The sequence below is a fragment of the Bubalus bubalis genome, chromosome 1 (genome assembly GCF_019923935.1).
Source record: "Bubalus bubalis isolate 160015118507 breed Murrah chromosome 1, NDDB_SH_1, whole genome shotgun sequence".
Classification (NCBI taxonomy): Eukaryota; Metazoa; Chordata; class Mammalia; order Artiodactyla; family Bovidae; genus Bubalus; species Bubalus bubalis.
Genome location: NC_059157.1, coordinates 122,239,984 through 122,312,072, shown reverse-complemented (window position 1 = coordinate 122,312,072; position 72,089 = coordinate 122,239,984). Strand labels below are relative to the sequence as shown.

Below are 72,089 nucleotides of genomic sequence, written 5' to 3'. Positions count from 1 at the left end.
GTACTATCAGGGTATTCTATTCCAGTGTTATGCCATCCAAGTTAATCACCAGTGAAAGTTTTAACCATTTCACTAAAATAGTATACCAAAGACTATAGTTACTCCATTAGTAGGCAACCTGGCTTCTAAAGTTCCATTGTCAAAATCTGTCTTAGTTCCATTCTGAATACTAACAGTCTTAAGTTCCCCACAAATAATGGTTCCAAGATGGAGACTAGAAATCAGTTTACTAAGAAATAATCACTGGAACATATCTGTAAGCGGTGAGAAGAGAAGACTGGACAGAGGGAGAAGTTGAACTGCGATGTAGTTGCAGCAAGGATTTGGCTAATCCCATAGAGAACTCTTGATTTTGGATGCCTAGATTATCCCAAACTAGGGAAAAGGCCCATTAATTTGTTTTCCTACATCCCAAGATGTGAGCTGCTTCCCTGGAAGGAGTATGTGTTTGGTTAGGAGCTCCCTATAACTGAAAGAAATACTGAAAGAGGGGATTAGTTAGCTATGATTCACCAGTGTCCAGCACTCCCAGAATCTTAAGGGAGTGAATGCTTTATTTTTCAAGAAGGTTTGGGCAACATACCACAGCTTCCATTATATTTGATATGACATGAGCTGGGGCCTCTAAAAATAAGAATGTTTGAGGATTGCAAAAACCTTAAAATTGCTCTAGGGCAGGATGTGGGAGTGTTCAAGGAACAAGATAAATGAAAACATACAAAATGTTCAACACAAGATTTGAAATCCTGAGTTATTTTTTAATCTTATTTAAGTGAAGACTATCTTTCATATCCTGCTTCCTTTTGAGTAGGAAGATGAATTTTTCATTCTGAAAGAAAAGTTCTTTTTCTTCTTTGTTTTATGATGGGGTAATACATTCTGTCCTGATAACTACGAATGTTTGTATTTGACAATGGATATAAAAAGTGCACAGTGAAACTTAGAGTGTGATAGAAAGCAAGATAATATATATCATTATTACTTCCATGCAACAATCTTTCCATCCTGTGACCTTTTGGAAAATTGATGATGCCTAGGATTTTAAATTATAGGCATAAATTATCTTCCTTCAAGAATTTACTCACACATCAGCTGAAACCTATCAAATAGTGAAACTTGGCATGTGAACTAGAGACTCAAAACTACTATTCTGTTGTGAATTTCTCCACTGAGAACATTCAAGTCACACTTGTTGACTAATCAAGGAGTATATAATATAATAGGATTAAAGGGGAAATCAAAGTGAAAATGTTCTCCAAATGTCCAATTAAATTTTGCCAAAGAGAATTTCATAGAAAACAGGGCCTACAGAATGTTTTGTTTAAAAAGAATTTTATCCCCAAAGAAACATGCTAATTTTGTTGCTTGAACCCTTCTGTTCACAGACTCCACTTTATTTTGGCACTTACAATCCATTAGAATTAGAGTTTCATGGGAACACAGCGAGATTTAATTATATTAGATTCCTGCATGGTGTTATAGAAGCTGATGCTGCTCCTGGCTGCAGAGTGCTAATTATGATTGTGGTAGCCAGACTCCAATAAGCCCCGAGTGTTCTCCCTGCTCCTGGTATTTATATCCTGTGTAGTTCCCTCTTACTTTTTACAGGTCTGTGTGACTGGTAAAATTTGGCAGAATTGATGGTATTTTTGAGATTAGGTTATAAAAATGATTTCAGCTTCTTTCTTGAAAGCACACTCTTTTTCTCTCCCTGACCACTCATCTGTAGGCAGTCAGCTGCTGTGTCTTGAAGACACTAGGAAGCCAATGGATAGGCTCATATCATGAAGACCTGAAGTGATCAGAACTAGGGCCTGCCAAAAATAGTCGAGTGGAAGCAGATCTCTAAACTTTGTAACTGTTTCACGATGTATGAAAGTCAGATCATTATGCTATACACTTAAAATTTATAGAGAGCTGTATGTCATTTGTATATCAATAAAACTGGAAATATATATATGTGTGTGTGTGTGTGTGTGTGAGCCAGTGAAAAGATGTACTGGACCTAGAACTTTAGTGGCAATCACTACAGAGAAAAGAAAAGGGATTGTCAGGGTGAATGGACCTGTACAATAGACCTGACTTCAGACTTGGCCCCTCAAAGGAAGTTATGATCTAGACATGCTGTCTGAATTAGAGAGTGGAATATGGAAGCAAGATTTTCTACTCAGGACACAACTTAAATGGGGGTGAACAACAGTGTTTCATTGAAAGGAATTCTTTTGTCAAGAAGCAAGCCCCAAGACAGTCTAATCCAGAGGAAGGGAGAGGTGAGCGAATCAGGTTGTCAAACCCTCTGATCAGGTGTTTGAGATCCAGAGACTCAGAATGTTTTACAAGACTATCTTTGTGCTGTAATAATAAGTTATAAGCTAAGATGCTTATTAAGGTTTAGAGACATGGTCTTGTCTTTGCCTGTGTATACACTGAGATTTTTTCTTTTTTTGGTATCAAGTTGACAGAAATCCCAAACCAAATCAGTTTAAATAACAAAAGGATTTGGTTGGCTTGCAGAAATGAAAAGATATAGAGCTAAATGAAAGCTTCTTTTTCCTTTTAATTATGGTTCTGTGTACCTCTCCATGATTCTTTCTGTTCTACCTTCTTAAGAATGACAGCTTTGTCCTCCAGGTGGATTTCTCATCCTGACAGAATTGCTCCAACATTTACACCTGCATATTTTACCATCTAGGATGTAGGAGGCTCTCCATGTATTGGAATCCCCACTAGGAGTTCTGAAAATCACCCTGAATGCACCAACTTAGGTCAGTGCCCACTTCTAATTCTATCACTATGGCAGAAGAATGAACTTCACAGATTAGATTAGTTTAAAATATTGCATTAGGTATCTAATGTTTTGTAGCAAATTATCCTCAAATTAAGCAGATTAAAACTGAACATTAAAAACTAAGATCATGGCATCAGGTCCCATCACTTCATGGCAAATAGATGGAGAAACAATGGAAACAGTGAGAGACTTTATTTTCTTGGGCTCGAAAATCACTGCAGATGGTGACTGCAGCCATGAAATTAAAAGACACTTGCTCCTTGGAAGAAAAGCTATGACCAATAAAGACAGCATATTAAAAAGCAGCAACATTACTCTGCCGACAAAGGTCCATCTAGTCAAAGCTATAGTTTTTCCAGTAGTCGTGTGTGGATGTGAGAGTTGGACCACAAAGAAAGCTGAGTGTCAAAGAACTTGATGCTTTCAAACTGTGGTGTTGGAGAAGACTCTTGAGAGCCCCATGGACTGCAAGGAGATCAAACAAATCGATCCTAAAAGAAATCAGTCCTGAATATTCATTGGCAGGACTGATGCTGAAGCTGAAGCTCCAAAACTGGCCACCTGATGCAAAGAGCTGACTCATTAGAAAAGACCCTGATGCTGGGAAAGATTGAAGGCAGGAAGAAAAGGGGGCAACAGAGGATGAGATGATTGGATGGCATCACTGACTCGATGGACCTGAGTTTGAGCAAGCTCCAGGAGTTGGTGATGGACAGGGAGGCCTGGCATGCTTCAGTCCATGGGGGTCACAAAGAGTCAGATATGAGTGAGCAACTGAACTTAAGCAGCTTGCAACAGTAAACTTTTGTGTCCATGGATCAGGAACACTGAGTCAGCTTAGTTGGATGGTTCTGATTCAGGATTGGTCAAGGGTGCAGTCTCATCTGGAGGCACAATTGTATTTATATGTATATGTGTGTGTGTGTGTGTGTGTGTGTATGTGTGTGTTTTGAATATTTGCTGTTCAGTCGCCAGGTCATGTCCAACTCATTGTGAGCCCAAGGACTGCAGCATACCAGGCTCCTCTGTCCTTCACTATCTCCCAGTATCAGTTCAGTACAGTCACTCAGTTATGTTCAACTCTTTTGACCCCATGGACTGCAGCACACCAGACTTCCCTGTCCATCACCAACTCCTGGAGCTTACTCAAACTCATGTCTATCGAGCTGGGGATTCCATCCAACCATCTCATCCTCTGTCATCCCCTTCTTTTCTTGCCTTCAGTCTTTCCCAGAATCTGGGTCTTTTCCAATGAGTCAACTCTTCACATCAGGTGGCCAAAGTATAGGAGTTTCAACTTTAGCATCAGTCCTTCCAATGAAAATTCAGGACTGATTTCCTTTAGGACGGACTGGTTGAATCTCCTTGCAGTCCAAGGGACTCTCAAGAGTCTTCTACAACACCACATTTCAAAAGCATCAATTCGCTGGCGCTCAACTTTCTCTGTAGTCTAACTCCCATATCCATACATGACTACTGGAAAAACCATAGCTTTGACTAGATGGCAAAGTTTAGATTTGAAAAACTATAGCTTTGACTTTGTTGGCAAAGTAATGTCTCCACTTTTAATATGCTGTCTAGGTTGGTCATAGCTTTTCTTCCTAGGAGCAAGCATCTTTTAATTTCATGGCTGTGGTCACCATCTGCAATGATTTTGAAGCCCAAGAAAATAAAGTCTCTCATTGTTTCCATTGTTTCTTCATCTATTTTCCATGAAGTTGTGGACCGGATGCCATGATCTTAGTTTTTTTAATTTTGAGTTTTAACCCAACTTTTTCACTCTCCTCTTTCATCAAGAGGCTCTTTAGTTCTTGGCTTTCTGCCGTAAGAGTGGTGTCATCAGCATATCTGAAGTTATTGATATTTCTCCCGGCGATCTTGATTCCAGCTTGTGCTTCATCCAGCTCAGCATTTTGCATGATGTACTCTGCATATAAGTTAAATAAGCAGGGTGACAATACACAGCCTTGATGTACTCCTTTCCCGATTTGCAACCCGTCTGTTGTTCCATGTCCAGTTCTAACTGTTGCTCCTTGACCTGCATACAGATTTCTCAGGAGGTAGGTAAAGTGGTCTGATATTCCCATCTCTTTAAGTATTTTCCACAGTTTGTTGTGGTCCACAGAGTCAAAGTCTTTGACATAGTCAATGAAGCAGAAGTAGATGTTTTTCTGGAACTCCTTTGCTTTCTCTATGATCCAGAAAATGTTGGGAGTTTGATCTCAGGTTTCTCTGTCTTTTCAAAACCCAGCTCAGCCATAAAAAGAATGAAATTTTACCATTGGTATCAAGAGTGATGGACCTAGATAGTTTTATACTAAAAGGGTACTCTTAGCTGTTTCATTTTTGGAATAAATTATCCTAGCCTTTTTTTTTTTAACAAGATTGTATATTTACTTTATAAAAATGAGCCTTTACTATTTATGAATTGGCTTTTTGTCATTTAAAATATACCTTGAATATCTTTCCATGTCAAAAGAATATAAATATGTTAATTTGTTTACTGAGTTCAATGTAATAAAAATCATTCTGTTATTTATTTCTTCTATCTTTAGGAAAAACAGTGACTCACCCTCCTTATGATAAACAAAATCTTATGAAAGAATGGATGGAAAAATGACTAAACCAGCTTCGGCTTTGTCAAGACTTGCCAGAGGGAAGTACTAATACTATTTTTTCTTGCTCAAATAAAAGTAGGTGTGGGTAAGTGAAACCTGTGAAGCTTCTGTGAACTGAGTCAGAATTAGCACAAAGTTTCAAGACAACTTTTATACTCTGGGAAAACCTGAAGCATAGAGATGACGTGCTGAATCTTTCACCCTAAATGGTGACATTCTCTGTATGAAGGTCATGGTAACATAGTGGACAGAGGACCAAACAGGCCTTCAGAAATCTGGTTTCTGAATCTGGGGCTGTCACTTGCACTTCTATAACGTTGGAAGAGTCTCTTTTCATTTCCCATGTCTGTTAGAGGTGTTCAAGCTCTGCTAGTTTATGAATCTTTGAGGTTAGTTTAAAGATGTGGATTTTTTTTCTTTTAAAAACATGTGGAAAGTCAAATTTTGCTTCTTTGAGTATTTTTATTTAATTTGAAAGTTCCTCCTTTCACTTGCAAAAAGACAGAAGAAATATGAAATTTCCTCAATTTATGCTTTATTTTTAGCAGACTACTTTTCAATTTTTAGTTTTTATTATATCTTATTATAAGATTATTATAAGATATATTTTATTATATCTTATTTTAAGATATTAAGTATAATTCCCTATGCTATAAAGTAGGACCTTCTTTTTATCTGTTTTACATGTCATAGTTTGTATCTGCTAATCCAAAATTCCCAATTTACCCCTCCTCATCTTTTCCCTTTGGTAACCTTGTTTTCTACATCTGTGAGTCTTATTCTGTTTTATAAATATGTTCAGACTGAGAAAGACAAATAACAAATGATACCATTTATATGTGGAATCTAAAAAAGTATACAAATGAACTTAATTATCCCTTAGAAAAGTTTAAGACTGCTGTATATGGCCATTCAAGCTGTGAGCTGCATATCTGTAAGGATATAATTCACATAGACTATGATCTGAATGATGAACTAGACTTGTGTAATGTGCAACCTGCCTAAATTTCTAGTGTGTCTATGGATGTTCTCATGATCATTAAACTTCTAATATAGGCACCCAGGTAGATATGAATAAGTCATATGTATATGAGGGTTACATTTATTCACAATGTTGTTTATTGTTGTTGATCAGTCACTAAATTGTGTCCGGCTCTTTGCAACCCCATGGACTGTAGCACTCCAGGCTCCCCTGTCCTTTACTGTCTCCTGCGGTTTGCTCAAACTCATGTGCATTGAGTTGGTGATGCTATCTAACCATCTCACCTTCTGCCACCCCCTTCTCCTTTTGCCTTCAATCTTTCCAACATCTAGGTTTTTTCCAGTGAGTCAGCTCTTTGCATCAGTTGGCTAAAGTATTGGAGCTTCAGCTTCAGCATCAGTCCTTCCAATGAATATCCAGGTATGATTTTTAGGATTGGTTGGCTTGACCTCCTTTCAGTTCAAGGAATTCTCAAGAGTCTTCTCAAGTACCACTATTCAAAAGCATCAATTTTTTGGTGCTTAGCTTCTTTATGGTTCAACTCTCACATGTGTACTTGACAACTGGAAAAATTATAGCTTTGACTATGCAGACCTTTGTTGGCAAAGCAGTGTCTCTGCTCTTTAATATGCTGTCTAGATTATTCATAATAATTTTTAAAATATATACTCTGACACCAGTAGTGACTTTCCTGCTGTTCTACCCCTCCAAACTCTACACTTTATGGGTTCAATATCATTCTAGGATTTAAGACCAAGTATGGCTTCCCTGGTAGCCCAGCTGGTAAAGAATCCATCTGCAATGCAGGAGACCCCAGTTCAATTCCTGGGTCAGAAAGATCCCCTGGAGAAGGGATAGGCTACCCACTCCAGTATTCTTTGGCTTCCTTGGTGACTTGCCTGGTAAAGAATCTGCCTGCAATGCTGCAGGCCTGGGTTTGATCCCTAGGTTGGGAAAATCCCCTGGAGGAGGACATGGCAACCCACTCCAGTATTCTTGCCTGGAGAATCCCAGGGACAGAGGAGCTTGGTGGGCTACAGTCCATGGGGTCGCAAAGAGTCATACATGACTAAGTGACTAGGCACAGTGCAGGACATGTTCCTATTAGGAAGAAACCTTTTAAGTCTTAGGATAATATTTCAGCCTAAGAGAATAGACTCAGGCTCTCTGATGTTCTCAATTTGCCCAATAATGCCTGCTCTTCTAATTACATTTTTGCTTTGTTCCTTGGGACCTGAATTACTTGCTACTTTCTTTCTTCCAGTGGAAGGTAAGTTCTATGAAGGTGGGCGTTTTTGTTTGCTTTGTTCACTCAGATTATCGCAGGCTAGAACAAGAGTTTGAAATCAGTACGTACAAAATAAATTATTGATTTTAATTACTGGATGCATGCATGTGTGCTTAGTCCTGTCTGATTCTTTGTGACCTTGTGGACCGTAGCCCACCAGGTTCCTCTGTTCATGGGATTTTTCAAGAATACTGGAATAGGTTGCCATTTCCTACTGCAAGGGATCTTCCTGACCCAGAGATTGAACCCACATATCCTGCATCTCCTGCATGGCAGGCAGATTCTTTACTGCTGAGCCATCAGGGAAGCCCCTAATTAATGGATAGAACCCTGGATTATCCTGTCCAGGTCAACTGGCAGCAGGGATTTTGCCCACTCCTAAACCTGAATTCTAAGTCAGGCACCCAGACATCTGCCCTCACACCCTCTGCCATTCGTCTTGGTTCTGTATGTTTCTAGACCCCAGACTCTGACAGTGGAGCCTACGTGCATGCTGCCCCAGGGAGTTGAACATCTGCCTGACTAAACTGCTCCCTGTCCATGGCCAACGTGATTTTTTTTATTTTTTTCTGTCTTATGCCTTCCGAGCTGTTTACCCTGTTATCTCTGCGGGCTTAGTCTGGCCCTGAGCACCTACTGTAACGTGAAGCATGTCTCATCTCTGGGTCCTAGGCCTCCTCAATTCCTCCCAGCCTTCCTCATTTCCTACTTAGCTCACACCTTGGCAGGACTGACTATACTTGAAGTCTGATATTGTTAGATTTTAATTTTGACAGCATTTGAAGTTGTTTCCATGTCCTCCCCACAACCTAAAGAATTGAGTGAAGTTGCTCAGTTGTGTCCAACTCTTTTCGACCCCATAGACTGTAGCCTACCAGGCTCCTCTGTCCATGGGATTTTCCAGGCAAGAGTACTGGAGTGGGTTGCCATTTCCTTCTCCAGGGGATCTTCCCGACCCAGGAATCGAACCCAGGTCTCCTGCATTGCAGTCAGATGCTTTAAGGTTGGAGCCACCAGGGAAGCATTGCAAAAAGAAACAGGGCTAACTTTCAGATCTTTTCAGAATGGACATCCAGCTCTTTCATGTTCCCTGAACCTTGGGCCAGTTGGTAACATTCTCTGAACCTCAGTTTCCTCAAAAGCAAGTGGAATTAAAGAGCTTGCATTTGTGAAAGGACATAATATGACCTTTGACACCTAACAATTACATCTTTTTTTAAACTTTTTTTTAAAGTTTTTTTTTTGATGTGGACCATTTTTAAAGTTTCTATTGAATTTATTACAATACTTCCTCTATTGTTTATGTTTTGGTTTTTTGGCCAGGAAGCGTGTGGGATCTTAGCTTCCCAACCAGGTATTGTACCCTCACCCTCTTCATTGGAAGGTTAAGTCTTGACCACTGGACCACCAGGGAAGTCTCTCTATTCCTTTTCTTAATGAGAAACACGACGAAGGCTTGGGATTCGGCAGAGGCCAGCTTTAGGTATTAAGGTCTTCCAAATGTAGCTGACTTGTTTCTGGTCTGTGGATATGGTCTGCTTGCCAGAGCCTGCTTCTCAGGATGCTATTCCCTAACTATTGGCATTAGCCTTTGACTGCTCACCTCTGGTATTTCTGTCTGCCTCTCATTCCTTATTGTATATGCTGAATATCTGTCCATTTCTCAAAATGCAGCCCTTTTATTTTGTCTGCATCTAGTCCCTGACATCACTAGCCCGACTCTGTCTCTGTTCCTTTGTCTGGTTTAGGAAATTAAATTTAAAATAAGACTTTTATGTAGCTGAGAACTTCCTTTCTTTCCTCCTCTTGCTTTGAAAATGAGGCTGAAGGTAATGAAATAATTTAAAATAATGAATATACATCTGAATTGGGGCCGAAACTTGAGTCCCCCAGAGCCTTGTCCATTGAGTGATTCGGTTTGCTCCCTGTTCCTCATTCATAACTTAGCTCCATCTCAAGGGTGTCACTGAGACTATTAGCTAGCAAATTCTTACTTCATACCTATGACAGCAGAAACACTATTAATGATTCCATAAACCATACAGGCAAAGAACATATTGTATTTTTAGGAGTGACTCATTTATGAAAAAGAAATATGTTCCGTGATTCCTAGGCTGCTTGGCAAGCTTAAGTAGAGAAACTTTGACTTTTAGCTATGTTTTTAATGGAAGTCTTAAGAGACTCTTCTGTTTTGAAACTTCTTAAGTATGAGGAGTATATAAGTATCAAATATAGCTATAACTAATGGTATTTAATGTACATTGCCCCAAGTACTGCTATTATGTTCAAAGTAGATTGTGAGCTCCTAGAAAACATTCTCTTAGTCATCTGTTTAATATTTAATAACTCACACAACGCTCAGGCAACATTTTTTTCTTTATGAATAAATTTCTCAGAACAGGTCAATGACGTAGAAAATCTATGACTAGTTCTTCAGAACCAGTCAGTGACAAAGAAAATATATGACAGTTCAGAATACACCCATACTTTTATAAATATTAGGCAATCAGAGTATTGTTTTCATACTTTGGTTAGGGATCCAAGAAATCCATATACATAGTTACCCTGCAATTAAAAAATCTTATCTTACTTATTAAGGAACTCCTGACTCCCCTTTTCTTCCACTTTTGTTAAGGAGAAACTTCCCAAGGGTCATGTTGGATATTTCTTCTCTCTTATGGGTGATGGCAGTAAGAGAAGGGATTTTAGGCAGGAGAGTTTGAGCTTGTTAGTTTGTATCTTTTGTAATCATAGAACTCAGACACAGAAAAGTTCTATAGAGTTAAAAATGCAGGTAAAAACCTCCAGATACCGAGAATTTATATTGGTCTACCATGTGATAGGTGGGACCATCCATCCCTGGAAGCAACAATGAGTTTCTCCATTTTCTTTCTAACACTGAAAATAGCCTCTGTGTGTGTGTGTGTGTGTGTGTGTAGTAGCTTCCCCTGAGGCGAAATCAGATCCTTAGTGCCTATAGGGCCAAACTTGTAAGCTCTCAGCAAGTTCCATGAATTGCTTTAGAGCTGAAAAAGTTCACAGCTCTGAAGGAGGCCATTGAAAGGAATGGCATGTTGACTGCTTACTTTCTTCTTCTCCTGGTCTTTCTAATATCATGAAGCACTCTATTCCCTATCTCTCTGCAGGACTGGACTTGCTGTTGGCCATCTATTTGAAAAACAATCCTCTCGTGGTTGAACATAATATGTGCAGCCCATGGAGGTCAGCATGTAAGATTCTTGAGTTCTCACCATATCTAGACACCAACTTATCTACCTAGATCCAGGTACATCACTTGTTAGACTTCATTTTTCAGTTGACATTATTTTTTAAAAATTCAGCAATACCAGAAAAGACTTAGAAAAAAGTTTTATTTTGTTGTCTTTTTTAAAAGACTGAAGGCTACAATACCTAAAAGAAGATTTTAAAAAGTTTATACACACTATATACTGCATTTTAATACTAGATTTGCTATAATTTAAGCATTTTAATAAGAATATAACCAAAGACTAATTAGAGTTAACATTAGATTAACATTAATTAGGGTATGTGGTATATTCAGATTAAAAGTAGCAGAATAGGGAAAGGCTAGATAAGTTTAAGTGGCATTTAGATCAGATCAGTCACCCAGTCGTGTCCGACTCTTTGTGACCCCAAGAATCACAGCACGCCAGGCCTCCCTGTCCATCACCAACTCCCGGAGTTCACTCAGACTCACGTCCATCAAGTCAGTGATGCCATCCAGCCATCTCATCCTCTGTCATCCCCTTCTCTTCCTGCCCCCAATCCCTCCCAGCATCAGAGTCTTTTCCAATGAGTCAACTCTTCGCATGAGGCGGCCAAAGTACTGGAGTTTCATCTTCAGCATCATTCCTTCCAAAGAAATCCCAGGGCTGATCTCCTTCAGAATGGACTGGTTGGCTCTCCTTGCAGTCCAAGGGACTCTCAAGAGTCTTCTCCAACACCACAGTTCAAAGGCATCAATTCTTCGGCACTCAGCCTTCTTCACAGTCCAACTCTCACATCCATACATGACCACAGGAAAAACCATAGCCTTGACTAGACAAACCTTTGTTGGCAAAGTAATGTCTCTGCTTTTGAACATGCTATCTAGGTTGGTCATAACTTTCCTTCCAAGGAGTAAGCGTCTTTTAATTTCATGGCTGCAGTCACCATCTGTAGTGGTTTTGGAGCCCAGAAAAATAAAGTCTGACACTGTTTCCACTGTTTCCCCATCTATTTCCCATGAAGTGGTGGGACCGGATGCCATGATCTTTGTTTTCTGAATGTTGAGCTTTAAGCCAATTTTTTCACTCTCCACTTTCACTTTCATCAAGAGGCTTTTGAGTTCCTCTTCACTTTCTGCCATAAGGGTGGTGTCATCTGCATATCTGAGGTTATTGATATTTCTCCCAGCAATCTTGATTCCCGTCTGTGTTTCTTCCAGTCCAGCGTTTCTCATGATGTACTCTGCATATAAGTTAAATAAACAGGGTGACAATATACAGCCTTGACAAACTCCTTTTCCTATTTGGAAACAGTCTGCTGTTCCATGTCCAGTTCTAACTGTACAGATGTATATCTAAGCCATGTTTCTTTATTAAAAGGGGTGTATGTTTACAAAACTTTCAAAGATCTCTTGTGTGTTATTGTGAATTACTCTAGTTCTGTTTTTCTCTTTCCTGTGCCTCCCCCTATCATTTTTATATATTCAGAATGAGTGTTCAAACTTCAGTTCAGTGAAACACACTTTAAGGTAAATGGTAAGTAGTCTTACCTTTTCCTTTCACATATAATTCTCTAAGGTCAAATAAATGGTGTTTGCTTGAAAACTTAACTGACAGCATTTTTGCAAATGTTAACTGACCAAGGGGATTTAGGCTGTTTTATTCTGTTTTGAAGACTTAGCATTTAATTTTGTTTCAACCCCCGCATTCTTTGGAATGTCAGGGTTATGAGTACAGCCTCATTAGATATCTGAGTTAGGTCATACTGGAGAAAACGCTTGGCCATGCAGGAGCTCAGGGAAGGGAGACCCACATGAAGCAAGGAAGAGAAAATGCTTCAGATATGAATGTGACTCATAAAGGAAGAATCCAGTTTGTTTTGTGTTGTGGCCTGGTTACATTTGAGAGATTTGGACTTTTCTGTTTAAAGAGGATGACAGAAAAGAACAGAGTGTAATGGTACTACTTAAAATTATGGACATTAATTGAGCCAGATGATCTTTCACGCATTTATTAATTCATTATTTATCTCTTTATTCAGCATTTAGTTGATTCCCTTCAAGCATCTACTCTCTACTTAACAAGGTATTTGTGAGTTAATCCAAAAATAAGTGCCTCATATGTTTTCTATTTTTAGTCCATTCACCTTTTTAACTTAAATGTTACCTTTTTCTGGTTATGTTTGTTCTCTAAACCTTGTCCATTATTCACTCTTGCTTGAGATTAGCTCTTCCTTTTACAAAATCCCTGATTGGTTACCTAGTTATAAATTTATGTCTCTGTTGTCTCAGTATTTTGTTTCAGATTTTCACATCTGCAGCAGTAAATCCAATAACCACTTCCTTCACTTTATCAAGTCTCACAGCTATTCTCACTTACTGTTTTTACTGACAGGTCCTGCTTGACATAGTTTGGAACTGAGGAGACATTAAGTTTGGCTGATTGAGGCACAGTTTGAAAACTAATCCATATCCCTGCCTTCAGAATAAATTTTACTGAAATCATCTATTACAGATTTACTTATTACTAAGAATTTGTCTCCCTGTTCTATTGCACTGATTACATTCTACTCCAAAGGTTTGAAACCTCATCTCTCTTCCTGTTGGAGATGTGTGTGTGTGTATATGTGTGTGTGTGCTTCTTACATATTGATATGAGTGTGGTCCTAATAAAGTTTGGGAATCAAAGCTCTGCATGTGAGATCAACTTAAGATTATTGGATATATTTCTGCATGTTTTATGTTATGTAGTCATAAGGCTTTTATTTATTTTAGGAATGTGAAAGATTAGAAAATTAAATAAAATTTTGGTTTAATTCAAAAAGTACAGGTAGGGTAAACTGATCCCAAAATTGAAAAATACTTAGTCTCTAACATTGAGGGCTCAGAACTCAGTGGGAGAGATACACAAATACATAAATATAAGTCAGGCTAAAAAGTGTTACAGGGCTTCCCTCATAGCTCAGTCAGTAAAGAATCTGCCTGCAATGTAGGAGACCCAGGTTCGATTCCTGGGTTGGGAAGATTCCCTGGAGAAGGAAATAGCAATCCACTCCAGTATTCTTGCCTGGAAACTTCCATGGACAGAGGAGCCTGGTGGGCTACAGTCCATGGGGTCACAAGAGTTGGACACAACTTATTGACTAAATCACATAAAGTGTTACAAGAGAAAAAGAAAAATATCTGCCATAGTATTGTACAGCAGGAAAAGATTAACCAAGAGGATCTCAAAAGGTTATCAGAAAATAAAGGCATAGATATGCTCATGTGTAGGCAGAGAAAACAATTTAAGCAAAGAAATGGAAAATTTGCCAACTTCTTTTATTCATTTATTCTTCCAGTGCTTATTACTGGTCTAATGCTAGCTGGCATCAGAGAAGTGGAAGGAATGTCTTTGCTGATAAGGAGCTCTTGACCTGGTATGGAGGAGAGATTAAAAGGCAAGTTATCTGTGACAGTGATTTCCCAGAATCTCCAGGAGATATTTTAAGAAATTATGATTCCTGTAAATCACAATCTCTCTGGGTGTCTGATTTTTGGTAACAACTATGCAGGTGATTCAGACGAGCAAAGTTTTGGAGTCAACCAGCTACGAAATAATGAAACCTGAGTCTAGAAGGAGGCAGAGGGAATTAGTTAAGTGGTGAGGAGAGGGGAAGCACAAGGATCTTCCAGGTAGAGGGAAGAGCATTTTCCAGATCCTAGAGAGATAGTTATTGGTTCAAAAGAACATGCCTGCATGTAAGAAGTCATAACAGGTGAACCTAGAGAAGCAGAGAAGTGTCAAATTGAGAGAGCTCTTGCATGCCATTCTAAACACTTTGTATTTTATCCACAGAGTGATGAGAATCTTTAAAAGGGTAATGGAGAGCAATGTGGTAGAGGAGGTACAAGGAATTACATGTGATTCTGAAAGCTTTTTTTTTTTTCACTAATGTTTGAATTTTGTAGTTGAAACATTTCACTAAAATGGAGGAATCACATGACTGATCTTCTGTCATAAGAATTTCCATTCTTGGGCTCCACTTTGGGCTTTGTCACTTTTAGTTAGTTTCATCTCTGTGTGTCAGTTTAGCTAAGCAGACTTCAGTTGGTCCATGGTTAAGTAAATAAAATCACACCTACTACCAATGTTTTGCTATTCTGTTTAAAGCCTCCTTAGATATGCAAGTAGGAGAAGGCAATGGCACCCTACTCCAGTACTTTTGCCTGGAAAATCCCATGGATGGAGGAGCCTGGTGGGCTGCAGTCCATGGGGTCGCTGAGAGTCGGATACGACTGAGCGACTTCACTTTCACTTCTCACTTTCATGCATTGGAGAAGGAAATGGCAACCCACTCCAGTGTTCTTGCCTGGAGAATCCCAGGGACGGGGGAGGCTGGTGGGCTACCGTCTACGGGTTCGCACAGATTCGGACACGACTGAAGCGACTTAGCAGCAGCAGCAGCAGATATGCAAGTAAATTATCATTATTAGTTTGTATATACATATGTAATTAATAATCAGGATATGCTAAGTGAAAGTGAAGTCACTCAGTCATGTCCGACCCTTTGCGACCGTATGGACTGTAACACGCCAGGCTCCTCTGTCCATGGGATTTTCCAAGAATACTGGAGTGGGTTGCCATTTTCTTCTCCAGGGGATCTTCCCAATCCAGGAATCGAACTCAGGTCTCCCTCATTGTGGGCAGACTTTTTACCCTCTGAGCCCCAAGGGAATCCCAATATGCTAAAATATGTGTATTCTAATTAGTGATCTCTGATCACAAAACCATCCAATAAAATTAAATTCTTAAGCACTTGCTATAAGCAAGATGTCTGTGTAATACTGCAGGTGATAAGAAGATGAGGTTCTCATCCTAATCATGTGTTTCTTTATCCATAAATGTATAATAGAACTACCTCTTGCACTTGTTGGGAAAATGTAAAAACATAACACTCAAAAATCAACCAGCTTAGTCCATAGCATATAATAAGCCCCCAATAAGTGTTTTACAAGCTAAGAGTTAATTAATTCAAAGAGAGATTACATACAAATGGGAGCCTCAGAATACACTCAAACGATGAGAACATTTGAGAAGATCCTGGAAGATGGAAGAAGATCTCAGTAGATAAGTTTGGGATACAAGAGAGAGAAGAGACAAGAGTGGGAGGAGAAGATTTTTCTGAATGAGGGTAGAACTTCACAGCATTTATACATGCGCATAAAACAGAACATAAAGTACAACAGAACTGCCCATCCTTCATGAGTGATGTCACTGCCTCCCTGAGGGCAGATTGGTTGAAACTATGTCACTGATAAATTCAAATGAGTAAAATGACTTGCTTCATGGTTTCAGTAGAGAGCTTTCATTGTACCAGCATGATAGTACAAATACCATGACTGCCAGGTCCTGATTCTTGCCTATTCAGTGGTGGTTACGATGGATCTTACATCTGACTGCTGCCTGAGGATTAAGGAGTCAGGATGTTGGACAGGTAACAGAAGAGTGGGACTGTCCCTGAACACTTGCCAGGTTTGAGTAGGCCTGTTCTCCTCGGGAGGACTTCCATTTCCCTGACTCATCTCCATTGACTCTTATAGTTTCCACTGGATGCTTGCCTGTGCTCCACTTCAATGCTCTTGGATCCTAACTCTGATTCTGCCACTTTATAGCTCTATCAAGTTGGATAAGTCACTAATCAATTAGCCCTATGTTCCTCATCTGCAAATGGTGATATGATGCCTCTCCAGTTGTGTCTTTAATACAAAATGAAATAATATGAATGAAAATATCTATAAGCTGCAATTAAATATGACTAAAATTAGGAATGTTGATACAGTATTTTCATTAATTCTTTAGGCACTGGTATATGGACCTTTTTGCTCATTTGAGGCATAGGTAAAGAAATATACTTGAAATTTTGTCTTAAAACTAACATGATGTCTGATACATGAAACTAATTCAATTTTTCATTCAACATGTATTTATTGAAACCTAGCATTTAATAAAGCTAGTCAACACAGTTCCTATTTCCACGGGGCATAAATTCTTAAATAAACAGATAAATGTCCCCAGCAAGTGTGCTTCTACAATGATGCCATCATTGTACTGGATATTGTGGAACATTGAAAACACAGGCAAAAACAAGCAACAAAAAAGCAAGGATTCCTGCTTATTGGTGTTTGCCTCAAACTCATTTCTCAATAATGTGATGCACATTCACCCTCCCTCTTTTTCTGTCAAGCTGTTTAATTTGTCTGCTCCCTTCTTTTATGTTTAATCAGTTATCATCATTTTGGAACCATATCAGCCATCTTCTCTTTCTGAAGCATTTTGTAATTGCCTAGAGATATCAATCACTCCATCATTTATACTCCTAAATCATTTTTCAAAAACAGATATTTCAACAAAGGATTGGTCTTTCTTTCTATATTTATGTATGTATCTATCTCTTCTCCCAAACAATTGCAAACTTCATGAATGGTGCTTTATTAATGTTTGGATATGAAGTACTTAGTGTGTGCCTAACACTTTCTACTTGGTAAATTATTTGTGTGTTTGTTAAGCATCATCTGGAGACATCAAACTAATGTATAGAAACCTTGAAATAATGGCATGCTAAACTATGTGGTTACTGATTACATGTCAAACAGAGGAGAGAGAGCTAAAAATATTATATCAAGCTTTGTAAAGTCAATATTCATCCCTTGATTGATTATTCAGTTCAGTTCAGTTCAGTCGCTCAGTCATGTCCGACTCTTTGCAACCCCATGAACCACAGCACGCCAGGCCTCCCTGTCCATCACCAACTCCCAGAGTTTACTCAAACTTATGTCCATTGAGTCAGTGATACCGTGCAGCCATCTCATCCTCTGTCGTCCCCTTCTCCTCCTGCCCCCAATCCCTCCCAGCATGAGGGTCTTTTCCAATGAGTTAACTCTTCGCATGAGGTGGCCAAAGTATTGCAGTTTCAGCTTTAGCATCAGTCCTTCCAATGAACAACCAGGACTGATTTCTTTTAGGATTGACTGGCTTGATCTCCTTGAAGTCCAAGGGATTTGCAAGAGTCTTCTCCAACACCACAGTTCAAAAGCATCAGTTCTTCAATGCTCAGCTATCTTCACAGTCCAACTCTCACATCCATACATGACCCCTGAAAAACCATAGCCTTGACTAGACGGACCTTTGTTGGCAAAGTAATGTCTCTGCTTTTCAATATGCTATCTAGTTTGGTCATAACTTTCCTTCCAAGTGTCTTTTAATTGCATGGCTGCAATTACCATCTGCAGTGATTTTGGAGTCCAAAAAATAAAGTCTGACACTGTTTCCATTGTTTCCCCATCTATTTCCCATGCAGTGATGGGACCAGATGCCATGATCTTAGTTTTCTGAATGTTGAGCTTTAAGCTAACTTTTTCACTCTTCTCTTTCACTTTCATCAAGAGGCTCTTTAGTTCTTCACTTTCTGCCATAAGGGTGGTGTCATCTGCATATCTGAGGTTGTTGATATTTCTCCTGGCAATATTGATTCCAGCTTGTGCTTCTTCCAGCCCAGTGTTTCTCATGATGTACTCTGCATATAAGTTAAATAAGCAGGGTGACAATATACAGCCTTGATGTACTCCTTTTCCTGTTTGGAACCAGTCTATTGTTCCATGTCCAGTTCTAACTGTTGTTTCCTGACCTGCATATAAGTTTCTCAAGAGGCAGGTCAGGTGGTCTGGTATTCCCATCTCTTTCAGAATTTTCCACAGTTTCTTGTGATCCACACAGTCAAAGGCTTTGGCATAGTCAATAAAGCAGAAATAGATGTTTTTCTGGAACTCTCTTGTTTTTTGATGATCCAGCGGATGTTGGCAATTTGATCTCTGGTTCCTCTGCCTTTTCTAAAACCAGCTTGAACATCAGGAAGTTCATGGTTCACATATTGCTGAAGCCTGGCTTGGAGAATTTTGAGCATTACTTTACTAGCATGTGAGATGAGTGCAATTGTGCAGTAGTTTGAGCATTCTTTGGCATTGCCTTTCTTTGAGATTGGAATGAAAACTGACCTTTTCCAGTCCTGTGGCCACTGCTGAGTTTTCCAAATTTGCTGGCATATTGAGTGCAGCACTTTCACAGTATCATCTTCCAGGATTTGAAAGAGCTCAACTGGAATTCCATCACCTCCACTAGCTTTGTTCATAGAGATGCTTCCTAAGGCCCACTTGACTTCACATTATGAGATATATATTAGGGTTCTCCAGAGAAACATACACAGACACACACGCACACATACTGGATTTTGAAGGTGAGCAAGTCAAATTCCAAGATCTGCTTGATGAATAGGCAAGCTGGAGACCCTGAAGAATCCTAGGTCCAGTGTCGAAAGCTCTGAAAACCAGGAAATCCACTGGTATACTTTTCATTTTAATGTTGGAAGTCTCTAGACCCAAGTTTAGCTTCAGTTCAAGTCTAACAGATGAGGAACGTTCCAATTCTAAGGCAGTCTGGCAGGAAGAATTTTCTCTTTTTGGGGGAATGGCCAGCCTTTTTCATTCTACTCAGGCCTTCAGTGGATTGAACAAGGCCCACTCATGTTAGTCCCATGTCTAACATAAATCTGCTTGATTACTGCACTGATTTAAATGTTAATCTCACCCCAAACACCCTCACATTTGGATATTTTGACCAAATATGTGGTCACTCAATGGCCCTATCATTTTGATACAGAAAGTTAACTATCCAAAGATGTATAGAGGAAATAGTAGAAAGATAATTTCATCCAGCATTATTGATAAGAGGTTTTATGAAAAAGATATCTTGAAGAATTATGTAAATTTGGCATAAGTAGATTTTGGATTTTATAGGGGTCATTCCTGATGACAAAGCAGCATAAACAAAGGTATAATTCAGGAAAGGAGAGGATATTTGTGGTTCTGGCAATAGTCACCTACATGGAACATCACTTAGGATACAGAGAGGGAGTGGCAGAGTGACCCAACCTTACCTCCTCTCCCCTGAACAATCAAGACCTTTGAGTCTCTGTTTTCTTTTCACTCTCTCTTGCTTCTCCTGATCAAATTTGACCATGAAAATACTGTTGGAAAAATTATGAAGATTAAAAAGAGTAAGACTGTAGATTTGTTTTTTTTTTTTCCCAAATTTGTGTTTTTATTATGATAAAGATATGAACAAAGGGTTTAAGTTTTAAGATGAAGCAAGAAAGCATTTCATTAGTAGAATTTTAGCTCACCTGCCAAGGAATCAGAGAGACAACCAAGGCCTGGAGGTACCTTCCCTCTGTGGACAGAAGGAAATAAGTCTGCAGATTAACTGATACAAGGTAGGGTCCCTGGGGCCAGAGCTGAGTAGAATACAATGGAGGTTATTCAGATTGGCAAGGGGGGTGGGCATGAGCTGTGCCCTAGGGAGCACCAAAAGCTAGGGAATACAGTCAATTTCTAAGTCTGAAAGGTCATTGGTGGGATTCAATGACAGATAAACTCCAAAGACTTTGAATCCAAGAAGACAGGGCAGCGGTATAGGATGACGTGGGGCAAAGTGCTAGGGACAGAATGAAGAGGGAGGACCCAAAATAGTTTTCTAAAATATAATTAATTGACTATAACTTGTTTTTATTAGTTTCTTCATACCTGGTAGCAGATCACTCTGGTTTAAAGCATAAAGATTAGGGCAAATAGGAATTAATTTTGTAGATAGTAGTAAAAAGAGATGCTACCTGACCTGCCTACTACTTGACCACTCTTGCCCCCTTGTCTAAAACCTTCAGTGGCTGTCAACAAATTGTATGTTGATCCATACTCCTTAACCTAGGATTGAGGATCTTCTGTGATGCTGCCACTCCAGCTCTCTTTTCCTCTATTTTCCTAAACATACACGAAACTCTGGGCATAGCAGAGCACTCAGTGCTTCTTCATGTTATACTTTGTCCTTCTGCCTCTAGACCCTTGATAATGTTATTCTTATCACTGATATCATCTCTCACCAGTATATTGAATGAAACCCCAAATTTGCCATCTACTGTCTTAGATAAGGGCTTTGTGCAATTTTCATTCCAAATGAGCTAAGAACACATCAATTAAGACAACTGGATTATAAAGCTGAGTACAAGAACAATGATAAGGATACAACTCAACAGTATATAAGGGCATCTCCTACAGTTTCCTGACAATTTCAGTATTTTCCTACTCAATGTAGACTAAGTATACAGTGAACATTCACTGTAAATATATTCATCATTAATATAGCCTTTGTAATTTAAAAAAATAGGTGAAACTAACTCATAAGTGAATGCTTAAATATGTGGAAAGAAAATAAGAAGGAAGTACAAAATGATGAGAAAAAACTGTAATAGCTGAATGTGCTTGAGTCAATTAAAAGATGTTCAAATTGTAAGATAACGGATTTTAATATATTTATTTAAAATCACTTTAATAATGAAAATAAGGATAATATGTGGAAGGATACAAACCATTCAAGAGAAAAGTTTCATGTTAGGATGGCTTCCTGAGTTACCAGTTAACTCACAGGGAGTAAAACACTACCATTTGACACTGGGTTTATTACGTTGTGGTTCACCCAAAGCACCATTGATATCTTAATCGTACTGTACCATAATGAAAATTTTGGTTTTCAAGGGGAAATAAGTTACAGAATGAATAATGATATATGCACGGCTGCTGAATTTGAGGTGTCGTTATTGATGAATGAGTCACTGAGTCATCTCTGAGGTTTGGCTTAAGAAGGTCTCGTATTCTATGTAAGATAAGAGATAAATTAGGAATACAAATTTTCTAGGACCCCATTCTCTTCAGATCAGATCAGATCAGATCAGTCGCTCAGTCGTGTCCGACTCTTTGTGACCCCATGAATCGTAGCACGCCAGGCCTCCCTGTCCAACACCAACTCCCGGAGTTCACTGAGACTCACGTCCATCAAGTCAGTGATGCCATCCAGCCATCTCATCCTCTGTCGTCCCCTTCTCCTCCCGCCCCCAATCCCTCCCAGCATCAGAGTCTTTTCCAATGAGTCAACTCTTCGCATGAGGTGGCCAAAGTACTGGAGTTTCAGCTTTAGCATCATTCCTTCCAAAGAAATCCCAGGGCTGATCTCCTTCAAAATGGACTGGTTGGATGTCCTTGCAGTCCAAGGGACTCTCCAAGCATTCTTCAAATCAGAGTTCAATTATCCCACCATGAACTGACACAGGAACCTTTGCCAATGGTAATCCTTTCTGTTTGAACATCTCCAGTATTAAGGAACCCATCAGACGAGACCACTTTCTTTTCAGTCAGTTCTGATTGTTGGCAATTCTTCCTGAATTGAACATAGCTCTTCCTTTCTGTGCATTTACAATATTTTGTTCTCTGAACAATATTATGTTCTCTGAAGCCTCCTGGAAAGATTATCATTCATTTCCCATTTGACAACTCTTCTACTATTTAAAACCCACCATCATGTTTACTCTCCCCTTTATTAAGATTTTAAATATCCTCTTCTTCCTAACTTCCTTCAGTTATACTTAATATAAGATGGTTGTCAATCTCCTCACTTACTTCACTAACTGGAACCTTCTCCTCTAGGTGGGCTTAGGTCCATTTTAAATGATGAGACTCATGAGCAAACACAGGAATCCAGATGGGGTCTAGCTAAGATGAATGCCGGAGTTTCCGTTTAACACAAAGAAAGCCTATGTACTAGGTTTTTCAATTGGAACTGATTTAGTCCCAGTTTCGACTGAAGTCACCAGACAGTAAATACCACATTCCAAAATGAGATGAGGGACCCCATGCAGGAGTTGCAAAAGAGTTGTCTTTGAACTAGTTTTGCAACTCTTAGTGGGCTAGCTATCTCCTTCTTACCCTTCTCAATCTTGCCACACACATACAAAAAAAGACAGCGATCTCCAAGAGGAGAAATGGATATTAGGAGAGATTTTCAGAAAATTCTTGATATGTATTGAGTCCCACTTCCCTGCCTCCAAGGAGGAGAGTTCTCACACCTTAGTTTAAGCCCAGAGAAAGGAATTTCAACTCGTCTACACTGAGAACCTGGTATTTGTTCCCTGAACCTGGAGAGACATAGTGGACTGCTGTCCATCTTTGGGTCCAACAAATCTAAAGGGTGGAGACTGTGGTAGGCACATTGCTATGAGGCCTGCACGAAGGAGGATTGGCTGCAAAAGGTTTGACCATTGTGGAGAGTACAATGTTTCTATAACTGGAATGATGCTGTGTCTTTGTGCCTTGAAATGACTGCTAGAATTTATATTACCCAATAATGACAGCAATATCATGGGACTTACCCTAGATTTCATCCAACAGGCAGGTGAAGAATTGGCCCAAAATGAATGTATTTGAAAGGACTGTAGGAGAGAAAAATGAGATTGCTTCATGATTACACCTTTTGTTTCCTCTGTGTTCAGTTGACTAAATTGTTTTACCTATCTATATATCTATCTATGTATGTATCACGTCTATGTGTATGTACATAGATATGCATAGGCATACACAGGTACATACCTGTACACACATGTATATACATATATATGGCACATCTGAAGAAGAGCAAGATTGTAATGTAAAAAAATAGTAGCTATAGTTTATTGATTATTATATTTCAGGCCCTGTCTAAAGACCTTTACAAATATTATTTATTTTTCATAGTCATCTTAGACAGAATTTGTCATTTTTGTTTTATTGAGCTAGTTATTAATTAAGTAGCAAATAGTGTGCCCATGAGCTCACGTATGTTAAGTGGCTTAGCCTGAACTTGGGTCTGAGGACCAAGCTCTTTTACCACGGATTTATTTTGCCGTTAGATGTAGGCAGTATGGTGTTTGACAGCAGCAACTGATTTTATTATGTACATTTTTCCAGTGAGCATTGGGCAATTAAAAAATAGTGAAAAGACTATTCATAAAATGTGGTATAAATCAGCTTATTTTTCCTAAGAACATATAATGAACATAGAAGGAACAGTGTGTAACACTAACAGAAACAAGAGCACAAAAACAACTTGCTGTTTTTCCCAGCTGAAAATGCAGAGCTGCTTCCACCTGCAGGCCAAAGGAACAACTGCAGTATTTCCATCTGAGCTGAGATGCGGAGTCAGGGTGCTAGGCTGAGGGCACCGATCACTTCATCACCAGGTGGCTCTAAATCTTCAACCAGGAGTCATTCAAATGCTGGGCCAGTGGGAACATGGTGCTTATGAATCAACCACAATGTCTTAGGGATCCTGAGGAATGAACAGCTATGGAGCTCAAGTGTAATGGAGCCACCCTTGTTGGCCCAGTATTTATCCTGGGGAGTGCTGGTTGATTCTAAAGGACCAAGTCCACTATTCCTATCTCTTCTGTCAAATGTGAGAGCTGTGAGAATTAAATAAAATGTATCATCTAGTTGCTGAGAGCTTGCTATAGGGCGGGCAGACTTTTAAGCACTTGAGGGTAGATTGGTCAACAAAACAAAACTGTCTGTCTTCATGGAGCTTAGATGAGACCATGGGTTTGAAAATATTTTGTAAACACTACTGGTCCCTTGCAGAGTGATGACTGTCCTTCATGTTTATAGCACACTGGGAAACCCTGCATGTTTCTAACCAATGTGCCTCTGTATTACACTTGGATGCAGTACTGTCATTCAGTTGGCTGAACGGAACTCTTCACTTCCTCTTGTGTGCCAGGTTTCAGGCCTCTCACTGCACCTTCTCAAGGATAGGAACCAGAGCTTCCGTACTCTATTTTCTCTGTCTCCAGGATCTAGCATAGTACTGCTCTGAGTAGGCTGTATGTGTGCTGAATGGAATGGACCTAAACTAGGATTGAGTTGATAAAGCTAAGTATTAGAATGGGGAGAATGAAGAATAGATTTAATTATACAGACTCATGAATGGTTTTTTTGCTTTTGTTTTTGTCTTATTGAAGTATAATTAATTTACAATGTTGTGTTAGTTTCAAGGTAAAGAAACTCCCAGCATTGCAGGAGACCTGGGTTTGATCCCTGGGTTGGGAAGTGAGTAGTAACCCACTCCAGTATTCTTGCCTTCGTCCCTGTCCTTGAGAAGCTGCAGTGAGTGGCCCGGTGAGTGGCCCAAACCTGGAACACAAGAGGAAGTTAAGTGTTCCATTCAGCCAACTCTGAGTACAACCTGGAGAATTCCATAGACAGAGAAGCCTGGCAAGCTACAGTCCACAGGGTTGCAAAGAGTCGGACATGACTGAGTGACTAACACTTTCACACTTCACACACACACACACACACACACACACACAGGGCTTCCCACGTGGTACTAGTAGTAAAGAACTTGCCTGCCAATGCAGGAAACATAAGAGATGCAGGTTTGATCCCTAGGTTGGGAAGATCTCCTGAAGAAGGTCATGGCAATCCACTCCAGTATTTTTGCCTGGAGAATCCCATGGATTAAGGAGCCCAGCGGGCTACAGTCCATGGGGTCGCAAAGAGTTGGACATGACTGAAGCAACTTAGCACGTATTTTGTATATCCTTTTTTCAGATTCTTTTCCATCATACCTATTATAAGGTACTGTATATAGTTCCCTGTGCTATATAGTAGGTCCTTGTTGTTTACTTATTTTATATATAGGAGTGTGTATATGTTAATCCCAAGCTCCTATTTAACCCCTTCCCCTCTGCTATGCCCTTTGGTAACCATCAGTGTGTTTTCTGACTCATGAATGCTTTAGTCTGCACCAGCACCTCCATCCTCACAGCTTCCAGCACATCTGTCTCCTCCTTTGAGGTACACTCGGACCATACCTGTGATATCCTTCTTACTCATTGGTTAGTCCCCATGGCTCTCCTTTCTTGGATCTCCTGTCATATGATGGACTCACCCATAGAAATAAACCTTTAAACATGCTTGTCCTGTGTCACCCTCTAAAAGTACTATACTTTAATTCAGAAATAATTCTATCGTACTATTAGTAGTCGCCCAATCCTTAACCACATACAACATCCAGTACAACTTGGGGAAGGAAATAAATTAAGGTACAGCCTACATTTTTCTTGTGAAATAATCTCTGATTCCCAGATATATATATATATATATGTTTGTGTGTGTGTGTGTACATGTACATGTTTGCACACATAGTGCATGCATGGTGCTCAGTTTTTTTTTTTTTTTCACTTCATCTTCTCTATTCAGTTCTGATATTTGAATTTGGGATCTAATATAATGGGACATGAGTCTGAATGAACTCCGGGAGTTGGTGATGGACAGGGAGGCCTGGCGTGCTGCGATTCATGGGGTGGCAAAGAGTTGGACACAACTGAGGGACTGAACTGAACTGAACTGACTGAAGGAAGAGTTGGTACCAAAGATGTGATTATGGGATCCCCCTTTCCACAGCTTTGTCTGTGAGCTATAATCTAATGTGAAAGTGTTAGTCACTGAGTCCTGCAACCCTAAGGACTGTGGCCTTCCAAGCTCCTCTGTCCATGGAACTATAGTATATGACTCTGGAAAGTACCATGTTGGTTTTAATGCTGACTTTTCTTCTCTTCTTAATCCTTCTAAGCATGGTTGCTTGGCTTAGAATCAGAATTTTGTAAAAAAAAAAACATTTACAAAATGTGAACTCTTGGCTTTCATTCCAAATTTCCCAAGTCCAAATCTCTGAGGCTGGAGCTTCCAGGTCTGCATTTATAACAAGTGGCTTTGGAGATTCCAGTGTGTACTCAAGTTTAAGAACCATTGCCCTGGGGTGCATTGTTAGCAGGAAAAGTACATTGTGAAAGGTCCCTGGGTGGCAAGCTAGCAGCCAAGTCCTGGACTTTTCCTGTAATGGGCATGTGCTTCTGGAATTGGTTTCCTTGCCCAGATCAACAGAGCATGAGCATTTTAGATTTTAGGGCACAGGGACAGACTCACTTATGACTCACGAAGCAGCATGTGTGTGTGTTGTAGCTGCCTTACACTATAGGAAATTCCATTCTTTGAGTGAGCACTTTAAAAATAAGTATTCTTTTCTCCAATTATTAATTAAAATAAGACAAATAAAGTAAATAAAATTGAAAGAATTTGTAATGCACCAACTAATGACAACTACTGACATATATGTATGTATATATGTATACACATAGCCTTGTTTATGGCAATAAATAGACTTATATTCCACATATGAGTTTACAAAAGCTCTCACATTTATATTTACATTCTCTACTTTTAAACACAAATCAATTAAAGTTAGAAAACAAGAAACTTTAGTCACAAAAGTATATTATTTTAATATATACTTTAAGGATGTTTTAGGAACACATGTATACCTGTGGCGGATTCATTTCGATGTTTGGCAAAACCAATACAATATTGTAAAGTTTAAAAATAAAATAAAAAAAAATACTGATTTTAGCCTTTTACCCTAAATATTATAACTGAATCATTAAGTGGAAAAAAGTAATCCCTTCCTCAGCTGTCACTAAAATAACTATCTTGGTAGCTGATTCTTCCTAGAGTAATGACCTGTTTCTAATCCTTTTCTCTTGTTCCTCTCTTTCTCTCTCAGTCTCTCTCTCCCTGTCTTTCTCCTTCCTTCCCTTGCATTAAGAGCCACATAAATTGTTTTAAATTTTCATTTACAAATCTGTATTTTAGTGTAGAAAGATCTGTCTGATGATGATTGAATGTTCTTTTAAGTATTTTAAAAATACCACTGGTTATGGCATATTTATCAGCTTTCCTAGGACTCAGATGGTAAAGAATCTGCCTACAATTCTGCGGGAGACCCAGTTTCAATCCCTGGGTGTCTGAAAGATCCACTGGAGAAGGGACTGGGTACCCACTCCTGTATTCTTGCCTGGAAAATTCCCATGGATAAACGAACCTGGCAGGTTACAGTCCATGGCATCACAAAGAGTCAGACATACTGAACGCATGCAGTTTGCTTCTTCGAGCATTTATACTCAATAAGGCTACCCATTTGGGTGCAGGTGAAATTCAAGTTGCCCATGCTATATTGCACATTTTAAAAACATTCTTTTATTCTAGCACACACAGTTTCTCTTTTTCAGGCATCTTTTCAAACATTGGTTCATGGGGAAAAAGTAATCATATAGGGAATTCTTGGTCATGTTAATATTTACCATTTAGCTATTTTGTCTGACACTATTCTAAATGATTTACAGACACAATATTGTTTTATTTTCCCAAGCACGTCATGATGTCTGCTTGTATTGATATCCTCATTTTATAGAAACTGGAGCCCAAGTGCCTTCAGCCTATAAACTTCAGAACAAGGATTTATACCCTGAGCTGTCTGGATTAAAATGCGTACTCTTTCCCACTGAATGATGTCAAAAGGTTAGGAGCCATGGCTCTACCTGGGGCCCAGGTGCTTGGGAACCCTTTATGGGCTGTTCTGCCCAGCACTTTGGAATGCAAACTCCCTTGAGCAAGCCCTTGTTGGCATAGTTTCACCAGTAGCCTGTCTTAGGTAGTTAGCGAATATTAAAATAGTCCTAATAATAAAATAGCGCTTGGTCAACCGTGTAGCCCCCTTACTGAGGGGAGGAGGAGAATAGCTCACTTTCCCTGGAGGGCCTGAGAAAGATCAGTTTACAGGCGTCAGCATGGGGTGTAACCCTTCTTCCTTCTCTCCATCTTGGCACTGGCACGTGCTTCTTGTGACCATCATCTCCCATTAGCCCATGGTCTGGGCAGAAACCATGAACAGGGCTCTTTTTCTCCCCCACCCCAAACACGCTCAGTCCTTTCACTGACCTCAGTCCTTTCACAGCTTCTGATTGGAGGCTGGTTGCTGCAGATAATGACCTCCAAGACCCCTCTGTGGGTTACAGCCTGTTTGTTAAGACACATGCAGCGGGGAGCAAGGAAAAGGAAAAGAGCAGTATTTTCAACATCCCCAGGAACCAGAAGCACAGAAGACTGGCAGCATTCCAGCCACCTGCATGGGCCCAGGGCTGGCAGCTTCCCATGTGTCCTTTCCAGACAGTCTGCTCGCTAAGATGAGGGATCTTCTTCAGTATGTTGCCTGCTTCTTTGCGTTTTTCTCCGCTGGGTTCTTGGTTGTGGCCACCTGGACAGATTGTTGGATGGTGAATGCAGATGACTCCCTGGAGGTAAGAAGTCAGTAGATTCTTTTACTGACCCAAGTCCATCCGACTTTTCCCTAAGCCCCCTGTTGCGTTGCATTCTAGGACCAGTGATCGTAGTACTAGCCAAAGTGGATAGATTTATTCCTTACTTGCTACTTACTGAGTCTTTACATTATTAACTTATTTAATACACACAGCTCATCTATGGGGTAGGTATTGTTATCCCATTTTACAGATGAGGTAACTGGATAACCTCCCTTTCTTCATAAAGGTAAACTCATACAAGCATAATTGTATAAGCTTTCCAGAAACACCTCTTCCACTGCTGTGTATACCCAATTGAATAACGTTCCAGTAACATCCTTCCTCTCAAATAGAAATTTGCTAATCTTGAATATAGCATTAAGGATAATGTGATAGACTTTCTTAAGAAATGAACATCTAAAAGTTGATCAAGTGATTAAACTCAAGTCATACCCAATTACTGTGTAATGGAAAAATCTCCTTTTAAGGAGTTTCCAAATAGGATAAAAAATTCCGTGTGAAACCAAATCTTTTCAGTGTGTCCCAAAGTGCAGGGGACAGATATGGAGTCAAGAAACCCTCTTTTGAAAATGAGTTGCTCTTGGGAACCTAACGTTCGTCCAAGAGATGAGTGAGCGGTTCATATCTAAAAATGTTATTGTTGTCACTAGAGAAGTTCTGAATGAAGTAATTTTGAAATTTAAATTTTTTTTCAGTGGCTATAAGAATCTGAAAGAGGTAAAAATCAATTTTTCAGAATCAGCAACTATTCATTAGCAAGGCCTCAAAAAGTGTAGGTAAGAAAAAGAAGCTATATCAGAAACTCGAATAAAGAATATATAGCAACCCACTATGTTCTCCTGTGTACATCCTGAAGAGAACAATTTACTCTAACAAATGCTATAACTTTATGAAGTTTAAGAAAGATACCCGAGGGCAAGTTTTTATATTTTTTTTTACTAATTTTATTTGTTAAACACTCAAGTTGGAGTTTCAGATGGAAAGTAATAATCTTTCTGTTTTTCTGTGTATTATTATGTTTCGGTTTTATTTTTTTCTTTCTTTTAAATTTCCTCTGACTCCTCCATGGCACTTCAAAGCCAATAGAGTTTTAAGTATTTCTTTAGCTAGAACTTGAAAATTGTATTTCTGAAAATTGTAATAGAATTGAAATATTATAAAGGATGTCTGTTATATGCTAGTCCAGGGTGCATTATCTGACCATGCACATAACTGATGAATGAAATAAAAAACTGTCCTTTTAACAGTACTCAGAAAGTGCAGATAGAAACATTCTGCTACCATTAGCTTGCTAGAATATGGACTGTCAGTACTAGGTGATGAATACAAAAATATGCTGGACTTGAGCACACTTAAAATTACTTTTTAAAAAATATGCAAAATCACATCTAAAAACATTCTTAAAATATTTTCTAAATCAATTTGAAAATATTTCCCCTTAAGCTGATGGAACTGCTAACTTTACTTGATAAGAAATAAAAATTTTAAAAGGGTCAGACCTTGCTGAGATAGATTGGAAGTACTAGCACCTAAAGTGTCTCCTTGATTTCATCTCAGTACATACAAACAACTTGCCATCTGTTCTGTGCAAGAACACTTCTAGTGAAAATGAGTGGAACGAGCAGTCCAGTTTTCTCACCTCCAGTAAATCCTTGCGAACTTTGGACTATAGTTAGTAGTTCCTAGCTTTTTTCATATATCCTGTACCTGAAATGTATCATAATAAACACTCCCCAAGAAGACTTCCCATTATAAGAACTTTTAAAATTCTCTCCAGCAGTCTCTTTATTTGTCAATATTTTGTGGATCTCTCATAATAATTGCTACTTCATTTTGCAACATGTAAAGTCATAATATTATCCATAAACGTCAAGATATTATACTCACTGACACAATTATACTGTTCTCCCTCTTTGCTTCCTTCTCATGGATATATATACATATATAATTGGTCCATATAAACAACTCATTTTAAACAACTATTGGAAAAAAAAGTTGACACAATAAAAGTGCTTTAAAAAAAAAAGCATAGCCATAGAAAATTTGAACAAAAAGGGATATAATGAATTTTTAACTTTGTTAATCTTTTATTGTGATGAAGACATCAAAGTCGAAAAATGGATTCTATAGTTCAGGATAGCATAACAAACATGAAATATATGTCATGTAAAAGGTGCTCTGCTAATCCTACTAGGGGAGGCAAAGATAAAACAAGAGCAGGTCCTGCTTTTCATGAGTATACAATTAGACAGGAACAGAGATACCATGAAACTATAATAAAGGGCAGAGGCCAATTCGTATTGAGAAAGAAATGAAGTACCAAGGGAACAAAGAAGATAGGTGACTATTTCCTGTCAGGGACATTGAAGCAAGCCTCAGGGAGTAAAAGCCATTGAACAAAGCCTCAAAAAGATGCAAAGGATTTCAAAAAGTAGAAATGGCAGCAGAGGTCTTCCAAGAGAGGACAAATAGCAAAAATACAGAACAAATGTGAGTAACAGGGAGCAGCTAAAGCTCAAATACCCCTTTGCCTTACCAGAGAATACTCAAAATACAACAAAATAGTATTTTTGTCTTATTTACACCTGCCCTGAAGAGAAAAGTTCTTTGAGTTAAGAAAAAGAATAGATGCATGTGTATGTATAACTGAATCACTGTGCTATATTCCTGAAACCAGCATAACACTGTTAATCAATGGTACTCCAATATAAAAAATAAATATAACATTAGGGAAAAAAATGCATGGGACTGTGTCGTGCACAGCCCCAAGTCAGGCAGCAGGGGTCCTGAGCCATAATGCTGCTCCTCCTTCATTCTTGGGTCACATGTGTCCTGGAAACACTACTGTGTGACAAGAACTTGGGTTTTGAGATTATTGTAGCCTGTGTTTGCATCTTAACTGTCTTCTACTGAGCAAGTCACAGCTCATGTTTTTGGCCCAGTTTCCTCAATTATAAACATGAAGTCAAATTCAGTTGTTTTAAGGTCCTTTTCAGTCTTATATTCTTCAACATCAGAACTCGTTGGCTATAACTCTGTCTAGAGACATGACTATGTCTTCCAGAGAGATGGTCAGCCTACACAGGAGGACCAATGGCATCTACAGCCTCCCTAGAAATTTCCACTAGGAAATCTAATGTTAATAGTCTTCATTTTTCTGTAGCTTCATATATTCTTTCTTATTGTTTCCCACTCTCCTTCCATCCTTATTTTTTTTTCTTTCTATTCTTCCTCCCTCCCCTCCTTTCTTTCTCTTTCTTCCTCCTCTCGTTTCATTCTCCCCTTCTCGTTTTTCCTCTCTTTTAAAAATTATTTTATGCTCTACTTCCCTTTTCTTCTCTTTTTTTCTCCCCTACTCTTCTCCTTTGTCTCTTTATCCCTCTATTTGTGCTTCCTGTTTTTCTTTTCTATCATCTATCATTCCACGAATACTCTTTGATACCTATTGTCTACCTGATACTGTAGTGGGTACACATTACGAAAGAGGATGAGTCTTGGATCTTCCTTACATTTCTCCCAGCATATTGGGAGAGACAGAAAGAGCTGATAGACACAGTAAGCTATGGCCAGTGAGTGCTGATTACAGGTACCTCTGAGTGGCCAGCTCACTCAATCATGAGTAATAAGTGAAGGCTACCCAGAAGTATCCAATCCAGACTAGAGGAACAGGTGAAAGGGCCAGAAAAAGAAGAGAGTATTGCAAGCACAGGATATGATGTAGGCAGAGATCTAGGTATGAGAATGCTGTATGTTAATGGCTTCAGACATATTTCAGCATGGAAAGAGTTTCCAATGTAAGGAAAGAATATAGGTGCTGGATCATCAAAGGATTTGCATTCATGTAAAATATAATTCTAATATGAGGCTTTCCTTTATCTCAGTTGGTAAAGAATCCACCTGCAATGCAGGAAACCCAGGTTTGATTTCTGGGTTAGGAAGATCCCCTGGAGAAGGAAATGGCAACCCTTCCCAGTATTCTTGCTTGGGAAATCCCATGGACAGAGGAGGCTGGCAGGCTACAGTCCACAGGGTTGCAAGAGTCAGACACGACTGATCTAAACCACTACCATATACCTTATATTATAGATAAAAGTGGTTCACTCTAAGCAAACATATATATGTGTTTTAGAAAAATCTATCATTCTGGCTAATGTGGGGATTAGAAAGGGTAAAATGAATTACAGGGAGACCAATTAGGAAGCTTTTGCCATAGAACAGGAGGAAAACATTGATAATCTAAACTAGTGCGGCTGCTGCTGCTGCTGCTAAGTCGCTTCAGTCATGTCCGACTCTGTGCGACCCCATAGACGGAAGCCCACCAGGCTCCCCTGCCCCTGGGATTCTCCAGGCAAGAACACTGGAGTGGGTTGCCATTTCCTTCTCCAATGCATGAAAGTGAAAAGTGAATAGGAAGTCGCTCAGTCGTGTCCGATTCTTAGTGACCCCATGGACTACAGCCTACCAGGCTCCTCCATCCATGGGATTTTCCAGGCAAGAGTACTAGAGTGGGGTGCCATTGCCTTCTCTGGACTAGTGCGGCACCAGACATTAAGAGTTGTGAAGATATGGGAAGCTAAAGAACTTGAATTGGTGGGATTGATAATTGATTGCAAGGCTGATGCACAAGGAGAAGTAAAATTTGAAATCCACTTTCCTGTTTTGGAGCAATGAAAGGAAGGATGGAATCATTCACCTAGAGCTTAAATGGAGGAAAATTAATCTTTATGCAAAAGTTATTAAGCAGAAATGTTCCTACACCATGCCATTTCTTTTTCATTTAGGTTGTTGCACAGCACCCTGTGAGGGCCAGAGAGGTAATGCTTTGTAGTGTGGGTGTTTACAGGTTGAACCTGATGTTAGAAGGACCTAAGATGAAATCTCAACCTGCCAGGCAATAACTGTGTGAATTTAGACAAACGTTTAAGTTTTTGTAAAACCACATTTCCTCTCCTATAAAGGAAGAATAATGATATGCACATCATAATTGTCTTGTGAGGGTTAAATGAGCCTATGTATCTAAAGTATTTACCACAGAACCAGGCAAATATAAATCAGTCAATAAATGTTAGATGTATTATCATCTATTTGCAGTTTATTGCTTTGTTTTTGTTCTGGAGGAGGAGATGACATTTTGTAGAATGTTCACTGAAGGGAAAAATATGAGATTTAAGTTCTGTTCCTATTTTCTCTATTGATTCTCTTGGACAAATTGTGCTCATTTCTCTGAGCTGTTGGTTTTTCCATTTTAGTTCCTATGATTGTTCCCTTTTTGTGTAACTAGGAGAATAAGGCAGAGAATAAAGACAAAATAGCATAAGTATTATATTAAATGCATTTAAAAATTGTGAATTAATAACATTATTAATATGTTATTATATTATGTGTAATTCTTCGTTATCCATAGTGAAATTGAAAAGTAGCTTCTCTACAAAGTTACTGGTCTCTCAATTATCAAAAAAAAAAATGTTTTCACAATTTTTTTTTTTTTTTCATTTTTCAGTTCAACTTTTGTTATTTATTTACTGAGAAAATCTGCCATATACCAAGCAATGCTATGATTAAAATTTTATTAACACAAATGAAAGGTAATCCAGTTTGGATTCATTTTATCTTCATAACCAGATTTTCCACTGGGATTTCCATTTGCATTAATGATGCTACAAGTCTTTCAGACATAAGACAATTTTCAGACATGAGACAAGCATTAATGATGCTACAGTTCTTTCAGATATAAAGTAAATATTTAAATTATCATAGCTAGCATATACTCTGATTATTTCTATACTAGTTGTACTTTCTAACTGATTTACAATTCCTTCAGCAGACATTCGAGGCTACAAATACTCTTTAATTCGCCTCATTGTCTCCTACAGTTCTTAGCACCTCCTTCTAAATAATGGGACTTAGGAGGTATTTGTTAATATAAACCGAATGGGTACCTATTATGATACTTGACACACTTACTAAAAGAATGAATAAATAAATGAAATAAAATATGAAGTACTATTTGGAAATCTCACATTGAACAAGAAGTATCTCTGTAGAAAGATCATTATTTTTTCTTAGGCAAGACTTTTCATCTTGTTGCAATTTAAATTTTTCCAATATGTGGATCTGGTTCCTCTTTTTAATCAGATAACAATAAAGATTCAGTCCCCTGAGATGTATAATAAAATTAGTGAAGAGAGTATTCTCATCTAGAAAATATAGCTTTTCTTCCCGGTGCTTCAAATGGGGAAAGAAATGAAGAAAAGGAGAGATATAAAAGGAAATTAATATTTTATAATAATTCACTCAACATAAATTGTTATCTCTGTCACTGGATAGTAAACATTGCAAGATTAAGATACCATACTTTCAAAAGGAAAACATTCTAAAATGATTAAATATATGGGTTAAATTAAATAATAAATATTACAATGAAAATACTTATATAGTCCATATATGTAAATTAGATGATATTATCATGAAGACCACAGACATTATATTTTACCTAGTAAGTTTGCATTGTCCCATTCTTGCCATTTAAACCTTTAGCTAGTGCTTCACAGCTAAGTAAGCAGAGTTAGCCAAACGTATTTTAGCAAATAAATTCATGGTATGTAAATGGACTAGAAGGGAAAGATGACATTTATTAAGTTTATTTTAATCTTGCTTCCTCATCCTTATAAATACCTCTCTTGTGTTCTTTTAGGCCCTAGAATAGTAAGAAAAAGAAAATAAAATATAAAAATTAAAAGTTCAGAACTCTAGTATAAAAAAATTCAAAAGCCATTTTTGCTCAAAGTGAAAATGTTTCATGTTTTAGAAAATATTGTTTACTCTAGTATTATTAAAACTTTTGCATTTTAATAAATATATTCAAGTAAGTACTGGAAGCCAGTAAGTTGCATCTTCAACATTGCAGTACTCTAGTGTGAGGTTGGCAAAGTGGTGTGAAACTACAAGTTTCTATTTTATGGTGGTTTTTAAAAGAATATATCTTCATGACTTATCCCAGTTTTCTTTTGGCTAGTGCATTATTCTTCCTATATTTTATATTTACACATAAATCCCAATGCATATGCATTTATAACATAATGCATAGTGAAAAAGAAAAATCTTGTTTGATAGTGGTCAGCCAAGAATAAATATTTACTAACTTGCTGTGTATAATTACTACATATGAAAAATGTGAATTAAAGTATTTTAAGTTTCTCTCTTCTCAAAAGATGTATAAAATATATAGAGGCAAGACACACACACAAAACTGTAGTAAAAAGACAATGTAGGCAAAATTGTGTGTTGCTGCTTATAACATAGAGTGATGAGAGAAGAGAAACTGGCAAAGACTAGGATAGAGACGCCTTAATGGGAAACTGCTAAAGAGTTTAGAATAAGAAATCCCAGAATGAAGGAATTAATTTTTTCCATTATATACTCAACTTCCCTGGTGGCTCAGACAGTAAAGCATCTGTCAATGCAGGAGACCCGGGTTCTATTCCTGAGTCAGGAAGATCCCCTGGAGAAGGAAATGGCAATCCACTCCAGTACTATTGCCTGGAAAATCCCATGGACAGAGGAGCCTGCTAGGCTACAGTCCATGGGGTCGCAAAGAGTCAGACACGACTGAGTGACTTCACTTTCACTTTCATACTCAACTGGAAGAGAGATTATCAATCTGGTTTCCTTAAGCCTTGTCTATGTGGTATCCTGTTCATCCTTACCACCATGGTAAATACTTTCCAGAGTCAATTGAGTAGATAGGGTCCAGGCTGACATCTAATCAGCATAAACTCCTAGTCTCAGTAATAGTTCTTAGACTCCTGGATTTGACTATACTACTCTTCCAGTCAAGCTGAAAGGACATATTAAACATCAGTTGTACATCTAGTGTATCAGTAACCATTTTCCATGGCAAATTTGAAATGAGAGTTAATGTATATGGATTAGAAAAAAACTGACAAATATTTTCTCTCAGTAAACCTCTACTGAGCATCTATTATACACTGAGAAGCAGGGGTTGTAAGCTCCTTAAAGCAAGGTGCCATGCCTATCTTGGTCATTGCTGTATCCTCAGCATTAGCTGCTTGACTGACATGGGATGGACATTGAATGAATGAACATAGTCTGAAAGACAGACTTGGGAGACTGCTGCACATAAATGCATATGAAAAGATAATGCAACATTATAAATGCTATAGAAATATGGACAGGTTGCTGTAGGATCCAAGAAGACATTAACTCCAGCTGGAGAGACTGGAAGAATCTCATGGAAGAAGACATACTTTTGAGGCAAGTTATCAATGATAGGCAGAAATTTGAAGAACCACTCAGTTCTTGCTAATTGTTGCTACATGGAACTAGGAATTCCAGGTGGCCAGATTGGCCAGAAGTCTGTACTCTTATAAAATCTTTATGTTTTACTGTTGGCAAATAATAAATATTAAGAAATTTATGCTGGCTTCATATTTGTGTCTTGTACTTTTACTGTCACACCTTGGGTAAACTGACTTCTCCTCACTTCGGGATCAATAAATATTCATTGAAATGATATAAAAATTCATCATAACCAGTACTGCCCTAGTGGTCCCATGGATAAGGCTCTGCACTTCTAACACAGAGATCATGGATTCGATCCTTGACCAAGGACCTAGACCCCACATGTTGTAACAAGGATCAAGGATGTGTCACAGCCAAATAAATAAATAATAAAAATAAAAACCCTCTAAAAATAAAATTAAAAAGTGAAAAACAAACCAGGGAAAACATTATTTACAGAAAATGAAATGCTTTCTTTTTGCAATCGCCCTCTATGTTGTTTATCAGCCTAACTTTATGGAAGCTTTCAATGGCTAAGTCAAAGATCTCTCTTGGTAAATGTCACATTGCATTTGAAAATATATGGGTTATTTTCAAATATCTTTGATATTGATTTCTATCATAATTCCACAGTAATAAGAGAACAGGTTCTGTTATGATTTCAATGCCTTTAGACCATGAAATTTTTGCACCTTGTTTTACATCCTCAGATACTTTCCAGTGTCTCCTAGCTTGTAGTCTATGGGAACTTGAATAGAGTTTGTATCCTACTGTTGTGTGAAAATTGTATAAATCTTAATTATGTTTAATTGGTTTACAGTGCTTTTCAGGTCTACTGTACCCTTCTACCTCTCTGTACATTCATTCTGTTAATTTTTTAATTTGATATTGAAACTCCAACTAAAAATCTTAATTTATCTACTTAAATGATAATGGTAGTATATAGTGGAACTACATGTAACCTTGTTCTGTATTTTCCAAGTCTTCTGTAAATGTGTTATCATACTTTTATAATTAAAAAAATAAAAATTGAAATAAATAAAAAATAAAAATTACTGAAGTTTTATTTTATATGTTGTCTATTAATATATGGATCACATGTTAAGAGGACAAAGCTTAAATTTGGAATTGTCCATTTTGGACAACACTGTGAGATAAAATTATAGTTAATGTTGTTTTTGTCCTTTCAGTTCAGTTCAGTTCAGTTCAGTTGCTCAGTTGTGTCCAACTCTTTGCGACCCCATGAATTGCAGCATGCCAGGCCTCCCTGTCCATCACCAACTCCTGGAGTTCCCTCAAACTCATGTCCATCGAGTCAGTGATGCCATCCAGCCATCTCATCCTCTGTCGTCCCCATCTCCTTCTGCCGCCAATCCCTCCCAGTGTCAGAGTCTTTTCCAATGTGTCAACTCTTCACATGAGGTGGCCAAAGTACTGGAGTTTCAGCTTTAGCATCATTCCTTCCAAAGAACATCCAGGGCTGATCTCCTTTAGAATGGACTGGTTGGATCTCCTTGCAGTCCAAGGGACTCTCAAGAGTCTTCTCCAACACCACAGTTTTGCCCTTTAAGAAATATTAACCATAATATTTTAAGCATCAGTCTGCTTTGCAAGAACCTTTTCTTAAAACTTTAAGGATTATAGAGGTGCTTGCTTTCCTCAGAGGGTAAAGAATCTGCCTGCAATGCAGGAGACCCAGGGTCAATCCCTGGGCTGGTAAGAGCCCCTGGAGAATGGAACAGCAACCCACTCCAATAGTCTTGCCTGGAGAATTCTATGGACAGAGGAGCCTTGCAGGTTACAGTCCAGGGGGTTGCAAAGAGTCAGACACAACTGAGCGACTAACATTTTCACTTACCTTTGTGCCGTTTAGAGAGTTCTTAATAAGCCATTATACAACAGAAGGATAAGTGAAGACTCTAAATTTTAGGCAAGGAGGGCTTTCCTAAATGTGATAAATAACCTACAATCTTTTAACCTTGTTTTTTGTGCACAAAGGCACCTTTAAGGGTGTCTCCAGTAAGTGCTATATTAACACAGAAGTTTAGTTAATTACAGCCACTATTCTCACGTACCTTGACTGAGTGTGAATACCAAACAATCTAATATTGTGCCCTAGAGCATTAATACCTAATGAAATTGGATTCCTTGTTTCCCCTAATGAGCTCATTGCTTTTCTAAATACGGTTATTGCAGGTAAATGATCAATAGCCTTGAAAAATGACACCACTACTGGATTATTTGGGCAAGAAAAAAATACTTTTTAGCTTAAAATAAGTATCCTGAAATATATATCTCATCTCATTTTCTAAATAACCTCACATAGAATGACTAAATTAGATTTCATTAGTTCATTTTAGTAGCTAAGTTAGCAGGAAATTGGAGATTATTAGTCAATCTCTGATTATTAGAATAGTGACTTCAGGTCCACATAACCTACTTCAAGTTGGAATGAACTAGATCCAGTGTGTTTCTGTTCATTGAGACTCCACCGAGTAAAAGGCTATGAGAAGGCTTTTTTTTTTTTTTTTTCTGTTGTATTATAATAGTTTAGTACAAATCATCTCTACTATATCCATTTCCCCAGGCCGCCATAGCACATTACCACAATTTGTTGACTTAACACAAGAGAAATATACTCTTGCAGTTCCGGAGACCAGAAGTTTGAAGTCAGAGTGTTGGGAGGGCTGCACTGCCTCTGAAGGTTCTTAGAAGAGAATGAATGCATTCCTCGCCTCTTTCAGCTTCTGATGACCTTTCAGCTTCAGTGACGTGAGGCTGCGTCACTCTGAGGTCCGCCTCAGTGGTCACATGACCTCCTTCTCTTCTTTCTGTCTCTCCTCTGCATTTATCTTCTTTTTTTTTTTTTTTTTTTCAAAATTTAAACTTTTTATTTTGTATTGGAATATAGCCAATTAACAATATTTGATAGTTTGAGGTGAAGAGGGAAGGTACTCCGCCACACATATACATGTATCCTTTTTCCTCCAAACCATCCTCCCATCCAGGCTGGCACATAACATTGAGTAGAGTTCCATATGCTATAAAATAGGTCCTTGTTGGTTACTCATTTTGAACATAGCAGCGTGTACATATATGTGTCTCTTACAAGAACACTTGTCACTAGATTTAGGGCGACCCTGGTAATTGAAGATGATTTCCTTATCTCAAAACTCTTAATTTAACTACATATGCAAAGTTCCTTTTTCCAAATAAGGTCCCATTCACAGGTTTTGGGCATTAGAACATGGTCACATTTGGGGGCAGGGGTTGCCATTCAACCAATTACATCTACTTTTATAACTTTCATATGGTTCATTAGTAATGCTGAACTTAGTCACTACTCAGGTTATTATGATGTTTAAGTACTTTACAAATTTTATCATTTATTGAGCAAATCACTTGTATTATGTATGTTTTATAATTTTTAATTCTTATAGTCACTCTAGCATTAGTTCCTTTATAAAGACAAGAAGTTTGAGGCTCAAAAAGGTAAGATCTTGCTCAAAGAAACAACAGAAGTAATGGGTGTCAATTTAAAGTCTGTTTTATCAGTTATAGTTTAAATTTTATGTGTATATAACTTTGGGCTTCCCTGGTGGCTCAAGCAGTAAAGAGTCCACCTGCAACTCAGAAGACCCAGGTTTGATCCCTGGGTCAGGAAGATGCCCTGGAGAAGGAAATGACAAGTCACTTCAGTATTCTTGCCTGGAGAATTCCATGGACAGAGGAGCCTGGCAGGCAACAGTCCATGGAGTCACAGATTCAGACAACTTAGCAACTAACACTTTGATTTTTCATATAACTTTGTATGTTCGAATCCTCCTTCAGAAACTGATATATTAGATTTCATAAGATAATTTTCTGTATTAAATTTTTAGTCTCTGTGGTGTCTCAGATCGGATGTGTGTACTAAGTCACTTCAGTAAAGAGTCTGCCTGCAGTGTGGGAGATCCAGGTTCAATCCCTGTGTCAGGAAGATCCCCTAGAGAAGGAAATGGCAACCCACTCCAGTATTCTTGCCTGAAGAATCCCATATATGGAGGAGCCTAGCAGGTTACAGTCCATGGGGTTACAAAGAGTCGGACACCACTGAGGGTCTTCACTTTCAGCCAGCAGTAAAGTCTTATTTGCTGCACAAAACAACTTCAAAGCAGAACATGGGGCAGGGAGTTTCATAGTACAGTTATCCTCTGATATAATTTTCTTTTGCAAATAAAAATGTGCTATATTCCTTTCTTTTCCACATCAGTTATAATCTCCCTGCCTTTCATTTCTCTTCCCACTCTGCTCTGTTATTTATTCTTTCTTTAAGAAAAACTTTAAGCTTTCATTTTCCAAGATAATTTTTGGTTAAATCTTACTAAACTATTCCCAGATTGCCAAAATAATGTGAATCTGTAATTAAATCAGAATAAGCAATCATATTAGCTCTGTTCCATATGCAACAGTTCTGTCAAGAATACTTGAAAACATTTCCTGTTGGCATGTTTATAATTCTAGGAAATCTATTTTGACTTACAGCTTATAAAGTATGAGAAGTTTCAGGACACTGCTACCTTTTAGCTTTAAAGTGGATATTTAGAATCATCTGTACAACATTTCTAAGTAGTAGTGGTTTACAACTGTCAGGTTTATGAAATTAATGTTCAGTTTGTTTATATCCACATCATAGCTTAAGCATTTGTAGTCTGTCAGTGGAGCAAGGGTGAAGTTGTGTGGTCTTTATATTTCATTTATTGTTGTCTTCATGTATAACTTTCTTTGACCATTATTTTAAATTTATGAATTTCATGTATAATAACATGTTTCTTCAAGGGATTGATCTTCAAGATGAAAAAAGAATTAATGTACTTTCCTAATAGAATCAAGATGCCAACAGTGATCATCTATTGTTATATAGATTTTTTTTTTTTTGATGAGAAAATGTCAGCATAGCAAAATGAAAGGATTTGATGATGGAACCAACCATAGGCATCTGAATGTGTTTAATTCTGATTTTATCCATCTTCAGCATGACTTATTCCCCCTCCACTCCCAAATCGGGAAATAAGCTTACTTTCTGTTGAGAAAAATCTTTATTGTTAGTGCTTAAGAGAAAATACTCTAGAATGTATGGTGTTTGTTGTCAATGAAATGCAGATCACCCTTGTAAGCACTGGTCTCATAACAGCTAAGTTCTTCCTTTGATCAAGGTAAACTGAAGTGTGTCTGCCTGGCTGTTTCACATGTTGTCTTCTCTGACATTTAGGTGAGCACAAAATGCCGAGGCCTCTGGTGGGAGTGTGTCACAAATGCTTTTGATGGAATTCGCACCTGTGATGAGTATGATTCTATACTTGCTGAGCACTCCTGTACGTATGCCTTACACATCCCTCCTTGTCAGGGCAGGAAGACCAAAGGAAATTGAACACAGGTTTCCATGATGTGTTTTTGTCTTCTACTATACTATAGTAAGGTTCTGTTCAGTTCTAAATGTTTTGATTAAAATTTTAGTTTATTATTTCTGAAATGTGAATTGAAGCATTTTTAGCATATTTAATCTTTTCCCATATACTTATAAATTCCTTTAGGGTAAAATTGTTACCTTATTCAGCTCTGCTCTCCCACAAACAGTCTGTTGTAGTGCCTTATACACAGTAGGCTCATACTTAAAAAAATGAAATTAATTCTTTAAGGGCAGTGGTTTTTATGATTAGAATTGATAGGTTGGATGAAAAGATTTCAGAGAAGTCTTTTAGCAATGACTTAGGTCAGATAGAAAGTTTACAATATTTCAGTGAATAATTTGCTAAGAGAGAGAGAAGGTCGAGGCAGAGGGGCAGAGACAGAGACAGAAGAACAGATAGGGAGACAAAGAGATAAGCAAAGAGACACAGACTGTGGGATCAGGGAATGAAAAAAAATTCAGATAGGTGACACATTATTAACAGATATAAAAAGCCAGTTCCTTCATCTTCTCTACCTTTAGCTTTAATTAGGTGTTAACAAGGCCCTTGTTTCTATGAATAGAGACTTCACAGATTGAAAAGCCTTATTACTGATTTCTCTCCACTCTTCTCCATACTATTTATTTATTTATTTAAAACATCAAATTGTGCTAAGTACTGGTGCAGTCATTAAAGCAAATTTGTTTTAGTCTCTTTCAAATAAAATGATGGGTGGTGGTACAACATGGCAACTTCTTTTCTCAAGATAAATGAAAAGTCAACCCTTAGAATGTGACTTTTCCCCGGACAGCTATTTCAGTCCAGGGAAAAGCACTTAAAAGGAGTTGTGCTCTAAAAAAAGCATTCTCTGCCATTTAGGATTTGAGGGCCTGGAATACTTTTTAACATAATTCATAAGGCTTTTATTTCATTTTTTTGGTTAAAAAAAAAAAAACCTTTTATGTTTTTTCTTTTTCCTTGCACTAACCTAGTTCTACATAGAAAGAAGCACAATTTGGTCAATAGGAATGAACATTTTTGTTCGTGTGAACACTAGGTTATTCTAGAAATTCAGGGCTAGGCTTAGAGCTGAGAAGAACAGAAAGATACAATATTTCCAACTTTTAAAATATTGTTATGTACATTTATGCAAGAAGACAATAAAATCATTCATAGGATTTGAATGATCTCATACTACACAGAGAAAGCCACTGTACTTTAAAATGGTCTTGTATCTTTTGCCTATACTATTTCACATTTTCTTCTTGATATATTTTTATCTATTACTTTTAAACAATATCCTAAACAATCTCTTAATATTCTTTAAAAATTCTACCATATGCTTAAAGACAAAAGAGATAAAAATGTGTTCTAAGAAACTAATGAACTGTGTCCTCTAAGTTAAGATGTTACCTATAAGAGTGTAGGATTTTATTTTTAGTCTTTGATATGTTTTATACAATCACAATTAGATCACCTTTCTCATTGCTCTTGTCTACTTAGGGTATTTAGACTCAGATGCATTTTTTAGGACTCTGTTGATACTGTTAGTCTGAGTCCATCTCATCCCTTCAAATCAGAATATTTAATATTCTGGTAGCCAAATCCAAGACAATCTCCAAAAGGAGATTCCTGACTGGCCAGCATTAGCAAACTACTTAGAGAGCTGCCTTCTTGAAACTGCACTAGCTATATGGTCCTTGGATGGCATCATAGGAGTGAGTCTTCAAGTTCCACGGAGCATCTGAATCACACTTGGTACGGGAGTCTAGGTCAGACAGGGGAGGACCAGGGCCCACAATGATTCCAGGGCACTCTATCCAGATGACAATCCTGGCCCTGTTGACCTAAGTTTCAAAGGGGACTTACAAAACTTCGAGGGAAATACTCCAGAGTGTGGGACCACTTGTTTTGGGGTGCTGAACAGGAGGCTTACTTGTGTATACCCATTTGAGGATCAAGGAGATCTGTCAAAATATAAAAACTATCAACCTAACAAGTTACATATTTTTCTCTTTCTTCAATTTTGAAAAAAAAAAATGAACCTCAGATTTGGCCTAAATTTGAGTCGAATTTTTAAAAATATCGTCACTTTTTGATATCTTAAATTTTCACCTATTAAGGTACAGATTGATTTTATGCATTGATTTCCTTTCTTAGAAGGATTATGAAAGTATTTTATATTTGAAATGAGGAAGATTTCTACAGGCAGTCTATAACTAAGTAGGTCCTAAAGTGGTCTCATCATTGGGGAAAAAATTATTTCAGTAAAATGAAACCCCAAATCACTATGAAAATAAAACATAATTACTGTAATATCAAAGCAATAAATTTTATTACTCCTCTCCACTAGCCAGCTAAAATACCAATAGTTCTGACTTCAGATAATTAATCCTCCATTAGTGGTAACATTATCCTAGTTTTAATTTAGTATCACTGGGACTCACAATTGAGGAAACTTTCACAGTTGACGTTCCCATTACAGATGACTGCTACTATTCCACTTCTATTTCCCTGATCTTCTCTTTCCTAGACTTTCTGCCAAATATTCTCATTGGTGATGGCTTTAAAATATGTGCAGTTGACAATGCAAGGTGGATAGATTAATGCACAGTGTTGGCCAAGAGGGGTCACAACATAAAGGAATTAAAAGAAAATACGATTCTGGCTTCCAGAAATAGTCTACTTAGTAACAGAAGTTCCTTCTCCTTCTAAAGATCTGCTGATGGCTCCCACCTGAATTGGCGTGAGACATCTTGAAGTATTTTATTCTTCTCCTCTATATCAAATTTTAACCAATTATTTACATTTTTTCAATAGAAATTCAAACAAATATAGTGATTAATTACTTACTGAATATTTATTGGGTATCTTTGGAAGAAGAAATACTCTACTTTCAATATAGCTTTCAGCTAATACTTGTGAACAAGACTCATTCCAAAACAGGAGGCAAAAAGAGAAATAGTTATTTAGTCTCTGCCATATGCCAGGCATTTTGCTAAGAGGACAACAGGATCATAATAAGCAGTGCTTAAACAAATAATGTTTGTTTAAACAATTAATGTCAGTAGTCTTATAATACTTTTGAATTTTATAAAAAAATTAAATAAGAGTATTTATTTTCAAGTTCATGCACATTTAAAGTGTGATTGTATTCACTGGGCATGTGTTGATGTATGCAGTTGCCTTTTTTCCTTTGGTGCACCTCTATGTATTAACATGTCTCCTTCCTCTGATTATGCTGAAACCACATGCTCTGATCTTCTAGTGAAGCTGGTGGTAACTCGGGCGCTGATGATTACTGCAGATATTCTAGCTGGATTTGGATTTATTACCCTGCTCTTTGGACTTGACTGCGTGAAATTCCTCCCTGACGAGCCATACATCAAAGTCCGCATCAGCTTTGTTGCTGGAACCACATTACTAATAGCAGGTACTGGTCTGGACTAGTGATGGGGATAAAGATACTTGATTAAGGTTTTGGGATGAAGAAGGGTGTTGTTCTGAAGGAGTTCATTTTAGGATCATATGTGACTTGCTTTTCTAGAATGAAGGAATAAAGAGCACATCCACCAACCCTGCTTTCCTTAGTTTTGTAATCAGATATTAATCTTTGGCTAATATCCCCACTCAAGGTTTTTGATGTCCTCAAACAATTTTTAACCACTTAAAAAGTATATAAAGCTTTAAATTTTTTAAAACTTTTTTGGTTATTATTCTTGAAGTTAAATCCTAAAGTAAGCCCCAAGCTGCCACCACCTTGCCTGTACACATCCTCACCAATCCTTTGCAATGACCTAAGTTGTATCAAGTTCTTTATTAGACTTTTCTCATGTGCCAACTCATATGATCATATCTGTAACAATAAACAAGTATGAACTTATCTTCACTTAAGCAGAGAATAAGTGGATTTCTGAAGACATAAATCAAGCAAGACAAAAAAACAATAAATCAAGATGCACTTTATATGGGGTTTATTAGTGAAACAGCAAAATTGATATTTTCCTGAGGTCAGCCATTAATTTCAATTTAGTCAACCTAAATAAAACACAGTGTCTTTCTTGGATCATAATGCAAATTGGGAGGAAGTGCACTATGAAAAAACCAAAATGTAGGAAGATTGAAAACTGATGAGTTTACCCTCCAGAGTGAAAACCGTCTTCTTTTTTGGTAGCAGCAAACAGTCACCAAAGCAAATTTAAGTGGGAACCTGACTGGGACATGTAGGGTAAATTGATGAGAATTTTAAAACTAAAAATACTTGGAGATATGTATATATGTGTAATGTGGGACTTTATGCCAGTTAACTTAATCTGTCTCCTTTTCTTGGTCTGCAAATTAGGATAAAGACTCAGCAATAGTATCCAATCTTAATTGTTGCTGTAAAGATCCCAAAGTGGGCAGAGTAAGCTCATAGCAGAAAGTCTCACCCATCACATGGTCAAAAATGGGACCTCCCTGATATTTTCACACAAGGCCCTAAGGATCCTTAGATTGCACTAAAAAGTCACAATAATTTATTAGTTTTTTTTTCTTTTCAAAATATCCATTCCCATATCCAGCTTAGTGAAAACATAAACCTTTTGTATATAACAATGTACACTATTTGGTAAATTTAAACATCATTAATGCTATGCAATTTTGTTCTAGAATTCTTTTTAAGACATCACTAATCTACTCTATTTTTCATAAAATATCAAAACTAAATTTAAATAAAAAAGTCAATGAAGAAAATTCCTGCAGGAATGGCTAAAAAGATGACTGAATTAAATCACCCAAGATGACCAAAGCATTGGAATTATCATTTGAAATTAGTATGATACATATACATATATATATGTATATATATAAAATCTGTTTTAAGTTCCAAAAAAAATAGAATTTCATGCTAAACCTATATGTTGCAGTATTACAGAAAAGATGTAGTAATTTATGTCCTGTATTCTAAAGGTTACTATGTGTTCACGATCAGGTCCTTCTTAAACTTGTTGCATTAAATAATTGTGAAAAGAATGCAATGAAATTGTGACTTAAATGGAAATCACAGACTTACTAGGAAAAAAGGGGAGAGTTTCTTGGGGGCTTACAGATTTCAGAAACACTATTTTCATGTAAGTTTTTGTTCTACAACTGCCCATGATATTTTCTTCCATCTGAGCCCTGACATGCAATTTATACCTGTAATTTGTACATGTGAAAGGACCTACTTGCATCATTTCAAACCAGTCAATTTTCAGAAAGACAAACCTGTGAGGATTAAATTTTATTTGAAATAAACAAAATTCTTAGTCTATTTTTTCACGGTGGGTGTGGTAGATAAATTTTCAATTTCTACTTCAGTTATTTGTTTTTAACCCCAAAGCACTAAAATTACAGGTGCTGATTATGTAGTTGACGTAACTTCAATCATGGGTCTGGGTGGTGGGTCAGGGGAGTCCTAGACTACTCTTAAATACAGCATGATAGAATATTCTTAAATACAATACAATAGAATAACTTAATCTTCTTGGATTTATATTTGGAAAAGACATGACTTATTTTTAGCAATTTCTGTTTCTTTCAGGTGCCCCAGGAATAATTGGCTCTGTTTGGTATGCCGTTGATGTTTATGTAGAACGTTCTTCTCTGGTTTTGCACAATATATTTCTTGGCATCCAATATAAATTTGGTTGGTCCTGTTGGCTTGGAATGGCTGGTTCTTTGGGTTGTTTTTTGGCTGGTGCTATCCTCACATGCTGCTTATACCTCTTCAAAGGTAAGGACAAAATAAAACAGCACACCCCCTTGCCTCCAGTGCTATTTTTCCCACCCTAATGGAAACACATCTCACCAGCCCGAAGTAATATTGATAGCTTGATACATATCTATTACCATTAGAAATTTCTACTGTTCAAGGACAACTGATTTGTAATACTAGAACCTTACTATCCAGTTAGTGATATATTTGTTGAAAAGGAGGGGGGGGAAGCAGATACAATTGTGTCCAATATCCAAATAGATACTGATTATTTCAATGTGTCATTATCTTATACATCTCATTTCACACAACTGACTAAATTTATATCTCAAGTTAAACAGAGAAGTAGATGCAGAGTCAAATCAAATGTATCCTTGTTGTCAAAGAATGCAATGTGTTAACTATTAGGTTACTAAAATGTCACTGAAATAAAACTAGGAAATTTCTCTTCTCATAAAAAAAAAATAAAAGGAAATTACTTGGCTGAATTTTAAATCTAAAAACAACTTTCAGGTTGAAACTCTTAGATTTTCTTCTAGGGTTCTTAGATGATTCCTTCTTAAAATATTTATATTCTTGCCTCTTTGAGAGAAGAATATATAATTACATTTTCCCGAAAGTTTACTGGGCCATAATTATTTTTATATCGCTACGTTTATCTCTTCCAAACAGATGTTGGACCTGAGAGGAGCTATCCTTATTCCACAAGGAAAGCCTATTCAACCACAGCTGTTTCCATGCCCCGGTCACATGTGATCCCTCGAACACAGACTGCCAAAATGTATGCTGTCGACACCAGGGTGTGAAATGACATGTGTCAGTCTGTATATATATGTTGTTTAACTAATCAGTGAGTTCAAATTAACCAAATAGCAGGCCTATCCAGGAACAGACATCTAGGCCTCAAGTCCAACTAAATTAATTGCTCAGCTTACTCAAAAAATTAGTCTCCTGTATGGGGCTGGTGCACTGGGACGACCCAGAGGGATGGTATGGGGAGGGAGGAGGGAGGAGGGTTCAGGATGGGGAACACATGTATACCTGTGGTGGATTCATTTTGATATTTGGCAAAACTAATACAATTATGTAAAATTTTAAAATAAAATAAAAAAAAATTAGTCTCCTATTGCTTCTCCTTCTCAATTATTACTTTCTTCCACATTCTTTTACCATCGCTCTCTCTCTCTCTCTCTCTCTCTCTCACACACACACACACACACACACACACACTTCCCCTGTATTTGATGATAAGGTTGCTGGGATACAAAAACGTTTGCTGTGATTTCTATATTGCTGCTAGAGATAGTGACATGGTGGTATTAAAATGAAGTGACTCTTTTTAAGAATGGACAGAAACTTTCAAAGGACGCCAGAGATTCTAATCTTTGAAGGGACTGACAAGCTCTTAGCTCTTTCCCTGGTTTTTGGCTCACTTTTTGTATTCTCCACTGAGTGAGTTATTTGATAACTCTGAAGAAGATGATTTTTCCAAATTCAAACCAGTATATCAAAGCTTACCATTGCTCTGATTCTGTTAAAATAGAAAAAGAAAAGAACAGCTCTATGTACCAGCCACTGGTGGGAGTTAAAGATAAAAAATGCCCTCGCTATGCTCTAAATGTCAAAAGCAAATGCTGAATTAATACCAAATTAATATCAGAGTCAGTGCTGACTTTCTTCCTCATTAAGAACATAAGAGATCTGTGTATTATTTTATCACTACTCCAAGTTTGCTTGTATATTGTAAAACATTAAACCACAGCAGTTAATAGCTAAACCAGGGAGTTCACTTAGTATTGATTGATTGGGCATCTCAATGCCTTTCAGGAATGTGCCATATTAGAATTCACTGATTCGGGTGTCCTCTCACCACTGGATTCTCAGTGCCCAGCAAAATAGCCAACATATAATAAAATGTAATACATATTTTTTTGCCTGAAAGCAATAAAGCCTCACAATTCTCTACTGTAAAAAAGTCAATTTTCCTCACAAAATATGTGCTTTTTGAAAAAATAGAGTTATATACACATTTAAAGAAATCAATGAAAGATTGCTAATGGATTTTATTCATATACATAATATAACCATTCTTCAATTTTTAAACTGAAGAGTTTTTTTAAAGCTATAAAATTTTACCTTAGTTTTTCTGTTTCCTTGAAAGTCACATGAATAGCATTAATAGTCATGCAGTACCTTAACAGATTATAAAACCAAACCGAAAATTAGTTCTCTGGAAAATGGAAATACAGTTGTGAATTTCTGAAGCCCTCAAAAGAAGTGTTTCCAATTTTAAAAGCTAAATAATGTAAAAATGGGATAATAGCATCATGTTCATATATCCTTGAAAATGATGTTCATACTTCACAAGCATCTCTTTATCAATATCTCAGGAGAATTACTAGTCTAATCTTAGAATTAAGAGTGATTGATTGATTCACTTTTACTTCATGGATGTTACTGTTTAATTGACATTTAGCAAAATTAATTATTATGTTTATTAATTATATGGGTTTTATTCTAAGCATTTTAAAATTTATTTTGTGTTTTTTACTCAACGTTGGCATTTAAATTTTTTATTCCCACATTTATTTTATGATTTATTGTCTGTCATATTTTGTATATTCTATTAAGTATCTTGAAATATTTCTGTGAAAGGCAGGGTAAAATTAATTAAATGATTAATTAAATTTTAGAGATACAAAATTTTCCCTCCTGAAAGTTTTCATTTCTATGAGGAAATATTTCAGAAGATTATGGAGATAATTGAAATCTTTGACTGCTTTGAATTTTTTTTTTCAGTAAAACCATTTGCATATCCTGAAAAGCATTAGTAATTTTTTGAAAATTCCCTTGGGAATCTTTATTCCTAATCTATAGTAATTCAATGAAGCATCCCCAAATAAAGCAGCACTGCTAAGTCGCTTCAGTTGTGTCCGACCCTGTGCGACCCCATAGACGGCAGCCCACCAGGCTCCCCCATCCCTGGGATTCTCCAGGCAAGAACACTGGAGTGGGTTGCCATTTCCTTCTCCAATGCATGAAAGTGGAAAGTGAAAGTGAAGTCGCTCAGTCGTGTCTGACTCTTAGTGACCCCATGGACTGCAGCCCACCAGGCTCCTCCATCCATGGGATTTTCCAGGCAAGAGTACTGGAGTGGGGTGCCATTGCCTTCTCCAATAAAGCAGCTAGTGAACAGTAAAGCAAATGTCAAATTGTGAAGAAGCAATAATTCACACAGTGATAGATCAACATGCTTGGAAAGAAAAAATAATATAAGCCCAAAATATATACACATCTGGTTATTAGATTGAAATATTAAAATAGCCCACTCAATCTGAGTACTATAATTTAATCATGTCCTGTTAATTGTGATAAGAAAAAATAAAAAATTATAAAATGGAAAAATAAAAAATTTATAAACAAAAAAGATTTAATAAAAATTTATAAATTTATAAAATCTTTAATATCACATTTTAAACTGAAATTAGCCTTTTGTTATTAACAAAGTTATATGTGTGCATTGTATAATAGAAAGTTGAAAAGCACAAACAACCAAACTTTATCTTACTAAAATATAGTGGCACCATATGCTCTCTGCCTATATCACTACTCCTAAAATCCTATTGAACATCTGCACATTCTTCCAGATATTCTGTTTATGCATATATGTACAATGATAATATATTTCTTTTTTAAGAGTGCATTCCATATGTGTGGCTTTTTAATCAAATTTTCCTCCATTAATTATCATTGTCTTTTCATAGCAATAACTTTTCATCTTCTCTAACACCCACCCAATCCATGTTTAAATTTACCCAAGTTTCTCAAAATGCACTGTACTACTGATTTCTTCAAATCAGTATTTGCATTTCCTCTGGTTGTTATGCCACTCAAGGCTCTTTTAATCAAGCTACATTATCTTTCACCATTCCCTAATTTACTTATAAGAAAAAAAAGCTGAACGTTTTTCCCTAGTTTTTTCTATCTTCTGGATTGTCTCTGGTGGTTATTTAGCTTGTTTTTCTATATCTTGTATTTCCAGCAAATTTAAATTTAAATCAAAATGCTTTGATGAAATCAAGTTAAATAGTTTCTAAAACATACTGTAGGTGATGTGAAGTGTATTTGGAGACCTAATATCTGGTTGATTTAGATGTAATTATGCTAAAGTTGTCCACTGGATCAGGGTGATGCTTATCTGATTCCTCCATTCTTCAGTTGTATGTATTTTTCCTTTAGTGACAAATACAAGTGATTATTGTGGTGTTATTTTAGAAATTACAGAAATATTCTATTCTTGATCAACAATAATAATAAGTTTAAAATAATAGTTTTTAAATTGATAATCTTTATTGGAGTCAATACATTGCTTACAGTTTGTAGAAAGATGGTTTTCTAATTCTATTCTATCTTCATCTGTAGTAAAAATTCTTTTGTAAAATAAGCCTTAGTTTCTTTGAGTTACTCTGAAAAGGCAGGATAAATGCTTAAAATTCTTCCCCTTCATTTGCCAATTCACTGATACAAAATGAAGAGTTAGTTTATTAGTGAGATAATATGTAATTTATCATCCAAACAGGGATAGTTTGAAAGTAAAAGTGGGGGCCATTAATAATTAAGTCAGGTCTTTCCTGGAAAGGTAAGAAGATATGGCCCTTCTTTTAATAGTTCAAAAAGTGATGAATATTGTTTTTCAATATTTGTTTATATTTAAGTGTCATTATCAACCTACAAATTACCATTAATTCTATGGTAATCCATAGAATTTAATCCATAATAGTGATTATTATTATGATACTTAAATGCTTAAGGTCTGTAAATGATACAGACCTTTGGTCTGCGTGGGCTCTTATAAACTAGCTGTTATGTTTTCTTGATATAGTAAAGATGATTTCCACACAGGGGAATTGGACAATACAACTATACAGATGTCTCATTATGCCCTTCATCATATAATTTCCTTGTTTATAGTACTGTAAACTTTAAATGCTTCAGATATGCTGATAGTATAATGATCAATATGTAGTTCATTATCTTTTCTCTCTTTGATGATTGTGTCAGCTTCCTCTTTCCCTTCCTCCTGTCAATGCTTTAGACTATAGTCAGATGGAGCTTTTAAAAAATACATATTCAATAATGTTACCTTACATGTCTTCCTATTGTTTCTAGGATAAAATAACAAACATTTTAGCATGATTTTAAAAGGCTGACCATAACTTGGTCCTTGGATACCTCTCCTAATTCTTTGAGCACTCTCTCCCTTTCTTCAGTTTGGTTGCTCAGTCGTGTCTGACTCTTTGTGACCCCATGGACTGCAGCACGCCAGGCTTCCCTGTCTTTCACCATCTCCCAGGGTTTGCTCACACTCATGTTCATTGAGTCGGTGATGCCATCCAACCATCTCATCCTCAGTCATCCCCTTTTCCTCCTGCCTTCAATCTTTCCCAGCATCAGGATCTTTTCAAATGAGTCAGTTCTTCACATCAGGTGTCCAAAGTATTGGCGTTTCAGCCTCAGCATCAGTCCTTCCAATGAATATTCAGGACTGATTTCCTTTAGGATGAACTGATTGGATCTCCTTGCAGTCCAAGGGACTCTCAAGAGTCTTCTCCAACACCACAGTTCAAAAACGTCAATTCTTCAGTGTTCAGCTTTCTTTTTTTTTTTTAATTTTATTTTATTTTTAAACTTTACATAATTGTATTAGTTTTGCCAAATATCAAAATGAATCCACCACAGGTATACATGTGTTGCCCATCCTGAACCCGCCTCCCTCCTCCCTCCCCATACCATCCCTCTGGGTCGTCCCAGTGCACTAGCCCCAAGCATCCAGTATCGTGCATCGAACCTGGACTGGCAACTCGTTTCATACATGATATCATACATGTTTCAATGCCATTCTCCCAAATCTTCCCACCCTCGCCCTCTCCCACAGAGTCCATAAGACTGTTCTATACATCAGTGTCTCTTTTGCTGTCTCGTACACAGGGTTATTATTACCATCTTTCTAAATTCCATATATATGCGTTAGTATACTGTATTGGTGTTTTTCTTTCTGGCTTACTTCACTCTGTATAATAGGCTCCAGTTTCATCCACCTCATTAGAACTGATTCAAATGTATTCTTTTTAATGGCTGAGTAATACTCCATTGTGTATATGTACCACAGCTTTCTTATCCATTCATCTGCTGATGGACATCTAGGTTGCTTCCATGTCCTGGCTATTGTAAACAGTGTTGCGATGAACATTGGGGTACACGTGTCTCTTTCCCTTCTGGTTTCCTCAGTGTGTATGCCCAGCAGTGGGATTGCTGGATCATAAGGCAGTTCTATTTCCAGTTTTTTAAGGAATCGCCACACTATTCTCCATGGTGGCTGTACTAGTTTGCATTCCCACCAACAGTGTAAGAGGGTTCCCTTTTCTCCACACCCTCTCCAGCATTTATTACTTGTAGACTTTTGCATCGCAGCCATTCTGACTGGTGTGAAATGGTACCTCATAGTGGTTTTGATTTGCATTTCTCTGATAATGAGTGATGTTGAGCATCTTTTCATGTGTTTGTTAGCCATCTGTATGTCTTCTTTGGAGAAATGTCTATTTAGTTCTTTGGCCCATTTTTTGATTGGGTCATTTATTTTTCTGGAGTTGAGCTGTAGGAGCTGCTTGTATATTTTTGAAATTAGTTGTTTGTCAGTTGCTTCATTTGCTATTATTTTCTCCCATTCTGAAGGCTGTCTTTTTACCTTGCTAATAGTTTCCTTTGATGTGCAGAAGCTTTTAAGGTTAATTAGGTCCCATTTGTTTATTTTTGTTTTTATTTCCAATATTCTGGGAGGTGGGTCATAGAGGATCCTGCTGTGATGTATGTCAGAGAGTGTTTTGCCTATGTTCTCCTCTAGGAGTTTTATAGTTTCTGGTCTTACATTGAGATCTTTAATCCATTTTGAGTTTATTTTGGTGTATGGTGTTAGAAAGTGTTCTAGTTTCATTCTTTTACAAGTGGTTGACCAGAGTTCCCAGCACCACTTGTTAAAGAGATTGTCTTTAATCCATTGTATATTCTTGCTTCCTTTGTCAAAGATGAGGTGTCCATATGTGCATGGATTTATCTCTGGGCTTTCTATATTGTTCCATTGATCTATATTTCTGTCTTTGTGCCAGTACCATATTGTCTTGATAACTGTGGCTTTGTAGTAAAGCCTGAAGTCAGGTAGGTTGATTCCTCCAGTCCCATTCTTCTTTCTCAAGATTGCTTTGGCTATTCGAGGTTTTTTGTATTTCCATACAAATTGTGAAATTATTTGTTCTAGCTCTGTGAAGAATGCTGTTGGTAGCTTGATAGGGATTGCATTGAATCTATAGATTGCTTTGGGTAGTATACTCATTTTCACTATATTGATTCTTCCAATCCATGAACATGGTATATTTCTCCATCTATTAGTGTCCTCTTTGATTTCTTTCACCAGTGTTTTACAGTTTTCTATATATAGGTCTTTAGTTTCTTTAGGTAGATATATTCCTGCTTTCTTTATAGTCCAACTCTCACATCCACACATGGCTACTGGAAAAACCATAGCTTTCACTAAATGGACCTTTGTTGGCAAAGTAATGTCTCCACTTTTAATATGCTGTCTAGGTTGATGATAACTTTTCTTCCAGGGAGCAAGTATCTTTTAATTTCATGGCTGCAGTCACCATCTGCAGTGATTTTGGAGCCCAAATAATAAAGTCTCTCACTGTTTCCATTGTTTCCCCATCTATTTGCCATGAAGTGATGGGACCAGATGCCATGATATCTTACCACCATCCAGTCAAACTGCACTTCAGCCTCTGCCTCAAAAGCCACATGCTTGTCTTGCCTCAGCTCTAGAACCACTTTTCCCTTTCCAGTTCTTATCCCTGTCATCCTTCCTGTCTCCAGGAACACATCACTTCTTCAGGGAGGCCTCCCTGACTTCCACTAGACTAGGTTCCCCAAAACCCAAGGGCTCTGTTTTCATTACCCGCATTGCCCTTCACTTTGAGTGCAGTTTCCTGATCTGTATCTCAATCTTGCAAGTTTGCAAATTCTGAAAAGGCAAAACACTTCCTACTTTGTGTACTGCTGTATTCACGGCACTGTGCCTGCGATGGCACCCCACTCCAGTCCTCTTGCCCGGAAAATCCCATGGATGGAGGAGCCTGGTAGGCTGCAGTCCATGGGGTCGCTAAGAGTCGGACACGACTGAGCGACTTCACTTTCATGCATTGGAGAAGGAAATGGCAACCCACTCCAGTGTTCTTGCCTGGAGAATCCCAGGGATGGGGAGCCGTGGCTGCCGTCTATGGGGTCGCACAGAGTCGGGCCCGACTGAAGCAACTTAGCAGTTAGCAGTGCCTGATGCATTGTAGGTCATTAATGCATATTTTTGAGTAAATGAGTGAATGAATGATGATAATACCCTAGCCTGGAGAAACTAAGTATTTAATTTGTATCCAATGTATGCAATTATTTGTTCATTGAATTGTTCCTTCCATTAGTCATCCACACATTTGTGCAGTTTTATTGAAAGACCATCTCTATGTTTTCAAGCCGCCTAAGGCATAGAGGGGACAGAGGCATAAAAAAAAAAATGAAACTTTAGAGTACAATAAAATAATTGCGTAATGTCACTGTGACTGAAATGTCATGGGAAAAGTGACCCCTGCTTCTACTTTTGGAGTCAGGGAAAGCTTCAGAGAAGAGGGAAATTTCAGTTGCATAAAGGAAGATGACAGGCATTTTCAAAGAAAAGAAATAGCAGGGAAATAATTTCTTGTAAAGAGAAAAATGTGTGCAAAGAAACAGAATCAAGAGAGGGGAGCTTTTGTGCTAAAGATTGTAAGTCCATGACCTCAGAACATAATTGGGATAAGGTGGTTTTGAAATTCACAAATTACTTTAAAATGAAAACCCTAGGAAAATAGTATTTTTCCCCCTTTCAAGAAAGAAAATGAAGATGAAGATATTTGCTAAAAAGCACTCATTAGAAACACAATCCAAGGTCATAAGGTGCTAGTGTTACTCTGCCAGTAACTATCCTGGCTTCCCTTCTACAGTCAGCCTCTTTGAAGCATCATCTATGGAGCAAAGTCTTATTAAGGCAGACTTCACCATCACAGACATAAGTTTGATTCCCAAATTAATCTTCCTACCATATATTCTCCATTACACTTCAATCTTCTTTCAAATCAATTCTTTTACCTTTTTGGTTTTGTTTCTTTATCTCCACATCTTCATGCTGGAAAGAATAGTTCCAATTTCATTTTAAGGAGATAAACTGGGAATTATTTGTAAAAAAATATATTCTTAGAATAGTTTCTGCAACTTTCAGCTACTAAATACTTTCAAGTGAATAATTTTGTCCCCTGATAATCAATGATATATTTGGAAAACAATATAATACATAATCCAACATTGGTTACCCTATGTTTCCATTAAAAAAAACTGGTGCTTTTTCACTTAAAATTTTTATTGAAATATTCTTTATTTGTTTAAAACAGAAAAGAATAAAGAATAAAACATCAGACAAATAAAAACACCAATTATCCTCGCACCCAAAGAGTGTCTGTTAACATAGAGAAAAATTATACATGGGTAAGATTTTTCAAAACTTAACAATACAGAATATAAATATTAAACAATGTCTCTTTTACCCACCTTTATGGTTTTCCCCCACCATCTCTGTCCCCAAACATATAACTATCATGTATTTCTTCTATCCTTACAAAGAAAAGATTTGAAATTTATGGCATATATAAATCCTTTGAAAATGTATACACTATACTGCTATTCTTTATCTTCTGTTTAAAAATAAAATTAATAGTTAACTATACTTATTGATGAGCTTTCTGGTATCTCAGCTGGTAAAGAATCCACCTGCAATTCAGGAGACCCTGGTTCAATTCCTGGTTCAGAAAGAAGGGATAAGATACCCACTCTAGAATTCTTGGGCTTTCCTAGTGGCTCAAATGGTAAATAATCTTAATCTCCATGCAATGCAGGAGATCTGGGTTCAATCCCTGGGTTGGGAAGATTCCCTGGAGAAGGGAACGGCTACCCACTCCAGTACTGTGGCTTGGAGAATTCCATGGACTGTATATACATGGGATCACAAAGAGTCAGACATGACTGAGCGATTTTCACTTTCACTTTTCATCCTTAATAGCATTTTCCATATCACCTCATTCTTTTTAATGGCTGCATAGTTCTTTGTTCGTATGTACCATTATTTGTTCCCTTAATCATCTCCATTGTTGCTGCCATTTTTCCTATTGTTAAGCACAATGACAATGAATATACTTTTGAAAATATCGTTGCCTTCTTGTAGGATTATAACTATAAAATTGCCTTGTGTGTAGAAGTACCAAATCCATGAAAATATGTATTATCATTTTTGATACACATAGCCAAATTGGCCTCCAAGAAATGTTATGCTAATTCATACTTCCCCCAGGGATATATAAAAATGCTTATTTCCCCACAGCCTGGACAACACATGATATTTGCAATGTTTAATACTGTTACCACTTTTATGGTTAAAAATGATACATTGTTTTGATTTTCATTTACTTAACTAAGTTGAGTACAGTTGATAAACTTTTTAAAATAATCACTAATTGTTTGAATATTTATTTCTGTAGATGGAAATTATGAGTTTTGTTTTGTTTTTGGGTCCCTGCTATGGTCTACTTCCAATTTCACAACATGTATTTATTTTCTCAAAATATTTTATATTGTACTTACTAGCAATAATATTTGAAATATTTTTAGGTGGTACATTAAATATTTTTATTTTACAGCAACCTACTCATTTTTATGTGGATTTGAAAAAGTATGTTTCCACTTATGCAATTTAAAGTTTTTATTTAAATACATTTAAGTTTGAAACTGAGTTGATTTTAAAATAAAATAAAAATAAGTAAAAATGTTTTTGTGTATATCAAAAATAGGTAAATCCAAATTTGAGTAGCTGAATTTTGGCATGCAATTGTCTAATCAATGTAATATTTTTAAAATAAAATATACTCTAAGCAAACGTTGTAATAGTAAGTGAAAAATGGACATATGCTCAAATTCAGAGAGACTGTCTCCAGAGCTAAATAAGAAAATAAAAATATTTATTTGATTGTTTAAAATAGATCTTAGAAATCACATAATTTCACTCATAAAGACCACAACACCAGCAAACAAAATCAACAATTAACAACTCAGTAATATCCGTTTCCCAATGACTATTTTGTTCTAATTGTCTGAAAAATGTCCTTTTAAACTGGCTCTAAATGCAAGATCCACACTCTGCATTTGCTATGGTTCAAATACAATACTGTAACTTTAATTTCTATAATCTGTATTTGAATCAGGGTTTAGGTGACCTTTGAAAAATTCAAAGTGCTATAAGGTTTCTTTCACAAAAACTCGACTGCTTCCACAAAACTTGTGGATTAAATGTGTTAACAACGCTTGAGTAGGGAGGGACTGTAATTGAAATTGGATGTTAAGGGGATGGTTTTGTGATACATCCTTTGCATAGATAAAGGAAAATGAAGCCAAATAGATGTGTCCCATTAGGGTCTTCCTGAGTTTGCTGGGGGAAATTTTGGATATTGGCAGAAAATTGAGGAGGGTTGTAGGAATCCTTAAACATTTCTGCTACTTTCTAAATTAAGTTTTTGTATGCAAAGCTAAGCCTATATAGGCTAGAGAGTTAGGGGAAGGAGAGGAAAGACTCTAGCTACAAGTGTTTGTTTTCCTTTTACTAAAGTGAAACAGCATTATACAGTGCCTTTGTTTTCTAAAACTATGTAGCAAAAAGTATTGATTAGAGGTGGAAATCAGAGGGGGGCTTTATTTTACTGGCAAAGGGAAAAGCTTCAAGTTAGTAAATAAAAAAACATAATCTAATTGGTTAATACAGAAGAAACTGAAGGACTCAGCAAACCTTGTCTAAAACATAGAAAACAAAAATGAAGGAAACTAAGAAAAAAGTGTGTCTTTGGAAAACCAAAATCAGGCTAAAAACAGTGGAGGCTTAATCACATGGAGTATTCCAGTATTGGCTATTCTGAGCATATACCAATTCTCAATGGAATCCTCTCCTTACGATAACAGAATTATAGTAAAAAAGTAGACAATCTCTTGCCTTACATAGTTTAGTTTTAGTCCCAAACACTTACGCCTCAAACAACAAAATGGAAGTCATGTAGTTACAGACTTACCCTTTTTAGTGACCATCTATTCTTATCTGAGTGTTTGTTCCTTGACTGGTTGCTCCTTAGACAGCTTACCAAAGTATTCCTTTCAACTGCAAACTCTCCTTTAGAAGCCCTTATCTCCAGAAAGAAGAACAGTAATGTTTTGGTATCCTTAAGAGACTGGTATTCCCATCCCTTCATCCAAGTCTCCTAATGTAACATCAGTCTATATTGTTGGCCATGTCACAAGTGACAAGCATTTCATATGGTATCAGGTAAGCATGCAATGGTCCACTGATTGTTTAAAATAAATCCTTGTGTATATTTAAAGTTAGTTTAAATAAATCCTTGAGTCATGTCCAAATCTTTGCAACTCTATAGACTGTAGCTCATCACATTCCTCCATCCATTGGATTTTCCAGGCAAAGATTACTGGAGTGGGTTGCCATTTCCTACTCCAAAGGGTCTTCCCAATCCAGGGATCAAACCCTTGTCTCTTATGTCTCCTGCATTGGCAGTGTTAGGTAATTAGAATAGAAAAAAGGAGTCCAGAATGGCGGAAGGGAAGGGAAGGGAAAAGCCCACAAAAATAGAACAAAGGAAGGCCCGAGGACCAGAGTGAGGACCTCAGGTAAAACAAACAGCACTCCTGGGTAGCCCAATTTACATAGGGCAGGCCCAGGGGGAGGAGAAAAAACATAAAAAGAGGAGCCAAAATTGGGCTGGGGAACCTCTTATCTTCGTGTTTTTTGGGTCGGCATGCCCTCATACCCTGAGGATATATTTTCCTTTACTTTCTAAATAAAACTGAGCTGTAACACAGAGCTGTAACACTGGTCCATCTGTCACTTCAAATTTTTGTTGTGATGAGACAGAACCAAGGAAATTAGACACTCCCCCAACATCTATGAAGTGAAGTGAAGAGAATCATTTCACTTTGCCCTTGCCAGCACTGAGAATTATCATTTGACAAAAATATCTGCCAATTTGACTGGGGAGAAGGCAATGGCAACCCACTCCGGTACTCTTGCCTGGAAAATCCCGGAGGAGCCTGGTAGGCTGCAGTCCATGGGGTCGCGAAGAGTCAGACATGACTGAGTGACTTCACTTTCACTTTCCGACATCTATGGTGCCATTTCTCAGATTTAACCTGGCTGAAACAACCTCGGCACGGCCCCCACAAGGAGGAGGCCAAGCACAGCAGGAGCCCACCTTAGCAAAAGCTCCCACAGTGGAAGCTGAACGTGAAGAAAACCCAGGGCAGGGGAAGTGACAAGAAGCCCAGCGTGCTGGAAACTGGGACAGCGAAAAATGAACTCAGCAGGAAGTTCACATGGCTCAGCCTCAGATTCCAAAAGACCTCCTGTTAAGGTAGGAGGTCCTCACTCCAAAATCTTAATTCTTTTATAATCTCTCATTTCTTGTTTTCTCGAACCCCCAGCCAACAGGTGGGCGGCAGTGGGGGCAACTGAGGGACTCTGGAGAGGCTATCCTCAGTGTGTCCTGAAGGCTCCACTATCCTCTGCACTCTAATAGCTGTTACCCAAGCCGGTGGGGGTTCTTCTGTCCTTAATCTTCTTTGTGCCATGGATCAGGTCAATGAAAACTGTGAGCACATGTCAGGTATTTAGCAGATTTTCTGGCTGGTTGTGAAGGGGATTCTTTGACACGTTTTTCCCATTGCTTTTTCCTCCTGTCCTTCAGCTCCTCTCTCCTGGAACTTGAGCCCGGCCAAAACCCATGGTGCCTGGCTTCAGGACCTAATGAAGCTCAGGCTCTGATGTTTCATTGCAAAAATTCAGTTAGAGACACAGCAATAGCTAAGAGGTGGATTTGTTCTCATATAGAAAGAAGCACACTCCGCAATGTGTGGGCCATTGCAGAGGGCAAGTGCTGTGGCTGTGGAATGTGGTGTGGCTAGTTTTTGCCAGCTAGGTGAATTCATATGCTGAGTGGGAGGATCACCCCAACCATTGGGGAACCACCCACTCCTCTGTCTTTTGACAGTGCCTTTGACTGTCACTTTGACTCCTGCCACCTCTGGGTGTGTACCATTTAGCTTACAGATTTGGGATCAAGGTTTAGTTGAATTTGACTTGTCATTTTGGACCCATTTGATTTTAATTGGTTTATGTTATGCTCTTGCGCTATGTCATTGTTTCAAAAATTGTGCCCTGCCCCCTTCCCTCCTGTTTCATCCTCTTTTCCTGAGCCCCATCCAGGCCCACAATGTTGCCTCTACAATCTTCTGGATGGACAACCAGAAAATGGTTGGCCCTTGGGAGGGAAATACTGTATAATATCCAATCCCTCTAGATATCCAGGCCTTCATCTTCCATGTTTCCTACAACATGTGCAACAACAGCATCTCTCAGTGGACCGGCTAGGGCTGGTGACAGGCACACAATGCCTGCTAGAAGTCCATCTGTTGGCATCCCATCAAAGGCAATTGGGCTTCCAGGGATAATGTTTGCCACTTTGGGAGTTAGCCCTGCAGGCAGTTTGGGCCCATATCCTTACCATCCTTCTCCTAAAGTTCCAAACATACCCCCGGATCAAATCTCCACTCCACTTTTATGGAACATCTGGTCTGTTGCCTCTTATCAATTTGTTCTTAAGCCTCTTACTAACTACTACAACCAGGACCCTGCTCCCTTGTGGGCAACATTGTTCCACCCCACTTATTATTAAAATACTCTTAATGCCCCTAACAGGACCAGATAACCCACTCCTTTGTCATTACTTCTGTTATTACCTAAAATGGGTCTATAACAATGAAATGTTTACCATTGGAGACATTCTAACCTGCTTTTATGGAAGACTATGGGAGGACATCAGTGACTTACATTCTCTTAGACAGTAAAAGGATAAGGCTATGGCTGCTTCAGCAGGTTCCCAGTCTAAGGGCAGAGGCTTGGATTGCTTTACATCATGATATCTATTCCCATCTGCAGTGAACAAACTGGCAATGAGTTAAAATTACAATCCCTTAATCCTACTCAGCATTGGTCATGCTGGAGACGAGTCCAGGACCCCAGGAGGTCAACCTGTCTCGACCTGCCTAGGGATATGGTCCTCAAAAAGTTGTCACACCTCAATCTGCTTGGGGATCCGCCAGTCCAGGGATCCCAGGAGATCGACACACCTCGACCTGCCCAGGGACCCAATTCTTGGTAGATTGACCTGCCTCAACCTGCCTGGGAATTCAATCTCCGAAAGGCTGTCATGCTTCAGCCTGCCTGGGGATCTGCACCCTGACCCGGGAATGCCTGGCTCTCAGGTTGCAACAGTACTGGGTAGGATAAGCTTCGAAAAAACTCACCCCTAAGGAAGTCCACTCATGGAAATTGAAGGAAGTATTAGTTTTTTCTTTTTTCTTTTCCTCCCTGTCATCACTGTGTTTCAGAAGGGAAATAACCAATCCACTTCCTGACAGATGCCCTTGAGATGCATCCTTGATAACTGGAAGCTGTTCAATCCTCTAACTCTAAGGAAAATTTGCTTAAAATTCTTTTGTGCCACTGTGTGGCCATGGTATCCTCTGGGGAACAAGGAACACTGGCCTGAGGATGGGAGTTTAAATTACAATACCATCCTGCAGCTAGACTTATTCTGAAAAAGACAAGGCAAATATACAGAGATGCCCTATGTCCAAATTTTCTTCCAACTAAGAGATAGGAAGGAACTCTGGCTTAAGTATGGGATTGTTGTATGCCCTAAAAGTGAGCCTACTAGGCAAATAGTGTTAGGCACAGACAACCAAGAGAAGGAACCCCCCCCCCTGATAAAAGCTCACCCCCGACAGCTCCCAAGTTGCCTGGTGCTCCTTCCTTGTATCCAAACATGCCCCCATATCTGGGAGCACACCCTCCACAAAAGCCACCTTGAGAACGTCTCTTAGTCGAAACTGGAGGAGAAGTTGGACCAACCAGAGTCCATAAGCCCTTCTCCCTCTTAGAACTAAGACAGATCAAACAAGACTTGGGAAGCTATACAGACGACCCAGGCAAATATATAGATACATTCCAACACATTACCTTGGCCTTTGACTTGTTATGGAAAGACATCATGGTCATATTTAGTCAAACTTTATCTGACCCTGAGCATGCTAGGGTCTTAAAGGAAGCCCAAAGGTATGCTATGGGGCTTCACATGTCAAGTGATAAATAACCCAATAGGGGAAACTGCTGTCCCCTCCTCAGATCCTAATTGGAATTATAATGACCCTGAGCACATCTGGGAAAGGGATCGTTTTCTGATCTGTGTGAAGGCAGGACTGAAAGCAGCCCAGCAACAAGAAATCAGTTATGCCCACATCTCAGCAATAACTAAGGAAGCCAATGAGAACCCCATTGCCTTTCTGAAGAGGCTGAAAAAGGCCCTCCAAAAGTTTACCAATCTGGACCCAGACTCTTATGAGGGACAGGTGATTTTAAAGGACAAATTCCTGTCCCAGTGTGCATCAGACATTAGGATAAAGTTACAACAGCTACAGCAGCAGGACCCTGCTGCCTGCTTAGATGAGATGGTCCACACAGCCACCAATACCTTTTATAATGGAGAACAGGAAAGGGAAGCCAAGGCACAGGAAAGGGAGAAAAGGAAAGAGACAAGGCATGCCCAGATGCTGGCCACCCTCCAGGGAAGCCCGTTGGCAAACCCCAGTCCTTGAAGGACAAGGCCCCAGACAAATGCTTAATCTGTAGACAGGCGGTGCTTTGGGCCAAAGAGTGTCCAAACCATGACAAGTCTCCTAAAGTGGCTTGCTACAAATGCCATCAATTGGGACATTGGATGGCACTCTGCCCTTGGGACCCAAGAGCTTCAGTGGTCAAGCACTAAGCCTTCCCTCATGATGGTTTAACAGGACTGAAGTGGCCCACTCCAGCCAGCCCGCCTGTCACTGATAACCATCAAGGAGCGGGAACCAAGGGTGCAATAGGATGTCTCTGGTAGGTCCGAGAATTTCTTGGTTGACACAGGGGCTACCTACTCTGTCCTGACCTATTGCAGAGACTTCTCCTCCCAAACCTGTACCATTTTGGGTGCAACAGGAAAAACAATTACTAAAAGATTCACCCAAGCACTTCTTTGTTGTTGCTGCTGCTAAGTCACTTCTGCTGCTGCTGTTGCTAAGTCACTTCAGTCGTCTCCGACTCTGCAACCCCACAGACGGCAGCCCACCAGGCTCCCCCGTCCCTGGGATTCTCCAGGCAAGAGCACTGGAGTGGGTTGTCATTTCCTTCTCCAGTGCATGAAAGTGAAAAGTGAAAGTCAAGACGCTAAGTCGTATCCGACTCTTAGCGACCCCATGGACTGCAGCCTACTAGGCTCCTCTGTCCATGGGATTTTCCAGGCAAGAGTGCTGGAGTGGGTTGCCATTGCCTTCTCCGGCTAAGTCACTTCAGTTGTGTCCAACTCTGTGCACCCTCATAGACAGCAGCCCACCAGGCTCCCCGCCACTGGGATTTTCCAGGCAAGAACACTGGGGTGGTTTGCCATTTCCTTCTCCAAAGCATGAAAGTGAAAAGTGAAAGTGAGGTCACTCAGTCGTGTCCAACTCTTAGCGACCCCATGGACTGCAGCCCACCGGGCTCCTTCGTCCATGGGATTTTCCAAGCAAGAGTACTGGAGTGGGTCTTTGTTGCTAGGATGGACAAATATCTTCTCACCAGTTTCTGGTGGTTCTTAAGTGTCCTACTCCCTTACTGGGAAGAGATATACTCATTAAACTGGGGACTACCCTTGTGATGGAAAGCTTTTCAGCCCCTAGGGCCCTACAGCTTCTGGTTACTACTGAGGAACCCATTACACTCTCTCTAATAGAGAGGGACCAAAAACTATGGGAGAACAACATTAACACCCAAGTGTGGGACCAGGGGACTCCTGGAAGAACCCACGAAGCTGAACCAGTCATCACTGTCCTCCGAGATCCCACTCGGTTTCCTAACAGGAAAAAATATCCCCTCAGAAGAGAAGTTCGGGAAGGACTACAGCCTCTAATAAATAAATTCCTTGCCTGTGGGATATTGGTCCCCACCAATTCATTGTGAAACACCCTGATCCTCCCTATAAAGAAAAAGGGCGAAACCTGGTGAATGGTTCAAGAGCTCCAGATCATAAATGAACCTGTAGTCCCCCCACATCACACAGTACCCAACCTCTATGTAATCTTGGGAGAAATACCACACAGTGCCAAGTGGTTTACAGACTTGGATCTCAAAGATGCATTCTTTTGCATCAGTTCAGTTCAGTTCAGTTCAGTCGCTCAGTAGTGTCCAACTCTTTGTGACCCCAGGAATCGCAGCACGCCAGGTCTCCCTGTCCATCACCAACTCCCAGAGTTCACCCAGACTCACGTCCATTGAGTCAGTGATGCCATCCAGCCAACTCATCCTCTGTCGTCCCCTCCTCCTCCTGCCCCCAATCCCTCCCAGCATCAGAGTCTTTTCCAATGAGTCAACTCTTCGCATGAGGTGGCCAAAGAACTGGAGCTTCAGCTTTAGCATCATTACTTCCAAAGAAATGCCAGGGCTGATCTCCTTCAGAATGGACTGGTTGGATCTCCTTGCAGTCCAAGGGACTCTCAAGAGTCTTCTCCAACACCACAGTTCAAAAGCATCAATTCTTCAGCACTCAGCTTTCTTCACAGTCCAACTCTCACATCCATACATGACCACAGGAAAAACCATAGCCTTGACTAGACGGACTTTTGTTGGCAAACTAATGTCTCTGCTTTTGAATATGCTATCTAGGTTGGTCATAACTTTTCTTCCAAGGAGTAAGCGTCTTTTAATTTCATGGCTGCAGTCACCATCTGCAGTGATTTTGGAGCCCCCAAAAATAAAGTCTGACACTGTTTCCACTGTTTCCCCATCTATTTGCTATGAAATGGTGGGATGAGATGCCATGATCTTCGTTTTCTGAATGTTGAGCTTAAGCCAAATTTTTCACACTCCTCTCTCAATTTCATCAAGAGGCTTTTTAGTTCCTCTTCACTTTCTGCCATAAGAATGGTGTCATCTGCATATCTGAGGTTATTGATATTTCTCCTGGCAATCTTGATTCCAGCTTGTGGTTCTTCCAGCCCAGCATTTCTTATGATGTAATCTGCATATAAGTTAAATAAACAGGGTGACAATATGCAGCCTTGATGTACTCCTTTTCCTATTTGGAACCAGTCTGTTGTTCCATGTCCAGTTCTTACTGTTGCTTCCTGACCTGCATATAGGTTTCTCAAGAGGCAGGTCAGGTGGTCTGGTATTCCCATCTCTTTGAGAATTTCCCACAGTTTCTTGTGATCCACATAGTCAAAGGCTTTGGCATAGTCAATAAAGCAGAAATAGATGTTTTTCTGGAACTCTCTTGCTTTTTTGATGATCCAGTAGATGTTGGCAATTTGGTCTCTGGTTTTTCTGCCTTTTCTAAAACCAGCTTGAACATCTGGAAGTTCACGGTTCCCATATTGCTGAAGCCTGGCTTGGAGAATTTTGAGCATTACTTTACTAGTGTGTGAGATGAGTGCAATTGTGCGGTAGTTTGAGCATTCTTTGCATCGCCTTTCTTTGGGATTGGAATGAAAACTGACCTTTTCCAGTTCTGTGGCCACTGCTGAATTTTCCAAATTTGCTGGCATATTGAATGCAGCACTTTCACAGCATCATCTTTCAGGATTTGAAATAGCTCAACTGGAATTCCATCACCTCCACTAGCTTTGTTCATAGTGATGCTTTCTAAGGCCCACTTGACTTCACATTCCAGGATATCTGGCTCTAGGTGAGTAATCACACCATCATGATTATCTTGATCATGAAGATCGTTTTTGTACAGTTCTTCTGTGTATCCCTGCCACCTCTTCTTAATATCTTCTGCTTCTGTTAAGTCCATACCATTTCTGTCCTTTATGGAGCCCATCTTTGCATGAAATGTTCCCTTGGTATCTATAATTTTCTTGAAGAGATCTCTAGTCTTTCCCATTCTGTTGTTTTCCTCTATTTCTTTGCATCGATCACTGAGGAAGGCTTTCTTATCTCTTCTTGCTTTTCTTTGGAACTCTGCATTCAGATGCTTATATTTTTCCTTTTCTCCTTTGCTTTTCACTTCTCTTCTTTTCATAGCTATTTGTAAGGCCTCCTCAGACAGCCATTTTGCTTTTTTGCATTTCTTTTCCATGGGCATGGTCTTGATCCCTGTCTCCTGTACAATGTCACGAACCTCATCCCATAGTTCATCAGGCACTCTATCTATCAGATCTAGTGCCTTAAATCTATTTCTCACTTCCACTGTATATTCATAAGGGATTTGATTTAGGTCATACCTGAATGGTCTAGTGGTTTTCCCTACTTTCTTCAATTTCAGTCTGAATTTGGCAATAAGGAGTTCATGATCTGAGCCACAGTCAGCTCCTGGTCTTGTTTTTGCTGACTGTATAGAGCTTCACCATCTTTAAGAATCCCAGTATCTTTTTGCCTTCAAGTGGGAGGTTCCAGGAGAAAAATGTCAACAGATGACTTGGACAGTATTACCTCCGGGGTTCAGAGATAGCTCTCAACTTTTGGGCAGACTCTTAGCCAGGATAGGATCTCCTAGATCTGGACCTGGAAATTAATGGGAAAATATTACAATACGTTGATGACCTACTAATCTGCTCTCCAGATGAGAAAAATGCCCTAAAACATGCAATTCAGGTTCTAAACTTTTTGTCAGAGAGGGGATATAAAGTCTCCCATGCTAAGGCACAGATGGTCGAGACAAAGATCACTTACCTGGGAGTTCAGATTACACACGAGTCCAGGAGGCTGTCCTGTGATCAGGTACAAGGAATCCTCGAGTTGCCCTTCCCCATGACTCAAAAACAACTGCGAGGTTTCCTAGGGCTAACTGGTTATTGCAAAATCTGGATACCCAACTATGGTCTAATTGCCCAGGCCTTATATGAAAGCTTGAAGGGATGGGATGATTCAATCCCACTGATGTGGGGAACTCCTCAAAAGAAGGCAAAGGCCACACTAAAACAAGCCTTAACTTAAGCACCTGCCTTGAGGTTGCCAGACCCATAAAAAGCATTCCAACTTTATGCCCACAAAAAAGAAGGAATAGCCTTGGGAGTGTTAACTCAAAGGTTGAGACCTGAGCCCCAGCCTGCAGCTCACCTATCCAAGAGGCTCGACCCTATCACCCGAGGCTGGCTTCCCTGCCTTCGAAGTCTTGCAGCTATTGAAATCCTGATAGAAGATGCTTTAAAACTCTCTTTTGAGGGCAAACTAACTATTTTTACCAGTCAACAAGTGAAACAACTCCTAAATGGGAGAGGTCATTTATGGATGTCTGATTAAAGAATCCTCAGATATCAAGTAGTGCTGATGGAAAATCCAGGCATCACTATATCTCCTTGTGAGGTTCTTAACCCAGCCACCCTCCTGCCTACCCCAGGGGGCTCTCTCCCCTTTCACTCTTGCCTAGAAACCTTGGACCACTGGACAAAACCCCGAGAGGGATTGTCAGAAGATCCTCTGACCAATCCTGAGGAAATCTGGTACACTGATGGAAGCAGCTTTTTCTTGGATGGAAAAAGAAGAGCTGGATATGCAATAGTCTCCAATTTTGAGACCATACAGGCTAAATCTTTGCTACCAGGTACTTCAGCCCAATTAGCTGAGCTCATAGCCCTGACTCGAGCTTTAGAGCTGGGAAAAGGAAAAAGAGAAGTCATTTACACTGACTCCAAGTATGCCTTTCTGGTGCTACATGCACATGCTGCTATTTGGAAAGAAAGAGGCCACTTGACCACCTGAGGGTCCTCAATCAAATATGGCAATCATATCCTTAGGCTCTTGGAGGCAGTTTATCTGCCCACTGAGATTTCAGTCTCCCACTGTAAAGGACACCAACAAGGGAACACAGAAGTGGCACGAGGGAGTCAAGCAGCCGATCAGGCAGCTAAGAGAGCAGCATTACAGAACAATGACCAAATAGGGGTTGCCACCTTAGTTCCACAGACTAATTTGCCAGAAACTCCTTCATATACTGAAGGTGAGACTCTTAAAGCTAAGAGTGAGGGATTTCAATAAGATTATATGGGGTGCTTCCAAAAGGAGGGACTCCTTTTTCTTGCTGGGAACCTCTGATGGAAGTTGGTTAACTCTTACATGCCACCACTCATTTAGGGGAAAAGGCCCTTCAAAGGTTACTAGAAAGATCCTTCAGAAGAACAGGCCTCCAAACAACTATAAGGCAAGTGGTCTCCTCATGTCCCACTTGCCAATTAAACAACCCCAAGCAGCTCAAAGACCCTAGCTGGCCCAGCCTGTCCAACGATGTGGGACCTACCCAGGAGAGAACTGGCAGATGGACTTCACCCAGATGCCAGTTTCTGAAGGGTATAAATACCTATTAGTCATGATGGATACATTCACAGGATGGATTGAAGGCCTCCCCACTGGGATTGAGAAGGCTGAGGAGGTTGTAAAAAAACTGCTCCATGAAATCATTCTGAGATTTGGTCTTCCCAGGTCATTACAAACTGGCAATGGAACATCATTTACTTCTAAGGTCACCCAAGGGATATCTAAAGCATTGGGGATTACTTATTATCTCCTTTGTGCCTGGAGGCCTCAGTCTTCAGGAAAAGTAGAAAGAGCCAATCAATTATTAAAATCAGCAATAAAAAGATAACCTAGTAGACCTCCTTGGGATGGAAGGAGGCTTTACCAATAGCTCTGCTCTGCACTTGCATTGCCCCTAAGGAATAGGTTGGTCTTAGTCCTTATGAGATGCCATATGAGAGGCCATTTGTTTATGTCAATGACCTCTTCCTAGATCCAGAGGCTCAGACCCTCTGGTCTTATACCATGGCCACTGGGCAACTCCAAAATGATATACACTTGTGGGGTGTCAACCAGGACCCAAAAGATTCTAAAGAGTCACCACTGTACGTTCCAGGAACTCAAGTTCTAATTAAAGTATAAAAAGATGGGTCCCCAAAGGCTCAACTCCAGCCCACATGAAAAGGCCTCTACCCTGTAATACTTTCTACCACCACAGCAGTCAAGGTGCCAGGACACAACTCCTGGATTCACTACTCACAAGTCAAGCCATGGAAGAAAACAGAAGAGGACACTCAATACACCTGTGAGCCCCTGGGAGATCTCAGACGCCTATTCAGAACTACAAATGAGTGTCATTCTAATGAACACACCCAAAATTAAGTTTCTGGGGATAAGATTTCTGAGGACAGTGCCAAAGAGCCAACACAACTTTGCAGGGGTTGTAATCCAAAACAGACAGGAGATAGATCTCCTGATCCCTGAACAAGGAGGGACTTGAGCCATCTTGAATGAAATGTGTTGTTTCTGAATAAATACCTCCAGCTAAGTTAAAGAAAGTCTCACAGTCCTCA

General features: G+C 38.6%; 1 protein-coding gene across 1 annotated transcript; it reads left to right on the top strand.

Annotated features, from left to right (window-relative positions):
- Positions 1 to 27,739: 27,739 nt before the first annotated feature.
- CLDN16 (claudin 16) lies at positions 27,740 to 49,539 on the top strand. The gene is made up of 5 exons (XM_006060987.3): positions 27,740 to 28,988; positions 42,562 to 42,664; positions 46,008 to 46,172; positions 48,303 to 48,494; positions 49,149 to 49,539. Exons 1-5 carry the CDS (start codon positions 28,818 to 28,820, stop codon positions 49,280 to 49,282), a joined length of 765 nt encoding a protein of 254 aa, XP_006061049.2. The 5' UTR covers positions 27,740 to 28,817; the 3' UTR covers positions 49,283 to 49,539.
- The last annotated feature ends 22,550 nt before the right edge of the window (positions 49,540 to 72,089 follow it).

Excerpts from the sequence above, each read along its gene's own strand:
- CLDN16 (XM_006060987.3), top strand. The coding sequence starts at position 28,818 with ATGGGCCCAGGGCTGGCAGCTTCCCATGTGTCCTTTCCAGACAGTCTG. Across the intron at positions 42,665-46,007 it reads TATACTTGCTGAGCACTCCT|TGAAGCTGGTGGTAACTCGG; the intron begins GTACGTATGCCT and ends CTGATCTTCTAG. Across the intron at positions 46,173-48,302 it reads AACCACATTACTAATAGCAG|GTGCCCCAGGAATAATTGGC; the intron begins GTACTGGTCTGG and ends TGTTTCTTTCAG.